Genomic DNA, 72,089 nt, shown 5'->3' on the forward strand with positions numbered 1-72,089 from the left:
GTTTTTTTTTTTATAAGTATAGAGCAATTATTTTATTACCATGAAATATATCATCTGTTGTCACTTGATCAGCAAGGAATAAACTTGTTCAACTGGAACAAAGTGCAGTTGAACCCTAAAAGGTAGTGGTTGAAATGAAATCACATAATTCTGAATTGTAATAATAATGAGTGCTCCTTGATTGAACCTGAAGCTACAGATAATACAAAAAAAAAAAAAAGAAGGCGTTAACATCAAGTCCAAAAATGAAGATAAAATAAGCCCATGGAATTGGCTATAAAGATGGAGTGAAATGATTACAAACCTGAAGAAATGGGTTGGCGTCAAGCTCAAGGACGTTGTGGATGGAACAGTGGTAAGGGATGATGACAGAATATGATGTTGAAAGTATGGGAATGTGAAAGTTGAGACTGTGTTTCCTTAATTAATTCTCTGTAGATCAGTAACACAACCATATATGAATATCTGGGACATGAGATATCTTAGCCCAATCTTCACCTGTATTGATTGAGCATCTTTCCTCTAATTGAGGACATTGCATAATTTGTAGATTTTGTAGTTCTGTTAGGTGCTGCATACCATCAGGTAAAGATGACACATTAGGACACCACCAAATAAGAAGCTGCCTAAGGGATTTGAGGCATCCCAGCTCCTCTGGCAGCCCAACCAACATCGGAACATGGTTAACCTCCAAATTTTCAAGGGATATAAGACCTCCAATGCCCTCCAATGAATGTAACCCTGTACAATATTCAATACATAGCGTAGACAGTTTTGTTAGACGATTCATCCCTTCAGGTAGAGATGACAGATTGGGACATGTAGATATACGAAGCTTTTCAAGGGATATGAGGTCTCCCAACTCCTCTGGCAGTCCAACTAATTTTGGCATATCATCAATCTCCAAAACTTTTAGAGCGATAAGACCTCCAATGCCCTCCAACGAATGTAACTCTGGACAATTTACAAGTTATAGTATTTGTAGTCCTGTTAGATTCCACATACCTTTAGGTAGAGATGACAGATTGGGACACTGCCGAATTTGAAAATCGCGAAGGGAATTGAGGTCTCCTAGCTCCTCTGGCAGCCCAACCAATTTCGGCATATCGTCAATCTTTAAAATGTTTAGGGCTATAAAACCTCTGATCCCCTCCAATGAATGTAATTCTGGACAATCTGCAATCTGAAGTGTCTGTAGTTCTGTTAGACACTGCATACCTTCAGGTAGAGATGACAGATTGGGACATTGCTGAATTTGAAGTTCTTGAAGGGAATTGAGGTCTGCCAACTCCTCTGGCAGCCCAACCAATTTTGGCATATATCTAATCTTCAAAATTTTTAGTGCCATAAGGCTTCCAATTCCCTTCAATGAATGCAACTCTAGACAATCTGCAATCTGTAGTTCTGTTAGACACTGCACACCTTTAAGTAGAGATGACAGATTGGAACACTGACTAAGACAAAGCTTCTGAAGTGATTTGAGCTCTCCCAGCTCCTCTAGTAGCTCAACTAACTTTGGCATACCTTCAATCTTCAAAACTTTTAGCATTACAAGGCCTCCAATGCCCTCCAATGAATGAAACTCTGGACAGTCCTTGATTTTTAGTTTCTCAAGATCAGTAAGGCACTGCATCACTGCTTGAGGACACAATGATGTCAAACTTACACTTTGAAATTTCTAAAATCCGGATACAACTCAAGCCATTCATCGCCTCCTCTGGAAAAGACTTTAGGTCTTCGCAGTGGGTAATTTGCAAAAGTGATCTCCTTACTTCAGGGCAAAAAGAAGTAGAAGAGGAATTTGTAATTGTTGCCATTGGGATTTGATCTACTGTCCTATTCTTCAGTATTAACTCTAATAGTTTGGCACTATAACCATCTAGTTTCACTTGTTCACCAGCTGGCATACCCCAAGGCTCTGCTGCATCATCATCATCATCTATTAATATTGATCAATTCTCCAAATTAGGCATGTCCATGAGTTGGAGATGCTTCAGGGATGGGAGGAATCCTTCTCCTTTTCTCAATTTACTGATAATATTCTTGAGGTTTTCCAATTTATCTAGCAATAGAACCTGGAGAAATGGGAATGGACCTAATAATTCAAGACATTCACACCTCAAACAGTCCTTTAACTCAACTTTCACTAAATTTGGGAGCAACGAGGATTTAATCATCCAAGAAGCATCTGGTTTCAGTTCTTGAACATTTGGGAGCGACAAAGATTTGATCATCCAAAAAGCATTCAGCTTCAGTTCTTCAACAGCAGGCATACCCCATGGAATACTTTCCAATTTAGGACAGTTTATTATGCTCCATTGCTTGGGAAGTAGAGGGAACAATGATAATGATTCTTGTGGCTCTGCTACACCATCATTAACATCATCTATTACTAATGACCAGTTCTCCAAATTAGGCATATGCATGAGTTCAAGATGCTGTAATGATGGGAAGAATGGTTCTCCTTTTCTCAATCTACTGATAATGTTCTTTAAGGATTCCAATCTAAATAGTCTTAGGACCTGGAGAAAAGGGAGTGGACCTGAGAAATCTAGAGATTTGCAGCTAGCACAATTCACTAAATCAACTTTCACTAGATTTGGGAGCAATGACGAATTAATCATCCAAGAAGCAAATTTCATCCCCCTATATCCCTCTATGATCAACTTCTTTATATTTTGATGTGGCTGCAATTGTTCCAATACATTTTCCTCCTCTATTGGTGCTACCTCATTATTCCCATACAAAACCCACAATGCTACCTCATCTGGAGCCACCGACGGTGTTATTACCCCATTATTCCAATCCGAGGGCCACCATGTTAATTTCAAGGATCGAAGATGTGGCTTATCCTTCAAGTTTGCTTCCTTGGAACCCATTCTATCTCTTACACGTCTAAGTCCCCAAATAGTAAACCCACCGATGAGTTGGTTCAGACCATGCAACTCCTTGATATGTTCCCCATGTAGCTCAAACCCACTGTCTGCTATCATCCTGATCATTGCAGTTACATTCACTTGGGAAGGATGGATCCTGAACAAAGAAATGGAAAAGAAAGCCACCCAAAAGCCCTGATCCGAATGTGCATATGTACCCTATTACTGCAACATGAACATGTCAATTCATATGAGATAGTAGGCTTTAAGTACTCTTTACCATAAGATAAAATGGGTCAAGCGTAGTCAGACCTGCAGCAGTCTTAACTTTTGAAAAAGCCGTTGACACTAGAAAAGCCAAGGATATTTGCAAATTTACGAAGATGAAGAAGAAGGCAAACTGTATGCTGTAGTCATTGAGCATGAAGAACTTTAACCCTGCGAGTTAAAGAAATCAGTAGAACCTGAAAAGAAACCCAAGCAACAAATTAAAAATGAAAAAGGAAAATCCCCATCTGATTGCACTTTACCTATCAATGAACCAAAGATCACCAAACATAACATGTAAGCTGATGATATGAAAAGAAAATATGCATAAGAAATCATCCAATAGGGACCATCCCCAAGTCCATGCATTTTCATCATGATTCTTAGATTCAGTTCCTTCTTGTGAACAAGAGATGTCAATATTACCTACACCAAAAGGAATTCTTGAGAAGAAAATAACTTTTAAAAAACTTAAAAGGTTAAAAATAAACTGAAATGATGACAACTAATTTAGAATGAAAATACACCATAGAGTTTTAAAGTGTTGGAATTCACATATGGGTGGTGTATACTGATTGAAAGGGACTTGTATGCTGATTGGAATTCACATATTTGTAATCAGAAGATCAGCATTTTAATGTGTAACCCTACCTAGATTCAAATAGCAATCTAGACTAGATATGGAAAGTCAATCCATAATCCAACATGAATGGGAAATGATTGGATATCGATACACCCCCTGATCTGGATAGGATCTCAACCTGGATTCAACTAGTTTTTTTATATTTGGATTTGGATACAGTTGCATCTGCTCAAGATCTAATCCATTTCATGTACTAGCAGCAATGCATATTTCTCAACCAAATTCAACAATTGTGATTATTTTTTGTACTGCAAATATGTACTGACCTCTCATAAATATATGTACTGACCACATATATTTAACATAAACATTTAATTCCTCACAGATCAGGACAGTTAAATAACCAATCAAGACAACAGTTGTACTAGGGGTGAAGTAAGATGTTTTAGACTTATCGATCAAAAATGGGAAAAAAAAGGCATACTTGAATATGGCAGGGGCTTCTCTATGTTTTCCCACCAGAATCCTGCTCATTATATGGGTGACATCAAGATAATCATCAGTGAGGGGCCCAATGTGAAGTTCACTGTTATCCTCTGAGGAGAAGACAAGGTAAGCCACACCGTCATCATCTTTGAAAATCGTCCTGTCCCTTCTGTCAAAACCATGGGGCTGCATGCTGTAAAGGTACTCAAAAGGGCCTATTGGAGAATTGCTAACAGCTACACCCGCGGATGCTTTGGTGTAGTTGAGTGACTAAGTAATCATGCCCATATAAATCTCCACTCAAACCTTTCCCCAGATATCAGGCCACCGAGGCAAAATGAGGAACAGATTTCTCAGTTCAGCCCTCTGTGGCTTCTTATCTGTCCTTGTATTCTTCTCTGAACCCTCTCATCATCAACCACTTCCACCTCTCCCAAACCCAAGACTCCTGACTACCTACGCAGCTCTCCAGGCATGGAAACATGCAATTCTGTCCGACCCAAAGAACTTCACTGCAAACTGGTGTGGTCCCCATGTCTACACCTACACCAGAGTGTACTGTGCACGGGCCCCAGATGACCCTCATCTATTCCTGCACTGGACTCATTTCAGACAATTATCCAACATTCCTTGCACTAAGAATGCACCCAGAGATCCAAACCTTCTTCTAATAACTAGCATTATATATGGTATTCAAAGGAAATAAACACTTTACAAATCAAAATATAAGATAGAAGCATGAACAAAATCCCACAACATTTCTGCAAAAAGAAGCATGCTCTTCAGCTTCCTTAGTATTGGTCTTATGAGGGTCTGTAGATAAAATGTTCCAGAGATTTCAGTTTCGGGCATTCTGATATTCTTGTTTACTGCCTTTCTCTTTGACTGAGTCCATAGCCAAATTGGACATCCATGCTGTCATAAGAGAATATAAAGGAAAGTGTTCCAGTTGAAGGATGAGAGTTGGACATGAATGGTGTTTTTTATTACTCTTGATTTGATTAATTGTTTTAATCTTCTTTCTTTTCTATTTATTCATTAGCAAGTACTGACAGTGGATGTGTAAAACAATTAGGAAAGTTGGTGGATGGTTGAGATGCTAGTGAGTAGCGACTGGCTTGAATTGCTGGCCTGCTTAGCAGGACTTGGTGGATGGGTTAACTTATCATGGCACAGGGATAAGGCCTCAACAAGTGTCTATAAACTGGTGATAAGGCTATTCCGTTCTAGGGTAGTAGACCAGACTCACCACCTATAGAAATTAGAACAAAATTTGTCAGTCTATAGTCAAACTATCAGCCTACAGAAATTGGTTCCTGTGTTCACTAGGGTCAGCAATGCTTAGTATATTTTCTATCTATGTTTAGCTGATATTAGCTATAATAAAAGTACTGATTTTTTAGATTGGTTAATATAAGTATATATTTGACTTGTGATTTTTTTCCTTTTAGCTAAAGGTGTACAATCCACTCAGAATTTAATCAATTATAATTATCCTTGAACACTAGAAATTTGTATTTGTGATAAAAGCTGGATTCTTGTTTTGATCAGCCACAATTAATTTTTTATATAATTATATATTGTAAAAATGAGGTATAACTATCATGTTCCAAGCACCCCTTGAGGGCAGATAGCCTTTTCTAGCCAAGCCACCACTAAAAATTTACAAACTCCACCATTGGAGAATTAATCCTCAATACTTCTAAATTCTATTCACCCCTGCCTCAGTGAGGCTACTGGCATAACATGGTGTTCACTTGAACCAAGGGGACCAATTGGGAAAAAGGATCCATGTGGAAGAATGACAAAACTTCAGAAAGGGTACTGAGCTGACCTTGATGAGGACCATCATTTGGGGCTAGAACTAGCACCAATCCCATAGGGTGTATGCTTCACTAGTTCACTTCAGGTTTGAATTTCTGACACACCAACACTAATTCACGTTTGACTGGTTAGATATGCCTGACCACTGAGGCCTTTCTAGCCCTGCAGAGCTCAACTAGATTGGGGCCTCCTTGCCTCTATGTCCAGAGGCAAACAGGTGGAGTCTTTGCTATGTAACCTACTCCAGCCAATTTCCCAGTCAACTGACAACGACGACATTAGGCAAATATAACTTGTGATTCACAAATATTTACATAAAAGTACTGTTGTGATCAGGACTCAAGGGTCTTGATTCCAAATATAAACAAGGTGCCAAAAATGCTCAGACGGGCTATCCCATCAGTTGTCAGCAGTTGAGACTAATAGCTCTATACTTATTACACATAAAAATTTAGATGCAATTGTACGTTTTCAAATATTATTTCATGTCAATACTTCAAGTTGAAACTTGAAAGCTAAAACTCATTGCTTGTGTCGTGCCATGTGTGCTGCTATAATCGGCATACAAGTCAACTCAAATAATTGGCCTACTGTTGCATGAAAAGAAAAAAGCCATCGATGCAGAAGACTACTGAACCAGAAAATTGCTCAAACGCTTGCTTAGAAAACTATTCTCCATTTCTTTTTTCCTTAATGGATAAAAGAACAAAGTGATATTAGTTGTCCTTATTTGATGGAGAGAGAGAGAGAGAGAGAGAAATCATACTTCAAATGGGGAAGTAATTTAATACCTAAATGTATTCTCTTCATCTTACCTTATCAATATAACAAAATAAACAAAACTGGATGAAATACATACAAGTGAAATTTACAGAACCATTGGAAGACATAAAAATCAAAACTCCCCAAAGAAAAAGGTGATACAATATCATCCAGAAACCCTGTGAAGGCACACTTGAAGGTGTGGAATATAAGGTAAAAAACAGGCACACTTCCTCCAGAAACCCTGTGAAGGCTATGATGTCTCAGTTGAACTTGGTCCAAGAGAACTACAAGCACATTTTGAAGGGTGCAACAGGAAGCATAGGCCCTGGAGAAATCCTTGCTTTGATGTGACCTTCAGGTAGCGGAAAGACAACCTTCCATATAATCCGGCTCTTAAGAGGAGGTTAGCCAAATTAGAAATCTTGTCGCAGCTCAGGTCAATGATTTAATCTATTTTTCATGTGTATTAGTTTAATTCCAACCTTTGGGGTCTGTCCCAGATGAACTGATCCAGCTCAGCTATCAGCTTAGCTATATAATCACCATAATCTTTTATATGAAGACTGTATTTTATATAATACTGGAGAACACTTGAAATTTGTAACCCAAGATGATGTTGTCTTCCCTCAATTAAAAGTGGAAAAAACCTTGGTTTTTGCTGCATTTCTCAGACTTCCTAGCAACATGAGCCAACAACAGAAGTTTGCAAGAGTAGATATGATTGTGAAGGAACTAGGCCTTGAGAGGTTTGTATGAGGTTTCTAATGCAATTAGATCTAAATTTCTCCATTGAAAATTTGTGATGAACACTCATGTTATAAGGTCTAAGATTAATTAGATGAAAATGAGGCTTGAATGTGTATGAAGTGATTTACATGATTACAAGTTATAATGAGTAACTGTGATTGCCCTCTCTTTTTCATCATATATGTCGCCATACAAGAATAGGAGGAGCATTTGTGAAAGGAATATCTGGAGGCGAAAGGAAAAGGACTAGTGTTGTTTATGAAATTCTTATGGATCCCTCATTGTTGTTGCTTGATGAACCCACTTCAGGCCTTGATTCCACCTCTGCAAATAAGCTTCTTCATATTCTTCAAGGAATTGCTAAGGTAACGTTTTCTCTTTTATACTTCCTAGAACTGAAGCTTGCTAGAGATTTTGCTCATATGTTCATCAACCTTCAAGTAGAATGTTCCACATGTTCAACAAGATTTTGCTCATATCAGAGGGATGTCCTTTGTATTTTGGGGAGGCTAGAGAATCCATGGAGTACTTCTCATCATTGAGGTTTGCACCTCAGATAGCCATGAACCCTGCAGAGTTCTTGCTAGACTTGGCAACTGGGTAAGTTAACGACATAAGTGTCCCAAAAGACTTGGTGACAATTTCTATAATATTTGGTTTTTCATTTCCATTTTATGAGTTACAACAGCAGTGACTAAAGGACATTAATGTTGCTTATCTTGTGATGAAATATCAATCTATCAGTATGTACAATTGAAGTACAAAGTCTGGGTGGAACCTAAAGAAAAAGCAGAGAACCAATGGCACGGAAAAGATACCACAGCACCTTCAGTTAGCTATTCAAGTTAAGGAGTGGACCATGAGTTGGTGGGAGCAGTTTATAATATTATCAAGGAGAACATTTAGAGAGAGATACAGAGGTTACTTTGACAAGCTAAGGTTTGTGCAGTCCCTTGCTTCTTCATGACAATATTCTCTCAGTACTATTGATTGTAGTATAACAAGCCAAGTAAGTAGAGAACCTACAAATAATTTAACTGGGTCATCATCTGTCAAGTCAACAACTAATCTGATCTAATTCTGTACTTAGGGAGCAGGGGAACTCGTTGCTGATGCTGTTTTAAGCATCAAAAGAGCTCGGATGATTGCCTCTTTGGTCCTAATGTTGTTTCTCCTCACTGGAGGTTACTATGTCCAGGTACTCAATCATACTTGTATCAGCAACAGTAAATGAAAATTTCCTTAACAAAGAAATATAGAAAAACAGTGTTCCAGATAAGGAAATAAATACCTGGAGTTGACATTTTAGATTTTCACCAGCATTTCATTCAGACATTTTTTTTCTTTCTATTATTTATTTCATTTCTTTCTTCTGTGTTTTTTGATGCTTTTTATTTTGGTGAACAGTCACTCAAACCTATCATGTTTTTGGAAATATATGGACTAGGGAGAGGCTAGATAAATAATTTAAACCTGAATGAACTATATTCAATTACAACCCTGAATAAGAAGGAAATTAGAAAGGAAATAAATCTCTATAAAAGGTAAAGCTCTACCTCAGAAAGGCAAAATTTAGGTACAGCAGAATGGAAGAATAAAATTCAGGCTGCTGAACCCCGCTGATATAGGAACCCAGACAACAATTACATTATGCCTTATAAGAGCTATAAATCTAGATCAAGTGCTTATTGAGAGGGTGTTCAACATCTAGGTCAGCTTTCAGTATTTTACTTCTAATAAAACAGGCCCACACATTCTTCAAAAACAGTGTTTTTTAAGGAAAGAGACATTTGGGAGAAACTAAGGCCATTTGGTAACTTTTATACTTTGCATTATACCAGCTTTTTTGTGAGGGAAAACTCTTTTCAATTTTTGAAAGATATCTTTATCATCTATGAGAAACTTCTCCAATGTGATCTTGTTTAACACTGCTTGTTCCAAGCCTCAAAGGAGGTGGGTTGTGTCAGCCTGTCGGGTTGAGGCTCATTCCAAAAGGTATATAATACGTCTTGCCTTGAGTCTCAACTTTGAGGCTCATTCCGAAAAGTATAAATAACACACTTGCATCACTCTTTGGGGAACTGTTGAGAATGGCTAGACAGGGGTGTTTTGGTTTTGGGGGGTAAACAAGCCTTATACTGACAAGTAGTGATTTTCTTTTTCATGGAGTTACAAAATTCTCAATTCAATTTGGAATAAAAACTTCAACTCATATAAGAAGAATTGCTTATGCAATTTGCATCATCATCTAGTGAAGTTTTTACTCCTGGTCCAAGGGTATTGCGACACTTGTCCTAGTGAAATCTCAATCATTCTAACCTTTATCAATGACATACTAAAAATGATTGGTTAAGCACCAACTTTTACTTTTGTCACAAAAAACATGTTTGCTCTTCTACTCCAGGAATTAGACTCTTTAGGATGTTGTGGTTCTCAACATGGGATCCTAGTTAATGTAGCTCTATTGATGCCACAAGAAGTTGAATGAAAGCGGAAACCCCACACTTCAGCCCAAGTTCACAATTTGTTGATATTTCAAAGGATCTTTAAAGATATGAGACAATGAAAGATACTCATAGTTATAATTATTTATATGGAAGAAATAGAGTTAAAATATTAATTATTAGTATAGATAAACAATGCATTGGTTCAGCGGAGTGCAAAAACTCTCACAGGATTTTGGCAAAGGCTAAAATTAGATATCTAATTCAGGACTTCATATTCAAAGTTTAATCAAGATCAGGATTCTGCATTCGCGAAATTTACCTCGGGCCTGGTGGTGCTGACACCTCCAATTGCAAAGCTGGAGCTTGGATTCAGAGGTGACAAGCATCTTTGGCCGTGAGATGCATTATGTTACTTTGCAAATGCATCATACAAGAAATAAGGCTATAAAACACATCCACTCCAATTGTTTGTAGTAAAATCAAACTAAAACAATCAGCATTTAAGGTAAAGAGTTAGAAAATTATTGAGTGGAGTAAAGTTCTCCACTCACTAAAACATTTTCTTATATAAAACTGCAATTCCAAATACAACCACACATGAAACAGTGATTACAGTTTTCACCATCGTCTTCCTCATCTCTTTTATCTCTTCGAGTATTTCTCTCATCAAATCCTTCAGTTCCCTAATTTCTCTCTTCACTTCCCCAATTTCTTCCCCAATTTCTCTCTTCAGTTCTCCAATTTCAGTTCTCCAATTTCTTCACCAATTTCTCTCTTCAGTTCTCCAATTTCTTCACCAATTTCTCTCTTCACTTCCCTGAGCAAATCCTCGTTTCCCACCTTTATTTTGTTTTCAATGTACTCCATTTCTTTCATCGATGTTTTCCATGCAGCATATTGTCTCTTCTCAGCTTCTTCAACTGATTCTTTGACTTCCTCTGTTTTGTCATCGATTTTCCTCCCCAAATCTGCAACTCCAGATAAACAATAAAATAAGAGAAAGAAACCTAAGTCAAATGAAAGAAATAGAATATATTAGTATTACCTCCCTTTGCTCCAGTGGCTCCCTCTCCTGCTTCTATTGCCATGAAAAAAAAAATGTAAGAGAAAAAAAAAAAAGCTTGAAAAGAAAGAAACGTAGAGAGAAATAGAGCTTAATGAAACGAGAGAATGGTAAGGTAGACATAATAGAGGGACTCATTTTATAAGTAGTTGTGGGCTCTTGTTTGAAAACAGATCGGTTCGTTACGTTTAATTTAGTTTTGCCAACCGAACTGGTACTACCAATTTGTCTATTTTATTAACTAAATATGATTGAGATGCATATAAAACTAATGTTTTAATAAATGATTCGGAACCAGAGTCGTTCTAGCCACCATTTTCTAGGTCGACGGCTGTGAATAGAGGTGTAAAGTGGTCCACAATTTGTGCAGGTCGTGCCGTGCTGGCCCGCAGGTCGTCACGGGTCGTGCTGCCCTCCCCGATGAAAATTTTGGGGGTTGGCCCGACACGGCCCGTGGGTCGTGCCAGGCCGTGCATCGGGCCAAAGCTATTTATTTAAAACAAATTGACAAAAAAACTTAAAATTTTAATTTTATATGAATTTTGTGTATAAAATTGCTTATATATGTAATAATTAAATAAATTAGTATAATAAAATTAAAAAAATATTTATTTTATTAATATACTATGTACTATATATTATTATATAATTATAATTTATATAATATTATATAACTATATATAGAATATATAAAATACATACATATATATATATATATGGGTGATGCTGGGTTGGGATATGAGTTAGGTTGTGTCGGCCCGCAGGCAACACGGCCGGCTCAGTCGTGTTGTGCCGTGCCGTGCATGGCCGAGCCGCGGGCGACATGGCCCGATTTACACCTCTAGCTGTGAGCATTAGGAAAACGGCTCACCTAGGTTGGAAATAGAGTTACCATCCATTAGATATGAAAATGGAGGTGATGGGACCTCCAAGAATGATTTTCAAAACCGTTTGGTTCTAACAGTGACTCCAAAACCAGTTCGAGTAAGACTCGGATGGGAGAGGAAAGAAGTTAGGCACCCCTCTCCCGAGTCCAATTGGTGGGGCCCACATGGGATTTCGCAATAAGCACAAATTAGAGCAAACAAACCATTGACCAAGAACAATTAATAGACAATGAAGCTAAACAAACTCATGAACAAACTATCACAAAAAAAAAAAATCCTCTACTTAAATATGTCTTTATTTAATTTCCTTTTTCTTTTTAATTGAATTTTTATCATTTGCTTATGTTGTTTTCTTATAGAAACCTATTTTTATTTTTATTCATTTTTTATTTTCTATATATATATAGAATCTTTTAATTTTTTTATTTTTATTTTTATTGATTTATTTATATATTTATTTTATTATCTTTTTTAATTATATTTAAATTTTTACTTTATTTTTTATTCTTTTATTTTTATATCATTTTTTCTTCATTTCTTTTATCCTTCCCCTTTCGGTGACTTGTCCCCTCCTACCACCTAAACATGTCTAAATCTATACTAACCTCACCTTTCAACTTTGATCTAATTTAATTAATATTTTTTTTTCCTTTTTTTCTTACCTTGTCATTTGTTCCCTCTTGTCATCTTTGCTCTCACCTTCCCCTTATTCATTGAATTAATTTTATTTACAAATATTTCATCTGAGATGAATGACCCTCCGGTGACTGAACGTGATAGCCACCTCCGACCATATCTCCCTATTACCCAATAACTCAGTGAATTCGACATCTCTTACTTTAATTTGAAACTCCCTATTACCCAATAACTCAGTGAATTCGACATAGTTAGATATTAAATCAATATAATATCAACAGGGATTTGTAATCAATATAATTTTAGTTTCAAGAGGTAGAATAGTTAGATATTAAATCAAATCTTGGCAATATAGTAAGAGGAAAAACAGTTTGTGAAGAGAACCTTGGGAGTAAGTTACCTGACAGCATTTTGGCCCGAGATGATCGTGTAGTTCCTAAACTCTGGTGCTAATCTGATTTAAAATGGGGAGAGGAATGACTCTAGCTGCCGCTTCTAATGATCTTGGTTGATCGATGACAATGGAGAACAGAGGACCTTTGACTAATTTTGGGAACCGAAAGGATGAAGGGAACTGATGTTGTTGTTGGGGAATAGGAATGATCTGATAAAAACGGTGAGAAATCACCGAAATTTTGATGAAAACAAAATAAATTTCACAGTTAAGAGGTTTTCCCCGTGATTGGTTCTACTTCAGAGAGAGATTGAAGACGACCTGAAAGTGATGCCGGTCAGGGAAAAGGAAGAAAGCAAGTGAAGGGAGAAGAAAAGGGAAGAAAGAAGAAGAAGATAGAGAGAGGGAGAAAAGAAGAGAAAGAGAGGAAAGAGGGGCCCAAAAAAGATTGAAACGATTTTCGCCGCTGGTTCAGCATCCAGAGGTAGAAGAAGGTGAACAGTGCCTCTCTTCGAATTGGAAAAAAATGGAAGAAGAAGAAGAAAAAGGAGAAGGAGAGAGCGAGAGAGAGGGAGAGAGAGAGAGAAGAGATCGATGGCCGGTGATAATGCAGCCGCCGCTCAGGTACTGTTTGAACAAGAGTGACGATGAACAGTGTATCCCTCGATTAGGGCGAGCGTTGGATTTTTAGAGGGGGCGATGCAGCTTAGTAATTTTTAGGGGATCCAGGGGTATTTTTTGATAATTTCGCAGTATCGGATTCTCGGGTAAAAGTCGGTTCAGGGGGTTCAAACCAGGTCCAATAATGAGGGGTTTGGGTTAAGAGTTAAAATGTAGAGGTTCGAGGTGCGTCCGACCGCATTGAGGGTTTTGTGTGTACGAGCTGGTGTTATTGGCTGAAACGGAATATTTTGAGTGAATGGGTAAATTGAGGAACTTTTGACTAAAAATAGGAAAGATGAGGTTTTGGACATTTTGAGTTAATTGAAAATATCGGATTGGTCCAACTCAAACCAACTCGACCCAGATTTGGCAGATTTGGAAGAGTAGTGGTTCATTCAATCTAGAGCCTTAAAATGGAGCCTAGGTGTGATAAATGGACGAAAAAAGGTATTTTGGGCTGAAATTTTATAGGTCGGTATTTTAGAGTATCTAAGATTTGGTGGTAATGTCTGATCAATTTAGGAGTGTCGAAATGGTAGGAATTTAAGTCATTTATAAGATCCAAAATAGAATCTTGGTTTGATGAAAGAGTAAACGAGGGAATTTTCAATTAAAGCTTTGTGGGCAGGTGTTTTTGTGCATCTACATTTTAATGATATGGTCTGATTAGTTTGTATGTGTTAAGATTGAGGGGATTTGGGTTATGAGGGTATAGGCTGATAAGAGGGCTTGGAATAGAATCTTTGTTTGATGAAAGGGTAAATGAAGGAATCTTGATATGAAATTTGTGGGTAGGTACTTTAGGTTTTCTAGGATTTAATGGTGGCGTCTAATCTGAGAATTGAGGTGCAAATGGGTGTTGATTGGGGTCATCAGATTGGTTTCAAAAAGATTTAATGGTGGATCTAAGGGTTTTTGAGTTGAAACTCGGGTTCTTTGGATTTCTCGATGAGTGATCGGAAGGGTTTGATCGGGTGTTCAGCGTGAATCAGAGGGTTCAGGGGGTGGGCCGCATTGGTTCAAAAACCTTGTATAACGTCGGTTCAAAAATCAGGTGTTAATAACGGCAGTTCAAAAACCTTGTATAAAACCATTAAACTAATTTTAAATGCATTTCAGTCGATTTAATCGTTTAACCAAACTAAAATCATTATTTCTTGAGGGAACTCCTTCATGTCTCCTGCGTGCTCACTAATATTCCACCATGGCCTACTGTATTCTTTAGATCAGTGAAGGAGAAGGGGAAAAAAGTAAATGAAGAAGAGAAATGGAGTGGATTATGGCAATTAGACTTGTTCATTGGCCGCGTCGGACCGGGTTCGGGCCAGGCTTTGCGTTTATATTAGAAGAATATACTCAGGCCTGAACCCAAGCCCGGCTCAACCATCAGGCCTAGGTCTTGAGCCTGAGCTCGGACAAAAAATTAGAAAAATATTTTTTCTTTTTTATTCAATTAAAAACTATTTTATTTATATAAAAAGATCTCAAAACCTAAAAAACAATGAAAGATTTTACTATTACTTGAAAAAATAAAGAAAAAATATGTTATATATATTTGTTTATTATATAAAATATATTCTTATTATATAATATATTATCAAGTCGGGCTTGGGCTCGGGCTAGGCTTTTTTGAGAAATCCCGAACCTAGCCCAAAGAAAGGTCAGACCCAATGTTTTAGACTCGAGCCTGTAGGCCTGAAATCTTGTCCAAGGTTAACTTAAATCGAGCTGGGCCAAGCCGGTCCATTAATAGGTCTAATGGCAATAGCAAAAGGAGAGGATGATAATGAACAAAATAAGAAAGGAGAAAAAGGGAAAGAAATGACATGAAAAGATAGAAAACTATTATGTAGAAATAGAAAAAGAAAAGAACGAAACAGAGAGACCGGTTGCAACTATCTAACTAACCTAAGGTGGAGATAAGAAGAAGATGATGAAAGGGGTGGGAAAGAGGAGAAGATGAAATGAAATGAAATAAAATAACAATGGAGAGAGGAAAGAAGAAAAAATAATAGAAAATGTTGTTACTTGAGAGTGTCAATCTAATTGTTGCTCCTTAGCCGTTTTATGTTATTTTAAATGATTTTCTATAATTATTAATTGATACAAGTAAAATAATATTTTTAATAGTTAATAAACTATATATATATATATATATTTTTTAATTATTACATATTTTTGTTATTTGGAAGCTTTAATACCTCCACATTATTTAATTTAACCTATTTTTCATTATTTCAGTAATGTTTAAAAATTTTAAATTATTTATATTTTATATTCTTATCATCAAGGATTATTAAGCCTATTATAATTATTTTTGTGATTTTGATAAAGTTTTTTAAAGCTATTACATAATTTCGTTATTCAATTTACTTTTTATATTTTTTAATAATATTTAAACCATGATTTCGTTATTGAAGTTTTTTGTTTAAGAATTTTTTTAAATTTAATACATAACTTTGTTATTTTAGATATTGAAAATTTAGTTATGTAAAATATTTTGTTATTTAAAATTTAAATAATATTTTATTGAAATTTGTAAAAGAATATTTAGTTATGAAATTGAATAATCTGTAAATTATAATTTATATTGTAATTATGCAATTTCGTTATGAATTTTATAAAAATATCAAATTATTAATAATCTGAACATTATTAAATATATTATAATTATTTTTGTGTCTTTAATAAATATTTTAAAGTTATTACATAACTTCATTATAGTATTTAAGTATTTATTAAAATTTTTCACTTCAAACTTTGTTAAGTGAAAGGTAAATAATAGAAACACTAGACAATTGTTTTATATATTAACTTTTTAAATAATTAATAATTCTTTAGACTTTATATATTATTTTTCACATTTTTTGTAATAAAAATAACAATAATTAATTTCAACTAAGGTCACTCATCAAATCGATGAAACCAACCAACCTGAAAAGGGATAGGTAAGCTAAGCCAAACGAACTCTAAGAATTAAATGGACCCCATGTCTTTGTTTGTGTGCAAGCCCAAAGCTTATCCAAGCCCATTTTAACCTCGACTTGTGCCATATTTTTTTTGCATGTATTACATTTTATTTTATTTATAAATGAAATAATTAGATTTTTATTATTGATGTCATAGGCCAGACTCATTACTCATTAGGCCTAAAAAAACCATAAGCCTAGCCTGGGCATGTGTAGGTCTAAGATTGGGTTTGCAATCTAGGCCCGAGGTGTGGGTTCGGTTGGGTTGGGCTTAGGTTAATGCACTTACCATTAGTACTAAAATCAGCCCAGCCTAGCCCGACCCATTATCACCCCTAATGACTTAGAATGGTTTGAACCATTTGACTTGAATGGTTGAACCGGTGACATGCAACCCAGTGGCAAAAGTGGGTTAGTCTCTGAATCAGTTTTTAAAACATTGATCGATATAACTCAAGTTGTCCAGTTTCACTAATGGTCGGTTAGTTTCAAGTGACCAACTCCCCAGCTCAACCAAGTCAGTTTGGTTGGCCAAATAATTATAACCAAATCGAACTAACAAGTGAACTCTTTTAATTTCAAATAAATTAGTAGTATAATCAATAATTATTGAAAATTTGTAGATAAAATACATAGTTAGTAAAAATAAATTTATAATGAAAATACAATAAATAAATAATAAAAATATATTAAATACAATAATTACAAGAATACAATAAATACTAAAAATGTATTAGATTAGATAATAAATAGTCTAATATTCAATAATAGTTTAGTCTCTATTAAATATTAATTAATTATAAAGAAAATACATAATTACTAAAAATAAATTTCTAATAATGATACAGTAAATCTAATAAGTACAACAAGTTAAAGTTAAAAAAAAATAAATAACAACAATTTAGTATTCAATAATTATTGAGAACTTTCTATTAAATAAGAAAACAAAAATAGATTTATACATAATTATTGAAAATACAATAAATAATATTTTTAGTACATATGAATATATAATAAATATTGCTAAAGATTTTACAATTATTATTCATAAAAGTTATTTTATAGAATTATTAATTGATATGAGTGAAATAACATTACTATTATTAGTTCATTATTAATTGTAATTAATATTCTATTTTTAATATCTATTAAAATTATTTTTTTTGAAATTTATTACATAAATTTGTTATTTGGAAGATTCAATACCTCTAAGTTATTCAATCTACTTTCATTATTTCAATAATATTTAAAATTTTAATTTACTTATATTTTATATTCTCATTGTTGAATATTATTAAATCTATTATAATTAATGTTGTGTTCAAGGTTCAAAGTATCTGAAAGGCTATGCATATTGGAAAGGCAAATTTAAGAGACATCAGGATACACCTTGGATACGCATGGATATGGACGAAAAATTAAGATACACATGAAAACACATGGAAATGCTATAAATACTCTAATAAATCATAAATAAACATTAATGTAACTAAATATAAGACATAAATGAACTATTTATGCATAAAAATAACATGTTTTAGTGGGTTTTTTTGAAAAAAAAAACATATTATAATCAATAAACGGGAAGTCGGGAACGAAAACATACTATCTAATTGTGGACATTATAGATCAAGTAATTTTTTTCATGTTTTATTCTATTTTTTTAAAAACTAAATTATTTATTTTTATTCAAATAATTATTTTGTATGTTTTATTATAAAAATTAAATTAAAATTAAGAAAAGTAAAGATGTAACAAAAAAATGAATGGATTTATGGACATAATAGGTGAAATAATTATTTTGCATATTTTATTCTAAAAATTAAAAAAAAAATAAATATCAATGTTTTAAAACATGGGGGCATTCCACTACCTAGAGACATGAAGCATAGTTCAAAATGCAAGAGGCGTAAGCCTCTTCGAACACAAAGAGGTCTTTAATAAAAATCTTTTATAATAAGAAAAATAAAAATGCATAACAGTTGTAAAAACGGGGGGTCTTGTCGAAGCGGAGGCGAGTGAGCGAAGTGGAGCGGGACCCCCTTAACTCAAAAAAATAAATTGGGCTACATCGAAAAGGGGGATTGGGGGCTGGAGGGCGAAGCCCCCCAACCGAAGGGACAGGGGCAAAACACTTTCTTTCTCCTTATCTTTTCTAACATTGGCTTAAAATGTAAAAGAAATTTGAAAAAATATATTTATTTTCACTCCTTTTTTCACAACCTTGAAAAACTTATTAAATCTTACAAATTTATAGATCCTTTGACAAATTTTTACAAGATTTGAGTATTTAGAAAGGCTAAAAACCTTTTTGAAGGGTATGGGAAAGAAAGAGGGCTTCTGAAATGGGTTTAAAAGCCCTCTTTCGAAGGGAGTTTTATTTGCGATTCCGCCATAGTAAAATTGTACTATATCGGTCGATCGGTAGCGTATCGACCGATACGGTGCCGAAACACACCGATACTCAACGATGTGGGCATGATACAGCACGTGGCAGTATCTCTAAGACAAAACTATTTATAATTTATGGCCACTTTTTGTAATTCATTTATCCAAAAATTAATTAAGGTATTAAGTGGGTAGTTTCTGAACAGTTATAATTCATGGTTTCAACACGGTATTAATTTTTTAATAGTTATAAGTGGGGCAATGTCTGAAGTGAGAGTAAAGGACATATATGCCCCTTTTATACCCATTGTTTGCTTAGCTAAAAGGGTAAAAATGTCTAATGAAAAATCTATAAAGAAGGGTGGGGGAGAGGATAAATAGGGAATAGAGATAATTTCGTAGATAAACTAGAATAAGAGATAATTTAAGAGAAAATAGGGATAGTGGTGTTGTATGGTTAGAGATCAGAAAAACAAATCTCCCTTTCTTTATCCATTAGTTGTTTGGGAAAATGGCATGGAATAAAATAAAATAAAAAATTTTAAAAATGAGAAAAAAAGATATACTTCCTTAGTGTGTGTGTGTGTGTGTGTAATGAGACGATAAGCGGGGATGGGGAATTTTCATATAATGAGATGATAATTTTTATATTAGGTCCTTCTAAGTAGGAATGGAGAATTTTCATGATGTTTTTATGAGGTATTAAATGACCTACACCATTTGATATGAATAGGACGTACAGTAGTTACACTAGTGGCAATAAAAATGGAGTGATATATAAAGTTCTAGCTTTCTTCTCAAAGAGTTTGGGACTAAAAAGTATGAAATCTCACAATTCTTATCTTATTGCCAATGGAGTTGGCCAAAATGCAAAGAACATTTGTGCCTAGTGGACTATTTTGTTAAGAAATTTAACTACTTTACCACTACATTAGTTGTGGGCTAAAACATTGAATCACAACCCTCAATGTATTAATTTTTATTACTTTACTTTTATGATTTATCTTATTTAAATTTTTAAAGTTTAATTTATACAATGTATTCAGAAGGTGGAGAGAGAGAGAAAGGGTTAGATAGTCCATTGGGGATGTAAGATAGTATTTAAGAGATGCTTTAGGAAAAATTACATGGAGGAGATAGTTTAAGATGAATTTTAGGAAAGGGTAGGTTTTAGGAGTGATTCAATGAGATAACATAATTAATTAGGGAATTAAAAATATTAAAATGAAAAAATGAAAAAAAAATACAATGAGGATTTGGAGTCTAATGTGGATTAAAGTTAAAGGGGATAACTTGATTGGTCGAAGCCTGTCCAATACAATGTCTTTTAGGTATCATAACTTTTGGATAAATAGATATATAGATAAATTTATTTGTGTGGTACCATGATGATTATGTGTGTTTGGGGATGGGGAACAAAGATCTATATTGAGAATGACACACTTATTATTAAAAATCCATACATCGGCTTTGGTTTTTCTTTACTTCTCTCTAATGACTCTCAGCTTTCTGTTTCCTTCTTATTTCCTATCAAACCAAATATATCTTAAATTGCATTAAGAAGATTAATTGCTTCATATTCATGACATGAATAATGAATTATCTAAATTTATAACAAAAAAGTCTAGATGTAGAGTTGCAAATGATATATTAGTTTAGAATAATAACAAAAGCACATTAAAATATTCATTATAAAATTTGCAATTCATACATATAAATGAATCTTAAAAAGGAAAAATAGTAACAATAGAACAATGAAATGTAGTTGGAAAAGAAAAATGGGATGGGTCCAAAGTCTTTGGCCTTACCTACAATGAACGAACATGAGAGGAGAGTTCAGTTGTGGTGAAAAATTTCAATGATTCCTCTACCTTTGGTGTTTAGGCTTGACGCATGCTTCAATTCAGTCTTGAGAGAGAGAGAGAGAGAGAGAGAGATCCAAACAGTGAGGTCTGTCTATTTACTTCATATATAATATTTGTTGACTGTTTACAATGAATAGGTGCTAAGAAAATGGAACTAAATAACAAACTAAATACACTTGAAATGAGAGATTCAAAATTTTGGTCCTTAATGGTCGGTGTTTTTGAACGGGTTAGAAGTAACGGAAGGGGAATGAGTTCAAGATCTTATTACCAATAAATTTGATAATTTTGTAAAATTATTATTTTATCAATTATGGTAATTTTAGAGAAATTTAGTATAGCACAATTTTATTAGCTTACAAAATTAATATTGGTGAATTTGGACAAATTAGTTTTGATAATTTTGGTAAACTATTTCTGTTCAATTTCGTAATTAATTTAGATATACTATTTTTGGTAAATTTGGTAACTAATGTTTGTAGATTGGTTTTGGTAATTTTGTAAAATTCATTTGCCAAAAATATTAATTAATAAAAATTTTGTAATTTACCAAAATGATTAATTTTCAGTAAATTAATATTGGTTAACTATGAAAAGTTAATAATTTATCGAAAGTTATTAATTTTTGAAAATAAAATATAACTAATTTGTGAACAAATTTATTGAATAATTTATATTGAAAAATAAAATATCAATAATTGAATTGACAAAAAATATTTAAAATTATTGCAATAATTGTTGAAAAAAAAATTATTTCATTTTCAGAAAATTCTTGATAAAGTATTACATTTTTCGGAAATCATTGATTAATTTATATTAGAAATATTAAAAGCTAAAGAATTTTGATCAATTTTTATTGTAAAATAAAGGATAAGTTATTATTAGTTCAGAAAATTTTTGAAAACAAAATATTGATAAATTATTACATGTTCAGAAAAATTATTAATTAATTTATATTGGAAAATAAAAGATAAATTATTATAATATGAAAAATAATTATAGAGTGATCGCAAAGCTTACTGGTTGTGACTACAATAACTGAACAGTGCTTATAATTCTCGTGGCTACCCCTAATTGGACTAGACTCGGACCTTAATTTTTGTTGGACTAGACCCAGAGCTTAGATGCCAATCCCATGTCACAGATGGACCCCTTTTGTGATAAGAAACATAATTTTATAAAACAAATTTGCATATAAAAATTATATTTTTATAAAAACATAATTTTATTGATTTAAACATTATCATAATTAAGAAGATGTAAATAGGGATAGTTTTTGAAGCCCACATACGATTTTAAGATCCAAAGGTAGACCTATAGCCATGATCGATTCCTGGGTCAAACGGTCCAACCATCTAGTTTAAAGCCTATAAATGGTTTTAAGGTCCAAAACCAGACCCAGAGCCATGATCGAATCCTGGGTCAAACGATCTAATCATCCAATCCAAAGCCTACTTATGGTTTTAAGGATCAAAACCAAACCCAGAGCCATGAGCATTCGTGGGTCAAATGGTCTAACTGTCTAGTCTAAAACCCACATACGATTTTATGGTCCAAAACCAAACCCAAGCATAACAAATTCCTAGATCAAATGGACCGACCATGCAATCTAAAGCCAATATACAATTTTAACGTCCAAATAGAAGTAACTTCAAATAGTTGGGCAAGCAATGGATATAACACAAAAAGATTGGGTAAAATTTGTAGATGGACCCTTTTACTTGGAACGTTGTATTTTGATTTATCTATAGTACAACTAGGAATGGCAATGGGTGAGGCAGGTTCGTGTTTTGATTGCCCCAAACCCAATCCTAAATTCAAATTCACTGCTCCATCCTCGCCCTGATGGCTAAAAATCCTAATCTCGATGAGAGAGTATGGAGGATCTCGTAAAATCATAACGCTTTATTTTATTATTATTATTATTATTTTAATTTTGATAAATATAGCATTTTATTTCTAACTTTTTGCACATCCCCGATTTGTTCATGGCAACATGCCAATACCCCAATCCAACGTCTTCTCTGAGGTTTTTATGTCTGTCCCACTCCTACGTCCTTCCACTATCACTCTACCAGCCCATGTCATTGTCACATGCCCTTCCTTTTATTTCTCAGGAAACGAAACTGGAAACTGGAAACCAGTCAACCGGTTAACCGACTAACTTCAATTCAATTCCAATTACCGGTTTTCCAAAAACCAATATTACCGGTTTGATTCCCAAAAAAGGCCCACGGTTCGGTTGAACACCCTAGAGGCCTAGACAATGCCACTGCGAAACTGCCAATACGACCACCTATTAACTGACAGTGTCACGCAGCTGACCCTTTCTACTACCGCATCAAAAATCACTACTGACGACGCTATTACCATTCACGCCTTTATGCCAGTACTATTGGAATTGGGGGGAGTTCGGATCTTCTACCCAATCTAGGGGGGTTAGTGTGTTGTGGGTAGAGTTTGTGTGGGTAGGAGAATGGGTCTCAGGCTTCCCACTTTTGCCTTAATATCGGTGTTATTTGCATGTTTCAATAATTTAATAATTTATCTTATTATTTTAGTTAATTAATTTTCTACATATGTAATCGTTTTCAAATTTTTTGAAAGTTTGATAATTTATCTTTTATTTATCAATAAAAATTAATCAACAAATTAATTATCTTTTATTTTCCAATTTAACTAATTCAATAATGTTCTGAATATGTAATAATTAATTTTTTGAAAGTATAATAACTTTCAACAATTTAATGAAAATTTAATAAATTACTTTTATTTCCTTAAAAATGAATCATAAATTAATCGAAATTAATTACCTTCTTTCTTATAATATAAATTAATCAATAATTTTTTAAAAAATTCCACAATTTTATATAATTGTTTTTTTAAAATACAATAATTTATCTTCTTTTTTTCCAATATAAATTCATTAATACTTTTTCTGAAGATGTATTAATTTATCAATATTTTTTTTGTCAATGAAATAATCTATCTTTTGTTTTAGTAGGAATCTGTGGAATTAAAAAAAAATATATGAAAGAAAGTAGTTTCTCGAAGAGAGAAGGAAGAGTGAAGGAAGAGTTGAAGAAGAGAAGTTGAAAAGAAAAGATAATTAGTCAAAAAACTAATTATCTTTTAATTTTTGATAAATTATTAATTTGTCATAATTAATCAATATTAATTTACAGAAAATAATTTTTATTAAATTGATAAACTTAATAATTTTCAATAAATTGTTATAATTTACCAAAATTAATCTTTTTGGTAAATTACAATATTTTATTAATTAAATTTTCGATAAATTAATTTTGCAGAATTACTAGAACTAATCTACAAACTTTAGTTACCAAATTTACCTAGAATAATATTTCTAAGTTAGTTACGAAATTGAAAAAAAAATAGCTTATAGCTCCCATATATATATATATATATATAATGACTAAAAGTGCATTGTGAGTCGAATTACCATATTAATTAATAAAAGAAGTTTTGCCAGCGCCATTAGGACCGAGCATACCAAAACATTCCCCTCGAGGCAAAGAAAGTGACAAATCTCTGACTGCAACCTTCTCCGGGTTCCCATCCTTCCCTGGATAAACCTTTTTGATGTTATAGATGATAGCATGACTTGTATGTGGCTCACGTAGTAACTGTTCAACTTTCTCCCTCTGAAACAAAGGCAAGTAAGAATATTAATGATGGAATTAACATCCAAATAGAGAATGCACGAAATAGCTTTATAACAGCTGCATTGCAAAGGGAACTCAATGCTCTGATTCAAAATGAGCATATATGAAGCTCTTATAAAGAGAACTACAAGGGTCCTTTTGGTTTGCAGTCAGAATTAATATTCTTCGGAATTGGAATCAGAGTGGCCTATTCTTATAGTTTGTTTGGTTCAGACAAGAATTAGAATCAAGTGGAATGTGATTTTATAGATAAGGGAAGGGGAAGGAATGGCCATTCCCTCAAATGGGGGAATACCATTCCACCAGAAATAGATATGAAACTCCGATTATACCCAATCAAATAGTTGGAATTGAAATGATCCATTCTGATTCTGATTCTGATTCCAGACCCTTATTCCCGCAAACCAAATAGGCTCTAAATTTTCAAACAACAACAGAACCAGTTAAGCAGATTATTGCAGTTACATTCACTTGGGAAGGATGGATCCTGAACAAAGAAATGGAAAAGAAAGCCACGGTAGGCTTTAAGTACTCTTTACCATAAGATAAAATGGGTCAAGCGTAGTTAGACCTGCAGCAGTCTTAACTTTTGAAAAAGCCGTTGACACTAGAAAAGCCAAGGATATTTGCAAATTTACGAAGATGAAGAAGAAGGCAAACTGTATGCTGTAGTCATTGAGAGTGAAGAACTTTAACCCTGCGAGTTAAAGAAATCAGTAGAACCTGAAAAGAAACCCAAGCAACAATTTAAAAATGAAAAAGGAAAATCCCCTTCTGATTGCACTTTACCTATCAATGAACCAAAGATCACCAAACATAACATGTAAGCTGATGATATGAAAAGAAAATATGCATAAGAAATCATCCAATAGGGACCATCCCCAAGTCCATGCATTTTCATCATGATTCTTAGATTCAGTTCCTTCTTGTGAACAAGAGATGTCAATATTACCTACACCAAAAGGAATTCTTGAGAAGAAAATAACTTTTAAATAACTTAAAAGGTTAAAAATAAACTGAAATTATGACATTTCATGTACTAGCAGCAATGCATATTTCTCAACCAAATTCAACAATTGTGATTTTTTTTTGTACTGCAAATATGTACTGACCTCTCATAAATATATGTACTGACCACATATATTTAACATAAACATTTAATTCCTCACAGATCAGGACAGTTAAATAACCAATCAAGACAACAGTTGTACTAGGGGTGAAGTAAGATGTTTTAGACTTATTGATCAAAAATGGGAAAAAAAAGGCATACTTGAATATGGCAGGGGCTTCTCTATGTTTCTTTTATATTTTTCAATTCAGCAGACTTCTACTACAACCATACAGAAGTTCCAGTAACCATATCATAGATTTCCTGGAATATTCTTTCTTGAGGAACAGAATCACAGATTAATCTTGGTGGAAAATAATTATGAATACCACACTAGATAAATGCATTCTATGGGTTAGCCTGTATTGTCATTTTTGGATGGAAGTCTAAAACACAGGATAGAGGGCAGAAGACTGCTTAAAGTCTTGAATTTTTTTGTCAATGCTATTCCAAGGAGCTCATTTGGCTAAAATTATGGGCAGCATCACTATATTTTTTCCTTACACTAGGAAACATCCAAGGTTAAAAGTATTTGTATAAATTCTACTAATGCATCAATGCACTAAATCCGATGCAAAGTGACTATAAAATAGGATATACTGGATTGATCACCACTCGGATTTATCATGGCAAAAAATGAAAAGAGGATTTTTCCAGAAGAACTTATATCACATTTTTTGTCTAGGATCAAATATCACAAACACTTCACAGCCAAAAGAACTCGTACACAAGGCCAAGGCAAGCAATAGAAATTACATAGAAAAGATAAGTGTTGTTAAAACTAGTCAGCAATAAAGGAAAGGATTACAACACACATTTGATATAAGAGTAGGAGAAGTATATTAACTCAAGGATGAATATGAGGTTCAATGTCAAAAACAGAGGAAAATATGGAAAAGCCACAACAAATCTATGCAATATTAATGAAATACCAGAACATGTATCGGCATCTACAAATTACAAATAAAATAGACAAATACTGGTATCATGAGCAAGAACATGGAACTTTAAATCAAAGCAAGACAAAATAAAACATGGGATTTGGTGCAAAGAGGCAAGAGTACAGGTGCGGCTCTAGCTTAATTTTCTGTCTTGTGATTTAAGAGCTCCACTATGAACTCAGCCTGCCATGTGTATATGTATTATTTGTGCTTAACATATGTGTGACAGTTGACCTTTATGGCAAAACCTGATATCTTACCCCAGATGTGTATTTTATAAGAACATTCCCTCAAGTTTTACTTAGGAAACATTGGAATTGAACTTATTCAAACAAGTTTTACTTAGGAAACATTTTCCTAGATAAACTCATTTACCTAAGTAAGTGAAAACGAACGGAGACAACTTAAGGTAATCCCTTGGCTTTTTCTCCAATATTGTGCCTCTTTTCACACAATTATATGAAAGAATCCTTGAACTGTGATTTCTCCCAATCTGAAGGTTGAAAAAATGAGTAGGATGTAATCTCATGAACTAGAAGAGGACACAACACTATTCATCTTGTTACATGTGACCCTCTTCTTCCCAACTGCATGACATAATCCAGTAGCCGTCATTCTTGGAATTGAGATGTGGAAGCATGGCCTTAGATTTATTAAACGTTGTTTTATGATTATTGGATGTGGTTGTGGGCACTTGCACACATCCTTTGAAAAGTCACAATTGAAGCAAAAGTAAATGCGACTTCAGTTCTAAATTTCTAATTATGGGGTCTACATATAGCTCTTTTTCCTTGAAATTATCTACATGCTTCTCGTCTTTGTCGGGACGGGACCTATGCTGGGGCCGCCCTAAGGTAGTCTTTGTCACCATTGACCAGGTCAACGTATTTATTATTCACATTTTTTTAGAGAATTTAATATAATCATGAAATAATTATTTTAGAAATTAAAAATTACTAATGTACATGTGATATGTATCTTAGATGTTTTAATAGATTTGAAATATTCTAAAATTATATATTTTTATAAATTATTAATTGATATTTTAATTTGTATTTTATACTAACATATTTATTATTTATAAAAATAAAAATATTATTTACTAAACATTTAAGAATTAAAAAAAAACAATTTACAAGCAAAAAACAAAAGACTCAGTTGTGGGCATCTGAATCATGTATCATGTATCGAGAGTTTTGCATAAAGGGTGTTTAGATCACTGAGTTTCATATGGGAATTATGGTCAAAGAATTGAGAGATGGGTGGTGTATATCACGTCTGCGATTAGAGGGGCTTGCAGTGGTATTTTGGTTTTATTATCAGTTTTCAGCGGTTGGATTTTCAACATTAAGGAGTTAATTAAGGTGTTAGGAGGTTTTCCTTTTATAAGGGGGGGTTTAAAGTAATTTTCCCTTTAAAATATTTATATTAATTAATAAATATCTAAATAAAATTAAAATTAAATCCATATTCAATGAATATTAAATAATGTTATTATCAAAAGTTAATAAATATAGTTAGTAAATTACCAAAAATTAATAAATACTATCATTAATTAACTCATCATAACTTTTTAAAGTATTTTGGGTAAATGTTGTTATACTTATGTTAATTAACAATATTTTATAAAAATTGGAAACCCATTAATTAATTTCTATAAAAGTGATAATTATATTTAGTAACTATCAAAAAAATTAAAATTTGAGTTATTATCGTTATTATAGTTAATAATCGAATGTAGGGAATAAAATATTATAATGTTGGAAAACCCTTGAAGGACTCCAAGGCACCACCATCTACGACTTTTCATTTTGCAACCATGTCCATATATTGCTAAAGCGTGGGACTTACGTCTATCCATCACTTTAATTTCAGGAACAAAAGAGACTCCAGTTTTACTTCAAGTCTATAAGATGTAGAACTTGTGGGTATGTTGTGGTAATATGTAGACCACAACGATTATTATTCATTTTGCTCTAATTACAGCTAGCTATATATAGAGGAGAGGGGAGTTAGAAAGCTGAAACAGGGGAAATCCATCCATTTCTCAAAATCATGGGTGGGCTTTGAGGATGAGAACATTATGGGCATGGCTTATGGTTATGCTGCTGCTACATCAGTTTCATCATCATCATCATCATGAATCAATGGCATGTTTGGAGCAGGAGAAGATGGCTCTTTTAGCTTTCAAGGCTTCTGTTCCATGGACTGATTATGATGATACTTCTTCCGGCCGTCTCCCATCTTGGGTTGAGGACGATGATAATGATGATTGTTGTTCCTGGGAGAGAGTTCAATGTAATCTCACCACTGGCTGGATCATCCAACTCTATCTCTGTTATATCAGAAGTCGGGCATATGATGATGATGTTCATCTTCCAATTTGGCTTTTAAATGCCAGCTTGTTTCTTCCCTTTCAAGAGCTTCAACATCTTGACTTATCTGAGAACGGGTTTCGAGATTTGGCAGACAATGAAGGTATTGCTAATTAATTAAGAAAACTGCAATTTTTTTTATAATCGTCTTTCAATTAAACCATGACTGTCAACACAAGCCCATAAGTAATATCCAGCCGTTGAGAGCGAGATGGATGGATGTATTTATTCTTATTGCAGGGCTGGAACCGTTGGGTAGATTAAAGAGGCTGGAGGTTCTCGACTTGAGTCTTAACCATTTCAACAACAGCATCCTGCCGTCTTTGGGTTCCCTCAAATCCCTAAAGAATCTGTCTCTCAGTCAGAACTATTTGGAAGGGAACTTTCGTGCTGAAGGTATATTCAAATGTTGGATGTATTTATTCTGGAGAACTTGCAAATGTTGGATTTGAGTGAGAATAGATTCATTAATATATAATTGCTTGGAGATAATACAGTCTTATGCAATTTGGATTTACATTAATATTTTTCATTTTTTTGCTTTATAGAGTTGAATACTTTGAGAAATTTGGAGCTATTAGATTTATCTTATTCTACGCTCAAGAACAAATTTCTCGAGAACATGGGGGGAATGATTTCTCTCAAGTTCTTATCAATTGCTTCAGCTATTGGACTCAATGGCACTCAACTACCACATAAGGGTAACTTAATTATTGGCAAACCAAAAATCTTTTGATCTATTTTTAATTGATTCGATCAAATCCCACAATTGCATTATGCATCATTAATTAATTTCATGTTCAGACAATCTGTTCCAACCGTTTTATTATTCTTATTACTTGTGGATTGTAACTGTATTTCTTTGGGTAGGTGGACCGTATCAAGGAAGCAGATACGGTATATTAATTATGATTTACAATAGAAATTTAGGTCTTTATTGCGAAAGTTAATATTGTATTGTATAGTCTTTTAGTTTTATACTTATAGAAGTTAGAATTTTGGTGGTAGAGCCTTACAAATTATAATGCTGCATGTGCAATTTTAGTAATTAAGGAAATACCAATCAAATAACTTAAGGATTATATTTTAGCACTGTTCTTTACCTAAAGAGGATGCACCCAAGGCCAATTTCTTCTTACATATATATGCTTTGAATTACCATGCAGGGTTGTGCAAACTTAGGAACCTCTAGGAGTTGGATCTTCGACGCAACGATTTCGTTGGTAGTCTCAACCATTGTTTAGGAAACCTCACATCCCTTCGTGCATTGAATCTTTCTTATAATCAGTTTGAAGGAAGCTTTGACACATCATTCATTGCTGGACTCACTTCTCTTGAATACCTTTCTCTTTCACATAATCGCTTCCAAGGTTCATTTTCATTTCATTCCTTCGCTAACCTTTCCAAACTTGACTCATTTGAATGCGAAGATAACAGGATAATAGTTGAGGCCGACGACTATCCAACCAATTGAAGTCTCTTGTCTTATTAGGCTTCACATTCAAAAATTGTGCATTTCTGAGTTTCCTCTACTGCCAGCATGAGTTGAGAGTAGTTCAACTCTCTAGAAACAATTTAAGGGGGGAATTTCCCATTTGGTTGCTAGAAAACAATACCAAACTAGGCGGCTTAAATCTAATGAATAACTCCTTTATAGGCCCTCTTGTTCTTCCTCCTCATCCTTGTGTAAATTTGTCTATTTTGATCCTTTCTAACAATAACTTCTCTGGTTCAATCCCAACAAATATTGGTGTCATCTTTCCAAATTTGGGAATCTTAAAGCTATCACAAAATTGTTTTGAAGGAAAAATTCCTCCCCAATCGGTAAAATGAAATCGTTATGGATCCTAGATCTTTCCAATAATAATTTATCAGGTCAAATTCCAGAGCACTTGATCATGGGATCCTCCAACTTAGCGTTTCTTAAGTTATCGTACAATAGTTTGTATGGAAAAATACTTCATACAATTACAAACCTAACTAGATTGAAGTTGTTATACCTGGATCACATTCTCTTTAGCGGAAATCTCCAAATAGTTTGTTGCATGGTTCCCAACATTTGTTTGAATTAGATATCAGTCATAACAACATATCCGGTCCACTACCTAGATGGTTGGGAAATTTATCAAGTCTTGAGTCTCTTGTTATGCGTAATAATCATCTTGAAGGATCAATTCCAAGTGAGTTTTGTCAACTACATCGTCTCAGATATTTGGATATCTCTGAAAACAATATCCAGGGCTCGATTCCTTCTTACTTTAGCTCACAATATTTGGAACATGTGCATCTTCAGAAAAATATGTTGGAAGGACCAATGACAAATGCATTCTCAAATAACACTTCCTTGGTGACATTGGGCATTAGGGATAACCACTTAAATGGTGGAAGACGTCACGGTGGAAGTAGAAGTGGAGTTCACCACAAAATTCCGGTACGAAACTTACAAGGGTGTTGATCTTGAGCTCATGTCTGGAATTGATCTCTCTTGCAACAAATTAGTAGGCAATATCCCACCTGAAATTGGAGATTTAAGTGATATTCGTGCATTGAACCTGTCGCACAACTATTTAAATGGGCAAATCCCACCAAGCTTTTCAAATCTGAGAAAAATAGAGAGTTTGGACCTTTCCTACAACAATTTGACGGGAATGATCCCTCCTCAGATGATTGAGCTAAGCTCTTTGTCAAATTTCAATGTGGCTCATAACAACCTATCCGGAAGGACTCCAGAGAGAAAAGGAGAATTTGCAACATTCGAGGAATCTAGCTATGAGGGCAACCCTCTTCTTTGTGGAGAACCCTTAAAGAAGAATAATTGCACAAACAGTTCCAAGGCATCACCAACTATGCAAACATCTCCTGATGGCATGGACATGGACATGGACACCTTTGTTGTAAGCTTTATAGCTTCTTATATAACAGTGTTGTTGGGTTTGGTGGTAGTCTTCTACATAAACCCCTATTGGCGACGAGTTTGGTTTTATCTAATTGATGTTTGTATTACCTCTACTTACTCCTTTGTTACGGACAATATCCACAAAATGTTATCTTTTTCTTATTAGTTAACAATTATATATGATGATGTGGTACCAAAATACACTTGAGAAATACATTTCTCCTACTTCATCCTTGTAGATTAAGTTTTTTTCTTTTCTTTTTTTTTTTGAGAAAGTATTATTTCGTTGCTCCAAATAAGAATTCAGTTTGGTGAAATGGAATTAACCAGAGGTCAGGATTTCTCAGAAGAAAAGAAAATTCAGAATTCGTCAGTACATCTCGGATTGTATTCTCTTTGAATGTGATTTGCTGGGTACGTACCCTCAAATTCCTTAAGTGTCTATCGCTTATAATTACCAATTAAGAAAGAATTGGTTAAGTCTACTCCCTAGAATTCCCCTCCAACCCTAAGATTTATTGATTTTCTTCTATTGTTTCACATTCTTTTTTATTATTCTGTTTTATGTGTTTTCTGAAAAACCAAGGTAATTTCAATCACTTGTGAGCACTTAATGTTGGGCATCTCTGTGCATCAGTATCCTGTAGGGTTCTTGTAGTGACATAAAAACTCTTTATCAACCCCGACCTTGCTGCAGCATCGGCTACCAAATTAATTAACCTTCATGGAGCACTACCCAAAGGAGGCGGCCAAACCAGAGCATAGCAACTTTAATATCCCTTACACACAAAAAGAACTTCCTACCGAAAGCTATCAATGTGATGTCGTGCTATGTCATGTAGGCCCATGGGTTTCGAACCTCCGGCGCAGCACGGTACAAACCTCTGTGTCGAATCTGACACGACACATTACTCATTGTGCTGTATCAAGCTGTACCGGGCCATGCCGGGCCATGGGCAGCCAGACCCAATTTACACCTCTAACTATCATACAATTATAATCCCGTTTTAGTAGTTTGGGCTTCCAATTTAATAACAAGAGTATGTAAATGGGCCCGTTGAAACCATGCAATAAGTCAAAGTGTGAAATACACAGAAATAATTACACCACAAACTTTCAAGGCTTTTGGAAGTCTATTGACCCGTCAACAAAACTTCGATTCAATAAATAAGAAAGAAGACCACTGTAACATACATGACCCCAAGTGTTATTTCGTTGCTCCAAATAATAATTCAGTTCGGTGAAATGGATTTAACCAATTAAGAATTCAGAATACTCCCATCCGTATTTATCTTCCAATAGCCAAAATTCGGAAGTGGCTACACAAAGGGGGCATCGGCATTAACATCAGTCTTAATGTGAACAATCTGTTGACCAATTAAAAGCTTTCCCTTATGTAAGACTCTATTTTTTTTTACAGATAATATTTTAATAAATGAAAGAATAATAAAAGTAAGTTTTAACCAATTAAAAGAAAATGAAATCATGTCATTTAGTCTAATATATGAAATGATTGTTGAAATAGATGCCTCTATATTTCTTGAATTCCATAACCAGATGAAAGTATTTCTTCATCAATCCCATCTGCAATTACACGCCTCAGGGATCAATATTTAGGAGGTTAAATCCATTTACAACATTTATATTTAGTGGAGAAGATGCATAAAAGAAAGCACTTTTCCAATTATTATTTTTGCACTTATATTTACATGAACATCACTAGAGAGATGCATGCTCAGCAATAGCCCTCTGAAATCTCATTAACTATAAACGCAAAAATACTTTGAAAAAAGAAAAATTACTTAAAAAATCAAACTCGAATAATCTATAATCTAAATAAACTTAAAAGTAGTACAATTTAAAAAAAAATTCTGAATACAGTAGACTTAACCAAAAGACAAAAGATAGCAAAACAGAAGAATTTATGAATGAAACCACTTGGCATTGCCATGTGACTGATTACTTTGTCATCGTAAGAAGTGCAAATACAAATATGCATGGTACATGAAAATATAAAGTTGGTTTAATTTTGTATTAATAGATTTTGCATTCTTAGAAAATGGTTTTGATTGTGATTAGTGCACAAACACGGATCACTTTTGTTTTACATTGATCAATTTTGAGTGCAATGTTTGCATCTAATTTAGATTGCAAACGTTCCCCCGTTTTGAATGCAAAAATGTCTTAGAATTCATAATTATTATCATTTTCAATGTACAAATGTATTCTTACCAAATGCCTTCAAAAATTGAACTAGATCACAATCTTGCTTTGATTCAGGTTGGGCCACAGATAACATACCTATGGGTGACCTTGCCTGCTAGTTAAAAGGCTTTGAGTGTGGAATCAATAAGATTTAGGATCAAGAAATATGGAGATTTCACCACCAATTAATACAAGGGTCCATAAATTATAATTATGTGTAATACATATTTGAAAGATTACCTAGTAGCAAATATTAAAATATCAATACGGTACGCCAATACAGGGCATATTGTATCAGTATCATATTATACCGGCACAGAATACGCTACGACTGTAAAGATACACTGTCATATCAGTGTGTATTGTGCAGCATGATATAGTCTGATATGGAAGCGAATCGACCCTCAGTTTGACAACAAGCCAAATTCAATATAAAAAAGTGCTACTAGCGTAATTCAAACCTAAGACCCCAACTCGCCTAATGCCTAAAAACGATGCATCTTTAACCACTTAGCCAACTTTCATTCCATGCCATTAAATAGAATACATTATCTTTTATTACATAATATCTACATAAAATCCCAACAACCATCATACACTTATCTTCAACAACTCCAATTACAAATTAAAAAGAATAAACCAATGGAATAAATAATCTATAAAATCCACATTTATATCAAAAATTTGATTTTTAATTTAAAAAAATTTTAAAAATATTAATAATAGAATAATTATTTTAAGGACTTTTTGCAAAAAAAAATTGACCAAGTTTGGTCAATTGACAATTTCAGTTACGTTTAGAAATAATAGCAAATTGAGTGAGCGGGAGAAAACATGAAGTTTTTAGGACAAAATTACCGTTTTGTTAAAAACAGAATCACCAAATCCAAAAAGCATTCATGTTCCATTCGTCTTCTCCAAGTTCGAATTTGACTCCATCCATTTAGTTGGAAGCATCTCCAAGTTCAAATTCGACTCCATCCATTCAAATGACAACTAACTAGAGGCATTGACTCTAGCCATTCAAACAATTTCAGATTGGGAAGCATCAACTCGATTGATTCAAATTACGGTTGGATGGAAAGCATCGACTCCATCCATTCAAACGACTTCAGATTGGGAAGCATCAACTCCATCTGGCTGGGAAGCATCAATTCTATTGATTCAAACTATGGATTGCTTGGAAGCATCGACTCCATCTTCAAAGCAAGTGTACTAGAGGAAGGTGCTGAATGGTAATGCTAGATTGACTAAAATAGCAAGCAGTTTAGTAAAGCTCATAATGCTTATCTATGTGATTAATACCCAAACTACATATATATCTACTTATATGATCAACAACAAGTACAGATATTGTGCCTAGACTATCTTCTATGGAGAAACTAAGGTGGTGTTTAACAGATTTCGACACCATCCAGCATGGGGAGGACCAGATGGTTTATTACAGAGTTGGAAATCATTTGGCATTACATAGAATGGATGGTTTATTATAGAGTTGGAAACCATCTTGCATCACATAGACCAGATAGTGTTTTACAGAGTTGGAAACCATCCGGCATTACACAAACCAGATAGTGTTTTACAAAATCGGAAACCATCTGACATTACAAAAACCAAATAGTGTTTTATAGAGTTGGAAACCATCCAGCATTACACAGACTGGATGGTTTTTTGTAGTGTAAATTTCAACCCCTCGGGTGATAAAATAGTATTTACACCTTCACAATCATCTAAACCCCAACATTTCATAAGGTAGTATATGATTTTCACAAGTGTATAAACCATCCGGCATGGAGAAGACCGGATGCTTTATTACAGATTTGGAAACCATCCAGCATTACACAAACTGGATAGTTTTTTGCAAAGTTGAATACCATCTAGCATTACACAGACAAGATTATTGTTTGCAATATTGAAACATAATTTTTTTGAATGAGTTTTGAAACATAAATTATAGTTGCAAATATCTATCCCTTCGTGTAATAGTTACACCATCAAAATCATTTAGAACCCACTAAACCTCTTTGTTCTGTATGATTCTCATATGTTTACGGACTTAGGAATTATCTAGCACAAAACAGACCGAATAATTGTTTGCAATTTTGATACATAAATTACATATTTGAACATCTATCCCCCTAGAGGTAGTTACACCATCAAAACCATTTACAACTCAATGAACCTCTTGGTTCTGTATGATTCTCATATTTTTTAGACTTAGAAACCAATTAATCACATCAATTACTTAAACAATGAAATACAAATACAAAGAAACAACAAACAAAAAATAAAATGCGTAAAATCTCCCTAGGCCTGTCAAAAAGAATTGGAGAAACAAGAAACAAGAAAAAAATAAAGGGAATGGGACACCCAAATCGAGGCTAGAAGAAGAAACCACTTCCTACTAACTCTGAAGTTTGTGAGAAGACAAACAATCAAATAGTAATTTCAAACTCGAACTTGGACAATGGGACCCCAAATCACTCAAACTTGAACATGGACGAAGAATGGAATCCTAAATCGCTTGAACTCGAACTTGGAAGAAGACTGGGACCCCAAACCACTCGAACTTGAAGTAGGAGAAATATTGCTTTGAAGATGGAGTCTTCCCATCTAGACGTAGTTTAAATCGGTCGAGTTGATGCTTTCCAGCCAGATGGAATCAATGCTTCCCAATATGAAGTCGTTTGGATGGAGTCGATGCTTCTAGCCATCCGTAATTTAAATGGATAGAGTCAAACTGAACTTGGAGATGCTTCCAAACAACCACAATTTGAATGGATGGTGATGGAGGGTGGTTTGGCCCGACCTCATAGCACGGGTACACGTGGGTGTGACCTTGCTCAAATAGTGACTCAGCGTGACAGTGCAACAGACGCAGCCGCAACTCGGAGGGAAGGTCCCACCGAGTTCAGCCCGGCAACTCGGCGAGACAGACTACTCGCCAGGAGCCGCTTGGCCTATACCTCCTCCCTAGGGCTAGGGCACCTCGGGCTGCCTCCGAGCTCGGGGTCCCCTGACCTTCACTAGTACCCGAGCTCCTCCCAACGGATCTCGGGCCACTCCCAGACAAGAACACACCGATCCATCTCTAAATACCCCGAGGTGAAAACACTTCGGGCCAGATAGCTCGGCATAGCTTGCCACAGGCAGCTCGCCACTTACAGGATAGCCCGGCGCAAGGTAACTCGCGAAGGGGTAGTTCGGCATATCGCAAGAAGATCTCCTGCCCGACCACCGTACCCGACAAACCTGGGACAGCCACCATGTCCCTTGTCAGAGAGCGTCGTGCCTGCCACCTTTAGAGGGAGTCTTACACTTGATAGGCGCAAACCCTGCAATGACGACCCTGCGCGTGCCACCTCAGCCCTGCCTGTAACGGCTGTGGCAGGCTGATAGTGGCGGTTGTACCTGCCCTGTCAAAGGCCAGTGGGCCTGATGCAACGGAATTGGCTACGGACTCTAAGCAGAACCCCTCTGTCCGCATCCGTGACCAGCAACCCGAGCCGCTTCCTGCACAAATGATCCCTGACAGTACGGAGGTGAGCAGCACCAACGCGGAACCGGCCAAGAGACAAAGACGCCATCGCCGAGCTTGCCGAACTACCACCTATAGCTTGCCCGAGCTCAAAGGCAGGGAAGAGGTAAACTCGATTGAAGTTAAAGTTCCCCTCCTTTTTGTTCGCTCCCCCCTATCTCCCGAGCTCCTGGTTGTTCCAATGCCTAAAGACTTCAAACTCCCCCCTCTCGACAAATATGACGGGTCGTTCGACCCAAATGATCACGTGGATGCCTTCCAATCCCAGATGCACCTAGCAGGGGCCAGTGAGTCCTGCATGTGCGTGGCCTTCTCCACCACCTTCAGAGGAGTTGCCCGCACGTGGTACCAGAACCTTGCACCCGGCTCGATAAGAAGCTGGGCGCAGTTCGCAAAAGCCTTCACATCCCATTTCATCACGAGCAAGCGGTGCCCGCGAACTGAGGAAAGCCTCCTTGGGATAGTTCAGAGAGAGGAAGGATCCATCCGAAGCTACATCAAGTGATTCAATGACGCGTGCATGCAGATACCGCACCTAGACCCCGCGGTACGGCTCGCCGCGGCCAAGAAGGGTGAGACCCATAAGGAGTTCAAGTGGCATATGGGTTTTGACCAGCCGGAGACCATTACAGCCTTCCTCAAACTCGCGGAAAAGTTCATAGCCATAGAGGAGGAAGTCAACCAGAAGGGCGAGGGCGTGCCCGAAAAAAGAAAGAGAGAAGGGGAACCCCCCAACCAAGGGGACAGTCGAAACAAGAAGAACTTAGCTCGGGGGGCAAAGCCAACCCAGATGATCCGAGCTCCTATGGCAGACCAAACTGATTACACACTGCTGAATACAAAGCGGGCCGAGAACCTAATGGCGATCAAGGACACCCCGTACGTGAAGTGGCCACCTCGGCTGAGAGGGAATCCCAATGAGAGAAACATGAATTTTTATTGTAGTTTTCACAGAGATCACGATCATAGTACCGAGAATTGTAAAAACCTCCGCGATGAGATAGAGGAGCTCATCCATTGCGGATATTTAAAGAACTTTGTACAAAATAAGAATAATAATAATAGTAAGGCAAGTCGAAAAGGGGAGCACGATAAGGATGCTCTCGAGTCTAGCAGGAGGCCGGCCGAACAGTCACAGAGGTAGCCTCCGGAAGAGAGGCCAGTTCGGGGCACCATCCACGTGATAGTGGGAGGTTCGGTCGTTGTAGGTTGTACTTCAGCAGCAGCCCGAGCATCAGTTTGCGAAGCTACTCAAGAAGAACAGAATCCTCCGAAGAGGCCAAAGACGGAAGAACCAATTTTCTTCACGAAGGACAATGCGCGAGGGGTCCATTACCCCCACGATGACGCGCTTGTGATTAAGCTGAGGATCAACGACTTCGAGGTCAGGTGGGCTTCAGCGGATATTCTCTTCAAATATCCGCGGATATTTGTTGACTCAGGCAGCTCGGCGGATATTCTCTTCAAATCCGCGTTCGACCAGCTTCAGTTGCGGGGAAGTGACTTGAAGCCCGCGAACACTCCTCTGGTGGGCTTCAGCGGAGAAGAAGTCAGGCCCCTTGGGAAAGTGACAGTACCTGTGGAAGTCGGCACATGGCCCTGCGCAGTTAGACTCAACCTCGACTTTCTGGTGGTCGTGACCCCCTCCCCATACAATGCCATAATAGGACGCCAATCACCCATGTTCTACAGGTGGTGGTCTCCACTTATTATTTGGCAATGAAGTTCCCTACAGACTTCGGTGTGGGGGTAGCGCGGGGCAACCAGCTCAAGTCCCGCAAGTGCTATGTCGCCGCCCTGAAGGGAAAGACCAAGGTGGCCGACGACCTCGAACTGGAGTGGCCTACAAAGCTAGGAGAAGAACAAGCTACTCCCTCAGAAGAAACAGTCGCTGTCCCGAGTTCAGCAGCAAGCCCAGCTCGGACGCTACAGATCGGTGCTTCCATCCAGGAACCTCTACGATCCGAACTAGTAAGTTTCTTACTTCAAAATTTAGATGTTTTCGCATGGTCCGTGGCCGAGATGCCCGATATATGAATGAATGGTAGGATCCATCCAATGGACGCCATAAAGGTTGCGGAATGGGTGGGCAAATTTCAAAAATTTCCTACCTTCTCCCAACTGGGAATCATATTCCCTAAATTTAGAATACAATATTCAAGGATCCTACTTGAACCATAATCAATCCAGATCTGTACCAAAAGGTAAATGGGAGGAATATACCTGATCCGGAGAAGCAGTATCTCCCAAAGTTGGTGTTCACGCCCAAAGAATGCTCCAAGATCTGTTCCTGCTGAAGATGACACAGCTGTGGATGGAACAGAACCAGCAGGGTGCGTCCTACACACTGGATCCTTCACAAGAATCCTCTGGAAGAACTAAACACTGTAACCTTTTCAGTCTTTCTTGCAAGACTGATGTCAAGAACAGATTTCTTGACTTTCTTTTCTGCAAAGATCCAATCTTGCAATGACAGATGGCGGCAGGAGGAGAGAACCAAAACTGAAAAAGTTGAACTGCTTTTTCTCCTTTTCTGGAGAGTATGAGATCTGATCTCAAAATTCGCAGAAGGTATCCCTTGTGTATCCAAAAAAGGTGGTTCAAAATCTGATGTATTTCCCTTAGGGTTTCTCCTCCTTTCTTCTTGATTAAGAAACCTCCTAATCAGGAGTTATCCCAATCCAAATCAGTATCTAGATAGAGGATCATCTTAATCCTATCTGCAGATAAAGTTAGTTTACTCCTGATCTTATCAAGAGGTTACCAGATTCAAATCTGATTTGAATTTGGTCTCCCAGAGTGGATAAGGTTAAAAGCCCCATCCTTTTCACTAACATTAATCTCAAATTCGCCCCATCTTTTGGGTGATCATATCAGCCCAGTTCGAAATGGGCTTTTGGCCCATTAAGTATTCAGTGTTTAATTAGTTTCCAATCTGCTGCCCAGTTGGGCTTCTTTGTATGGCGTGGGACCCAAGCACTGATCTACACACCAGCCACATGGGTTCGGCCCAGCCTTTAAAACAAGGCCCAGCCGAATTCACTGAAAAGCTCAATGAACCCCTTGAGTCCATCGTATGGACCCTATGGGCCCAACACTTACATTAAGTGGTCCCTGGGCCAAGCCATCTTATAAAAACCCAGGGACTGTGGGCAGGTGCAAGATTAGCCCATCAGGTATTATCCTAAATGGTCTTACACTTAAACTCTCAGCCCTTAATGATCAAGCACTGCCCGACAAGAGAGGACCTCTCCCTCGGCTGCAAGGAACAGCGCCGCACCTCCCTCTCATATGGATCCCGGGAATTAAAACCATTTGCAAACATTTTGAAACCGTACATATAATATAAGTATATTAATTTTGCAAAACAAAATTCCAACGATTGAAATCAACTGCCGGCAGTTTGGTTTCCATCAGAGAGAGTGCATTCCCGATCATTACCCTTTGTCCGACAAAGTAGCTGATTCTGTCACTATGACCACCCACTCAGATGAATTCTCAAACTGCCCCAACATACCCAGGTTTTGATCCCCGCTAAGGATCTCACTGATTGGCATATCAAAGGCGGCCTGATCCAGCACCTAGTGTAGTGTCATAATCGAGTCTAGGGGTCAGGTGTAACTTTCCAGTTTTGCCCATCTATCTCCAAGGTCCAGGGCAAGACTGGAAATCTGGTCCGGTTCAAGGATTCAAGTAATCCCATACTGCATGTGCCTCGGGTCTTACCCTGATGGCTGAGACAGGCCATCCCAACACTTGGTGGCACACCAGCATCAGCCTTGGCAGGATAAATCTCCCCAGACTTATCCAACGGCTGTGAACATTTAAAACTAACATGAATCTCTATAAATGTCCAGTTTTAGGGTTTTACACAGAATTAAACCAAACAACATGAATCAAAACATGCACTTTATTTATTTCCACTAAATAACAAGTACATCAAATCAGATTGAAGCTAAGGGCATACATAAACTGTCTAACAATATAGACCCTAACCTTATGACTCACAAACTCAATACTGATCCTGTAGTTAGGCCCGTTAGACAGAAGAAACGCAACCTAGCCCCAGAGCAATGGAAAGCAGTCGACGAGGAGCTGACTTCATAAGAGAAGTCCATTACCCGAGCTGGGTAGCCAACCCCGTTTTGGTAAAGAAGGCTAACGGCAAGTGGCGCATGTGCGTCGACTACACCGACCTAAACCGAGACTGCCCAAAAGACTGCTTCCCACTGCCCAGAATCGACCGCTTGGTGGATGCAACCTCGGGGCACGAGTTGTTGAGCTTCTTAGACACCTATTTGGGCTACAACCAAATCATGATGGACCTAGCCGATGAGGAAAAGATTGCCTTCATCACAGAATTTGGTCTATACTGCTAAAAGGTTATGCCCTTCGAATTGAAAAATGCTGGGGCAACCTTTCAAAGGCTTGTAAATAAATTGTTTGAGCCGTTAATTGGCAGAAAAGTAGAGTGTTATGTAGACGACATGGTTGTCAAAACTCAATTCTCACACGAATTAATACAAGACTTGCATTCTGTATTTCAAATTCGGAGACAATTTAACATGAAACTGAATCGAAACAAGTGTGTTTTCGGTGTCACCTCGGGCAAATTCCTAGGATACATCATTAACCGGCATGACATTGAGGCCAACCCGGATAAGATTAAGGCCATCTTAGACATAAGACCACCCCGGAAGATGAAAGAGGCCCAAAGGCTAAATGGCCGCATAGTCGCCCTGAGCCACTATATGTCCAAGTCGGCGGACCGCTACCTGCCTTTCTTTAAGGCAATTAAAAGCAAAGGGTTCAAATGGACCCAAGACTGCTAGCTCACGTTTGAGGAGCTCAAGAAATACCTCGCTAGTGTGCTGATCTTAACCCGGCCCGAGGAGGGCGATGTTTTAGAACTGTACCTCTCGGCAAGCGATGAAGTGGTCAGTTCGGTACTAATAAAGGAAGTAGATCGGGTCCAACGACCCATCTATTATGTTAGTAAAATATTGCAGGGAGCAGAGACGAGATACCCACAGATAGAAAAGCTAGCATACACACTGGTAATTGCAGCTCGGAAGCTCCGCCCATACTTCCAGGCACATATTGTCATCATCCTCACTAACAAACATCTGAGGCAAGTCTTACTTAAGCCCGAGGTCTCTAGTCGGTTGAAAAAGTGGGCCATTGAGTTCAGCGAGTACGACCTCTAGTACAAGCCGCGAACTGCTATTAAGGCCCAAGCCTTAGCAGATTTCATCGCCGAGTGCACGTTCAGCTCCGAAGTTCCCAGGCCAGTTGAGCACGAGATCCCCAGTTCGGGTGAGCCCGAAGTTCTCAGGCCGGTGGAGTCCGAGCCCCGTGAGGTAGCAGCTAGTGTGGCATCTCTCTTAGTTAGGCGAAGCGCGAACTGGGATGAGGAGCCCTGGATCCTTCACGTAGATGGCTCCTCGAACCAACAGGGCAGCGGAGCTAGAATAGTTCCGCACGGACCAAGTGGCACGAAATTGGAGTACGCGCTACGCTTTGAGTTTGTGGCATCTAACAATGAAGCAGAATACGAGGCATTGATAGCCAAATTAGCTCTAGCCAGAGAGGTAAAAGCCAAGCACATCGTTATCTGCAGCGATTCCCAACTCATGATCAACCAAGTCACTGGCGAGTACGAAGCACGCGAGCCAACCATGGTTGCCTACATAGCCAAGCTTAGAGAGGCCCTGCTCAACTTCTAGTCACACTTCATCAGGCAAATCCCTAGGTCGAAGAACGCTGAGGCCGATGCCCTATCTAGATTAGCCAGCACCAGCGACATCACCATGAGAACCGTGTACATAGAGGACCTGCCTCGGCCTATCATTCTCGGGGGGGCAGAGGAGGTCGCTCCCATCGTTCAAGCAGAGCCGAGCTGGATTGGCCCGCTCGCGAGCTTCTTGCTACACGGGACCCTCCTTGCAGATCGCAATGCAGCCAGAAGGGTGCAGCGCCAGGCAGCCAAATACGTCGTGATAGACGAATGGCTATACCGGAGATCCTACATGCTCCCCTACCTGCGTTGCTTGCAACCTACCGAAGCTGAGCTTGTACTCCGCGACACTCATGAGGGTCTGTGCGGCGGACACTTGGGGGGCAGGGCCTTCGCCCAAAAGGCACTTCGATAGGGGTATTATTGCCCAACAATGAAGACAGATGCCATTGAGCTCGTCAGGAAATGTGACAAATGGCAGAAGCATGCCAACATTTACCATCAGCCTGCTGCCGACCTCAAGTATCTCACCAGCCCGTCGCCCTTCGCACAATGGGGCATCGACATACTTGGACCGTTTCCACCAGCGACAGGCCAGAGGAAGTTCCTAGTGGTAGCAGTGGATTACTTCACCAAGTGGGTGGAAGTCAAACCCCTTATAATGATCACAGCCAGGAATGTCCAAAACTTCTTTTGGAAGAACATTGTGTGCCGCTTCGGGTTACCCCGGGTACTAATTTCTAACAACGGCAAGCAGTTCGAGGACATCAAATTCCAGAACTGGTGCCAAGACATAGGGATCCGACAGAATTTCACTTCAGTTGCACACCCTCAAGAAAACGGTCAAGCAGAAGTCACAAATAGAGCCATCCTCCGTGGACTGAAGGCACGATTGGACCGAGCTAAAGGATTGTGGGCAGACGAGCTACCCAGTATTCTATGGGCTTACCGAACTACGGAAAAGACCGCCACAGGAGAAACCCCCTTCAACCTCACCTATGACACCGAGGCAGTTATCCCCGCAGAGATTGAAGTGCCTACGCTGCGACTGGAAGCATACAGTGACCAGACGAACGAAGACGAGCTGCGTACCAACCTCGACCTACTCGGTGAAATAAGGGACCTCGCGTACATCAGGACCGCAGCATACCAGCAGAGAGTAGCTCGGTACTATAACGCCAGGGTCAAGAAGCGGAACCTCCGCGTCGGCGACCTGGTCCTTCGTAAAGTTATGGTACCTGAGCCCGGCGCTGGCAAGCTTGGGTCTAACTGGGAAGGACCTTACCGAGTGAAGTGAGTGCTCGGAGAAGGAACGTACGAGCTCGAGACCCTCGAAGGCAAACAAGTACCTCAGGCATGGAAATTTGTCAACCTAAGACAATACTATCTGTAACAATCGAGTAGGCCACGAGCCACTACTCGAGCCTAAGGGTCAAAATGCCGACCTGACATGGTCTCGGTGCTATAAAACCCTGTCGCCTCTTCGGCATAGAAGAACTATAAGAGAACGGATTATAAGTCGCTCCTCCAGCCTAAGGGCTAAAACGCCGAGCTAATGAAAGACCTCGGCACCACATAAGACTTAGCCGCCCCATCGGCATAGGCTAAGTACTTGCAATGCCTAAGGCGTAGGCAGTTCATCCACGAACCTTGTGACGTGTGGCCCACCCCGGCATGCAACTAATTGAACCCACTCAGGACAACTGATGTCAACTTAACCCAGGTAAAGACAGGTCGGGCATGTACCCTACTATGTCACTCACCTCGGTGTACATAAGGCTACCCCTACTAAGTATTGGAGTACAGTTCGGGATCACGGCAGTTGAGGAACCCTCACTTCGGGTAATTAGCCTGATAGCCTAACAGTTCAGAACAAAGCAACCACTTTGGCAAGTAATAGAAAAAATTTGCACAAGTGTTTAGCAAAGTAAATTTTTTTTTTTATTATGAAAATTTCATTACAAAAGTTTTGTTACAAGAAAGAGAAAGAGAGAAGACTAAGCTTGTAAATACAGGGACCGAGCTATTTTGGAAGCTTGTTGTCTTTGCCAGATACCTCCTCGGGGGTAGTAACCGGGCCAACATCCTCTACTTCATCGTGTTAGACAGTTTTGTATGCCCTTAGCTTCAATCAGAATGATGTACTTTATGAGTTTATTGTAAATGAATAAAGATGCATATTTTATTCATGTTCCCTTGGTATGTTTCTATGTAATACCCTTAAACTGGACACTTAATGAGACTCGTGTTAGTTTAGAATGTTCACAGCCAGTGGGTCGGTCTGGGGAGACCTATCCTGACAAGGCTGACACTGTGGTGCCACCAAGTCGGTTGGGGTGGCCTGTCTCAGCTGCCAGGGTGAGACCCTAGGCACATACAATGTAGGATTAATTGAATCTATGAACTGGACCAGATTTCCAGTATTGCCCTGGACCTTGGAGATTGATGGGCAAAACTGGAAAGTTACACCCGACCCCTAGACTCGATTATGATACTGCACTAGGTGTCGGATTGGGCTGTCTTTGATATACCAATCAGTGAGATCCTTAGCAAGGGTCAAAACCTGGGTATGTTGGGACAATCCAAGAATTCATCTGAGTGGGTGATCATAGTGAAAGGATCAGCCCCTTTGTCGGACAAAGGTAATGATCGGGGATGCACTCTCACTGATGGAAACCAAGACTGCCGGCAGCCGATTTCAACCGTTGAGATTTGTTTTGCAAAGTATATTTTATATGAGATACAAAAGTATATATATTATGGTTTCTAAAATGTTTGCAAGAAGGTTTTAATTCCCGGGATCCATATAAGTGGAGAGTGCAACACTGTTCCTTGCAGCAGAGGGAGAGGTCCTCTCTTGTCGGGCAGTGTATGATTATTAGGGGCTGAGAGGTTGAGTGTAAGACCATTGAGGATAATACCTGATGGGCTAATCTTGCATCTGCCCACAGTCCCTGGGTGTTACAAGGTGGTTTGGCCCAGGGACCACTTAGGGTAAGTGTTGGGCCCATAGAGCCCATTTGATGGGTTTCAGGGGGTGCACTGTCTTTAACAGTGTATTCAGCCAGGCCTTGTAACTAAGGCTGGGCTGAACCCATGTGGCTGATGTGTAGATCAATGCTTGGGTCCCACGCCATACAAGGAAGCCCAATTGGGTAGCAGTTTGGAAGGCTTTTTGAGTACATAACCTTAAATGGGCCTTAAGCCCATTTCGAACTAGGCTGATTTATTCAGTCAATTAAAGGGGGCGAATTCTGGAGTGGATCAGCTAATAGGATTGGGCTTAGACCCTATCCACTTAGAGAGTCCAAGATCTAAATGAGATTTAGATCTGGAAACTTCCTAATTAGATTAGGAGATGGCTGATCTGATCTGCAGATAAGATAAGGATTATCCCTTATCACTTAAAGGGACTTCTAACCCAAATATGATTTGGATTAGCAACTCCTAATCTGATTAGGAGCTGATCCCTTTAAGATTATAAAAGAAGAAGGGGGTGGCAGCCTTTTAATATATGATTCACAACATATTTTCTCTTTAGAGCAAAGAAAGAGAGAAAGAGAGATTTCCTGCATACTGCAAATTTTCTCCTGCCGCCTCCTTCCTGTCATTGCCATTCCCTTCAGTTCAATCTCCAGTTCTAGGGAGAAATCAAGATTTGATCTTGATCTCAATTTTTTGGGAAAAGATTGCTTGGAGCTGTACCCACAAGCCATCCAGTTGATTCTTGTGATGGGTCGAGTTCTTTTGAAGAACGTTGCTGATTCTGCTCCATCCTTCACTACGCCATCTTCAGTGGGAGTAGATTTTGGATCATTCCTTGGGCGTGAACACCTCCATTGGGAGATATTGATTCTCTGTATCAGGTATATCCTCCCTCCTACTTCTTTTGGTTCAGATCTGATTCAGTTTAAGGTTCAGTAATGATCCTTGAAAATATGATTTTCTAAATAGGGAATGTGATTCCCAGTTGAAGGGAGAGAAATTTTTGAAATTCGCCCCTTATTCCGCAATCTTTGGGCGTCCATGGGATGGATCTCTCATCCCTTCACATCATCAGTGCCTTCATCCTCGGAGTCCGGGTCATCCTTCGACTGACGCACGATGTCATCGGTGATCCGAGAAGTAGTGATGGAACTCGTATTGAGCTCGGGGTAGAGGTGCCTCATTAACCACCAGCTGAGCTTGAAGCCCCTGTGGTAGGCCTCGGTCATCACGTCATCAAACCTCGAAGATTTGGCATAGTCGATGACGGCTTGAACTTTGGTCTCCTTGAGGGCATCCTCGAAGATCGTCGTCTTCTCCTTAATGTCTTCCTGGAGGTCCTCCACCTCGTGCTCCAGCTTCCCTTTGGCTTCTTTAAGGCCCTGCACCTTGAGCTTCAGAGCATCCTATTCTACCTTAAGGGTGTCCACCTCGAGCCTCAAGACCTCTTGGCCGACCTTGTACCCGTTCACTTCGGCCCTCAATCTATCCTTATCTTGGGCCAGCTCGCTCTTCTCCGCCAGAAGCACCTCGATGAAGTTCTTCTGAGCCGAGGCATCACTTTCCAAGCGGTGGACTTGTCCGCGAACCGCCCTTAGTTCTGTATGGGCTGCACGGGATGACTTCTCAGCCTTTAGAGCCCACCTCAGGTGCCGATCTAATTGAAGGGTCAAGGCACGTACGGAAAAGTTCACCTGCAAAAGGGAAACCAGTCAAAAGGGAAACCAAAAAAAAAAAAACTCACCACCATAGTATGAGTGGCAGCTCGGGCACCGAGCTGACCAGGAGTAAGGTCAGCCCAGTCAGTGACCTCCTCCGGGTATGCAGTCAGTTTGCTCTTCTCCAGGCTGCACTGGGGGTTCAGGACGGTTCGGCTCCCCTAACCCTCCGAGCTGGACGCTGTCATCTCCACGTCATGGGTAGACTCCTCGGAAGCATCGACGGCAGCATTAGCAGGACGGGCCCCAGCGGCAGTCTCTACAGAGTGAGCATCAGCAACAGCCTCCGTGGCACTCCCGGCGACAGGCTCGATGGACTTAGCAGAGGGCTCTGCCACCATTTCGGGCCTCTGAGGCACCACATCTCCCTCCAGGTCGATGACAGGTGGAGTACCTCGGAGCTCGGGCTCCGGAGCTGGGGCCTGTGGAGGTTGAGTCTCGGCAGAGGCTTGAGGAGACTCGACGCGCACCTTCTTGGCTATGCGCTTCTTTCTCTTCATCTGGCGGAAGAGCCTCTGGTTGTCTATCTTCTCCGCCTCCATAGGACCTGCAGTGAAGCTCGGCGTTAGCAATCCCGAAGTAAACATGCAGACAAAAAACCGAAGTGAAGCAAAACCTACCCGAGCTCAAGCCGGCCTGGATGAGCTTCTCCTCGGATGTGAACTCTTTATAATTTAAACCGAGCAGAGCCAGCGACTGGAGTGCCTTCTTGGTCTTCCCATCTAGGATGACACCGGGTCTTGAACGACCACCCTCCAATCAGTAGGGAAGGGCCACCCCATGCTGCTCCGAACTACGAAGTAGTCCCACTTCCAGGTCGGGACTTTACTCGGAAGCTTGTGCATGAGCTTGAAACCCGGGCGGGGAGACAGGTAATAAGACCGTCTGTGCCCGGGGAGAGTGCCCGAAGCACTCTTCTTTATGGCCAAAATGGTGCTAAGAACGTCCAGGTCGATGGGAAGAGATCGGTCAAAGCAAAGAGAAATGGTCCCAACCACATTCCGTATGGAATTTGCGTGAAGTTGGTCCAAAGTGATGTTGAAGTGCACCAGCACCTCAGCAATCAAGCGGTGAAGAGGAAGTCAGAGTCCGGCTACTAACTGCTCCCTAAAGACCATGATCTCATCAGGACCGTGCTCCCATGGGAAGTTGCTGGAAGGGAGACTGTATGAATACTCCCCGGGAAGATGGAACCTCTGTATGAGGTCCTGGAGCCTCTCCGGGGTCATGATGGAAGGGCCGAACTGGTCTGGCACCCGACCTCGGTTGGAGGTGGATGCCAGATAACCCGAAGCCACCCGTACATCAGGCGGCTGGGTAGCCGAAGAGCCACCCTGAGCCGAGGTACCCACCTCGGGTTCATCGGCTAGGCTACCTACGCTAGATGACATAACAGGCAGAAAGGAAGGAAACAAACTGGAAGGAAAAAAGAAGCTCAGGAGACTCACCAAAGGAACGCGACCGGACTGGGAAAACGGGACGAACAGGAAGACTCGAGCTAAGACGCCTCTGGCGCGAGCTCAAACATTGACGCTGAAGACTTTGTGGCGAAGAAATGGCCAAGGGTCCCCCTCTATTTATAGCCACGGCTACGGGTTCCTCAAGGCGAAAACGGTTTAGCGCGTTTTTGATGTCCGCGAAGTCCAAATCATGTGAGGTCCGCGCGTAAACCGAACGTGACCCGGGTCTCTCTTGATCAAACAGAGCACTGGATCGGTCCAGCTGGACGAAGCGCACAACGGAGTGGCATGAGTACCGAAGCCAAATCCACCCAGCACGTCATGACCTCCCTGCACTGGGTCAATGCCGCCAGCACAGGGAGTGGGGGGCAATTGATGGAGGGTGATTTGACCCGACCTCATAGCACGGGTACACGTGGGCGTGATCTTGCTCAAACAGTGACTCAGCGTGACAGCGCAACACACACAGTCACAACTCGGAGGGAAGGTCCCACCGAGTTCAGCCCGGCAACTCGGCGGGATAGACTACTCGTCGGGAGCCGCCTGGTCTATACCTCCTCCCCGGGGCTAGGGCACCTCGGGCTGCCTCCGAGCTGAAGGAATGGTAGGATCCATCTAATGGACGCCATAAAGGTTGCGGAATGGGTGGGCGAATTTCAAAAATTTTCCTACCTTCTCTCAACTGGGAATCATATTCCCTAAATTTAGAATACAATATTCAAGGATCCTACTTGAACCATAATCAAACCAGATCTGTACCAAAAGATAAAAGGGAGGAATATACCTGATCCGGAGAAGCAGTATCTCCCAAAGTTGGTGTTCACGCCCAAAGAATGCACCAAGATCCGTTCCTGCTGAAGATGACACAGCTGTGGATGGAACAGAACCAGCAGGGTGCATCCTACACACTGGATTCTTCACAAGAACCCTCTGGAGTACTAAACACTGAATCTTTTTCAGTCTTTCTTGCAAGACTGATATCAAAACAGGTTTCTTGACTTTCTATTTCTGCAAAGATCGAATCGTGCAAAGGCAGATGGCAGCGGCAGGAGGAGAACTCCAAAGGCGAAAAAGGCTGAACTGCTTTTCTCTTTCTCTGGAGTATGAATGAGATCTAATCTCACTTCGCAGGAGGTATCCCTTTTTTCATCAAAGGTGGTTCGAAATCTGATATTTCTCTCTTAGGGTTTCTCCTCCTTTCTTCTTTATAAAGAAACCTCCTAATTAGGAGTTATCCCAATCCAAAATAGTATTTGGATAGAGGATTATCTTAATCCTATCTACAGATAAAGTTAGCTTACTCCTGATCTTATCAGGAGGTTACCAGATTCAAATCTAATTTGAATTTGGTCTCCCAGAGTGGATAAGGTTAAAGAACCCAATCCTTTTCACTAACATTAATCTCAGATTCGCCCCATATTTGGGTGATCATATCAGCCCAGTTCGAAATGGGCTTCTGCCCCATTAAGTGTTCAGTGTTTAACTAGTTTCCAATCTACTGCCCAGTTGGGCTTCTTTGTATGGCGTGGGACCCAAGAATTGATCTACACACCAGCCACATGGGTTCGGCCCAACCTTTATTACAAGGCCCAGCCGAATTCACTAAAAAATTCAGTGAACCCCTTGATCCCATTACATGGACCCTATGGGCCCAACACTTACATTAAGTGGTCCCTGGGCCAAGCCATCATATAAAAACCCAGGGACTATGGGCAGGTGCAAGATTTGCCCATCAGGTATTATCCTAAATGGTCTTACACTTAACCTCTCAGCCCTTAATGATCAAGCACTGCCCGACAAGAGAGGACCTCTCCCTCGGCTGCAAGGTACAGCGCCGCACTCTCTACTCACATGGATCCCGGGAATTAAAACGATTTGCAAACATTTTGAAACCGTATATATATATATATATATATATATATATATATATATATATATATATATATATATATATATAAATATATCTTAATTTTGCAAAACAAAATTCCAACGATTGAAATCAACTGCCGGCAGTTTGGTTTCCATCAGAGAGAGTGCATTCCCGATCATTACCCTTTGTCCGACAAAGTGGCTGATTCTGTCACTATGATCACCCACTCAGATGAATCCTCAAACTGCTCCAACATACCCAGGTTTTGATCCCTGCTAAGGATCTCACTGATTGGCATATCAAAGACAGTCTGATCCGACACCTAGTGAAGTGTCATAATCGAGTCTAGGGGTCAGGTGTAACTTTCCAGTTTTGCCCATCTGTCTCCAAGGTCCAGGGCAATACTGGAAATCTGGTCTGGTTCAAGGATTCAAATAATCCCATACTGCATGTGCCTCGGGTCTTACCCTGGTGGCCGAGACAGGCCATCCCAACACTTGGTGGCACACCAGTATCAGCCTTGGCAGGATAAATCTCCCCAGACTTATCCAATGGCTGTGAACATTTAAAACTAACACGAGTCTCTATAAGTGTCCAGTTTTGGGGTCTTACACAGAATTATACCAAACAACATGAATCAAACATGCACTTTATTTATTTCCACTAAATAACAAAAGTACATCAAAACGGATTGAAGCTAAGGGCATAAAAACTGTCTAACAGGTCCCACTTGCACTTAGGTCCAATCTGGTACAAGCCGGAGTCCCATACTTTCCACGTGTTTCTCAAACACCTTCTGTGTCAGTGGCTTAGTCAATGGGTCTGCCACATTATCCGTTGATGCTACCTTCTGAATTAGGACGTCCCCTCTACCAACGATCTCCCGCAGTACATGGTACTTCCTCTCGATGTGCTTTGACTTTGAGTGGGCCCGAGGCTCTTTAGCTTGGGCGATCGCTCCATTGTCGTCACACAACAACGGGATGGGTGATGTGCTGGTCGGAATCACTCCCAATTCGTGTATGCATTTCTTCATCCACACGGCTTCCTTGGCAGCTTCACTTGCGGCAATGTACTCGGCCTCGGTTGTGGAATCTGCAGTGGTTTGCTGCTTTTCCAGCAAACAGCACACGATCCTATCGTGAAAACATACCCAGATGTAGATTTTCTATCATCTGGATCTTACTGGAAATCGGCATCGGTATACCCTAGAACTTGTAGTGAACTACCATCGAATACCAGACAAAACTCTTTTGTCCTTCGAAAGTATTTGAGTATGTTCTTCACAGCAGTCCAATGCTCTTGCCCTCGGTTGGCCTGGAATCTGCTTACCACACTCACCGCCTGAGCAATGTCCGGGCGAGTGCACAGCATGGCATACATGATGCTCCCTACGGCTGAGGCATAGGGAACGTCTCTCATGCCGTCAATCTCCTCATACGTCTTTGGAGACATCTTCTTGGAGAGAGTGACTCCATGCCTGAAAGGAACGTTTCCTTTCTTGGATTTCTCCATGTTGTATCTTTTGACAATTTTGTCAATGTAAGCAGCCTGGGATAATCCAATTATCCGCTTCGATCTATCTCTATAGAGTCGAAGACCCAGTATTTATGAAGCTTCTCCAAGATCTTTCATGGAGAACTGCTGTGATAGCCATACCTTGACCGAAGTCAACATTCCTACATCATTCCCAATGAGTAGGATATCGTCCACGTACAATACCAAAAAGGTGATCTTATCCCCACTGGACGTCCGGTAAACACAGGGTTCATCCGGATTCTGCTCAAAGTCAAACCTTTGGCCTCTGTCAGACAAGGTTCAGAGCCGTTTTCAGGTAAACCTTTCTGTCCAGTGAATGCTCACCCATCATATTCAGGTTACGCCAAGGTACCGTGAGAGAGTTCCCATTTTCTGGTGAAGCCCCTCCCACATCGGTCTATGACGCCCCTATCATCTTATGAAACACTCTAACAGATCCAACAGCAAATGGATAGCCCAATTTTATGGTGCGTTTCCTCATTACTGAAGGACCCATCATTGTGCTAATGACGGAAGGCCTTTAGAGAGTCCATCACATGGATCTCCCTATCACATGCATTCATATTTGCTGGAGGGAACAAAATTATGCCCTAGTTCTAATTTTAGGTCAAACCAAAGTGGCTTCCACTAACTTTCATAAAGTCAGATTTTTGGTGGGCCTTAATCGGCTAGGGTTCCGTACGCATCCCTTTTCAGGGTTGTGGGGCCCACCAAGCAAAGAGGGGCCATCCAATGACCTCAAGGGACACCATGGCAATGATGTGCATTCAGCCATGGTGTGCGCAAGAGCCACTAACGAGTCATCATGGGCCAAGTACTTATGGCCCATGGTCGTAGCACATCAAACATCCAAACATCACATGTAAAGGAGGAATTGATCCAATCAATTAACTGCTGTAAAGCCCATCGAATAGCCCATTTAAAATCTAAGTCATTAACAATTAATGTCTGCTAGGTGTATGGGCTGAATCGCAACTAGCAGTTCGGCCCATACGGCTTTTCTCACAAGAGTGGGCTTTTGCAGTTTTAACCATTTAAAACTGGGCTTTACAGGTGGGCCGAATTAATCCCTGTAATTGAACATCAGATTTGGAACAGCAAGTGTGAGAAATATGGACTGAAAAACAGTCCCTTTCGAACCCCAGATTCGGTCCAAACAGTTTTGGTCCAATCTAGTCCGAAAAGGTCCAAAACTGATTTTCATTTCAAGAATTAATTCATGAAAGATCTGAAATTAATAATTTTGATTTCAAACAATCACAAATCAATCTATGGATTGTTCGCACCACCTGCAAAACAGAGGTTAATTACTAGGGTTGCAGTTTCACAAACTGCAAATCGCAGAAAGCGATTTCTCCATCTGCAAATCTCCAGCGCCGCCTTCTTCTTCCTTCTTCTTTAATCAAGAAAGTAAATAATAAAAAAAACAGAAATCCTATTTCTATTAATTTATTACATTCTTGATCATATCCTATACATTCAGTCTAGAAAAATAAAAAAAAAATTATTTACAGACCGAATTGTATAAATAAAAGAAAAAAGGGTGCGCAGACCATCTGCGCTAAAACTGCACTGCGATCTCCAGGTTCGAACAGTCCATTAAATCAAAATAAATAAAAAACAGTTCTAAATAAATTTTGGATTTAACAAAATTAATTTCAGATCAATCGCCCTTAACAAGAAACAATTTCTTGAAATAAAGAAAACAATCTGCGCAAATCTTGGAAGAACACCTTCTATCCATCTGTGCAAGGTCAGATCTGATTTTCTTTTGGTTCAAGATTCGAACCTGGCTCTGATACCACTGAAGGAATGGTAGGATCCATCTAATGGATGCCATAAAGGTTGCGGAATGGGTGGGCAAATTTCAAAAATTTTCCTACCTTCTCTCAACTGGGAATCATATTCCCTAAATTTAGAATACAATATTCAAAGATCCTACTTGAACTATAATCAAACCAGATCTGTACCAAAAGATAAAAGGGAGGAATATACCTGATCCGGAGAAGCAGTATCTCCCAAAGTTGGTGTTCACGCCCAAAGAATGCACCAAGATCCGTTCCTACTGAAGATGACACAACTGTGGATGGAACAGAACCAGCAGGGTGCGTCCTACACACTCGATTCTTCACAAGAACCCTCTGGAAGTACTAAACACTGAATCTTTTTCAGTCTTTCTTGCAAGACTGATATCAAGAACAGGTTTCTTGACTTTCTATTTCTGCAAAGATCGAATCTTGCAAAGGCAGATGGCGGCGGCAGGAGGAGAACTCCAAAGGCGAAAAAGGCTGAACTGCTTTTCTCTTTCTCTGGAGTATGAATGAGATCTAATCTCAATTCGCAGGAGGTATCCCTTTTTTCATCAAAGGTGGTTCGAAATCTGATATTTCTCTCTTAGAGTTTCTCCTCCTTTCTTCTTTATTAAGAAACCTCCTAATTAGGAGTTATCCCAATCCAAAACAGTATTTGGATGGAGGATTATCTTAATCCTATCTGTAGATAAAGTTAGCTTACTCCTGATCTTATCAGGAGGTTACCAGATTCAAATCTAATTTGAATTTGGTCTCCCAGAGTGGATAAGGTTAAAAAACCCAATCATTTTCACTAGCATTAATCTCAGATTCACCCCATATTTGGGTGATCATATCAGCCCAGTTCGAAATGGGCTTCTGGCCCATTAAGTGTTCAGTGTTTAACTAGTTTCCAATCTGCTGCCCAGTTGGGCTTCTTTGTATGGCGTGGGACCCAAGCATTGATCTACACACCAGCCACATGGGTTCGGCCTAGCCTTTATTACAAGGCCCAGCCGAATTCACTAAAAAATTCAGTGAACCCCTTGAGCCCATCACATGGACCCTATGGACCCAACACTTACATTAAGTGGTCCCTGGGCCAAGCCATCTTATAAAAACCCAGGGACTGTGGGCAGGTGCAAGATTAGCCCATCAGGTATTATCCTAAATGGTCTTACACTTAACCTCTCAGCCCTTAATGATCAAGCACTGCCCGACAAGAGAGGACCTCTCCCTCGGCTGCAAGGTATAGCGGCGCACTCTCTACTCACATGGATCCCGAGAATTAAAACCATTTGCAAACATTTTGAAACCGTATATATATATAAATATATCTTAATTTTGCAAAACAAAATTCCAACGATTGAAATCAATTGCCGGTAGTTTGGCTTCCATCAGAGAGAGTGCATTCCCGATCATTACCCTTTGTCCGACAAAGTGGCTGATCCTGTCACTATGATCACCCACTCAGATGAATTCTCAAACTGCCCCAACATACCCAGGTTTTGATCCCCGCTAAGGATCTCACTGATTGGCATATCAAAGATAGTCTGATCCGGCACCTAGTGAAGTGTCATAATCGAGTCTAGGGGTCAGGTGTAACTTTCCAGTTTTGCCCATCTATCTCCAAGGTCCAGGGCAATACTGGAAATCTGGTCCGGTTCAAGGATTCAAGTAATCCCATACTGCATGTGCCTCGGGTCTTACCCTGGTGGCCGAGACAGGCCATCCCAACACTTGGTGGCACACCAGTATCAGCCTTGGCAGGATAAATCTCCCCAGACTTATCCAATGGCTGTGAACATTTAAAACTAACACGAGTCTCTATAAGTGTCCAGTTTTAGGGTCTTACACAGAATTATACCAAACAACATGAATCAAACATGCACTTTATTTATTTCCACTAAACAACAAAAGTACATCAAAATGGATTGAAGCTAAGGGCATAAAAACTGTCTAACACGAGCTCGGGGTCCCCTGACCTTCCCTAGAATCCGAGCTCCTCCCAAGGGATCTCGGGCCACTCCCAGACAGGAACACACCGATCCATCTCTAAATACCCTGAGGTAAAAGCACTTTGGGCCAGACAGCTCGGCATAGCTTGCCATAGGCAGCTCGTCGCTTACGGGATAGCCCAGCACAAGGTAACTCGCGAAGGGGTAGTTCGGCATATCGCAAGAAGATCTCCTACCCGACCACCGTACCTGACAAATCTGGGACAGCCGCCATGTCCCTTGTCAGAGAGCGTTGTGCCTGCCACCTTTAGAGGGAGTCTTACACTTGACAGGCGTGAACCCTGCAATGACGACCCTGTGCGTGCCACCTCAGCCCTACCTATAATGGCTGTGGCAGGCTGACAGTGGCGGTTGTACCTGCCCTGTCAGAGGCCAGTGGGCCTGATACAACGGAATTCTGTTATAAGGAGCCTATTCTCAGAGAACAGGGGTATCTTCTTGATCACTTGCGCTATCTCACTCTTAGCCTTTATCATCTCCTTGCTTCTTACACAGAATACTAACTTAATCGTCGGAGTGTTCCCGTCGGGCAAACCCCCCGGGGATTCTTCTTCTTCCTCATCTCAGGTACCTTTCGGGAGCCACGCGAGTGCCAGGTAGGAGTGACCGGATTGCACACCATCAGATGGAGTCAAACAAACGACTCCTTAACTAGCTTATCCATTCAGGGACAAAGCAACAAGCTAGTAAGTTCACCCACTTCAGCCATTACGAACTGACCCTCAAGTCTGTTTCTTGTCTCTTCATGTCTTTTCTATACTTGAATTATTAACAATTACACAAACATCTACATTTTATTGAGGAATGAAAAATCATAAAATCTCTCTTGATCCCAAACTTATCGAATATTTTTCCGGTTATCTACTATGTGTGACAACATTTTCTGAGCCATCAGAATACCAACAACTAATTTCGAATCCAACTAGACTTTAATCAATGCCAGTCCATGATAAGAGTTGGGTTGGTTGTCCTCAAGTTGAGGATATAATAAATTCTAAAGGGAAAGAGTTGGTTGTCCTCAGTATTTCAGTTTTAGAATTGATCATGGGCATCCAAATAATCATCTAGTTACCCACCATCTATTTCAGATTTTTGCCACATGCTTGCACATGGAAAATATTGGATACCCTCTTAAACATAGGTCTCATCTAGAACCTTGATAATGCCATGAAATAGATGAAAATCACAGGTGATGCATTGATGCTACTACAATTAACTCATTTCTTTTCAGTTGCCTTTTCAGAGTATGTTGTAGGATTTGGTGAACTAATTGTAATATTTGAAAACTGATGCTTCCTAATCACTGCTTCTAGACCAACTACCCAAACTACCCCCTTTAAAAATAGTATACAGTATGCCTTTTAAGAGTATGTAGTAGGATTCGGCTTTGACAGAGGACTGTCCAAGCACCATATATCACTCCTCTTAAAGCATTAGAAACCACAATTTTAATCTTCCAAACCAAATATCTTTCTAGACCTTTAACCAGTCCTTTGTTTCCCTCAAAAGAGCTTATACAAAAGCATGATATAAAGGAACAAATACAATTACATTAGAAACTACCCTTAATCCTCAAATTGAGACCAAGAAGGATTTGATCCCACATATAGATTGAGAGATCTCACCCACCAAATCAGGGTGTTTTCAATTCTTTCAAAGCATTTCTTCTTCATGCACTTTTCTTCAAAAATTTTCCTCTTAATTCTTTCTTTGCAACCAACATAACACAAGAGAGGTCAGATTCCACAAAATCCTACCTCTTCTACTGAAATTACCCTTTCTGAACATTACTTCACCTTTATATTAATCAATTATATCCATTGCTCATTTCCATTCCATCTTTAATTTGCATACCTAATAATCCAAAAAAGTCTTGCCAGCTATGAAGTGTTGGGGAATTGAAGCTGGTTTATTTGGTAGGTGTTTGGCATCGATGCCGTTTCTTCAGAGATGTTTTCTGATAAAATGGTGTTGTATGCATGAGCATCTGTAGCACCATTTTCTTAGAAAACAGCTCATTTTTTTTTTGTTTGGCATTGATGTTGCCACATAGGCTGTTTTCTGGGAAAATAGCATCGGTTTTGTTTGGTCGTGTGATTAGTTATGATTAGATTTTCTTTGTGTGAAAGCTTTGCTTGAGCATTTAAAGAATGAATACAAAACATGGATTTCATGGGGCCTTATGCACGGATTTTAAATTCCTTGTATTTTTTTATATGTCAATTGGATATTGTATTTAAGTAATTTTTTTGGATATTATAATAATTAATAATTTAAATATTTTTTTTATTTGCATTTTTTTGTTTAAATTGATTTTTATGTATTATCTGCCATGAGATTTATATTAAATAGGTACCAAAAAAATGTTGAAATCAAATTGATATAAAGAATAAAAAATAAAAAAACAAAGGCAGCTGTCATACAACTGCTACCTTAGATATAAAAAGACCTAAGGCGGCAGCATAAGGGGAGCTAAGCCAGCAGTCCAGAATGCCACCTAAACATGGAAGAAACATTTTAACTAACCTAAGGCGGTGGTCTAAGGGGATCTAAGCCAGCGGTCCAGACTGCCACCTAAACATGGAAGAAACATTTTAACCGACCTAAGGCGGCAGTCTAAGGGGATCTAAGCCAGTGGTCTAGACCACCACTTAAAAATGGAAGAAACATTTTAATTGGCCTAATGTCACGGGGTTAACTGTTGAGGCCTCGCGTGGCACTCGAATGGGGCGAGTAAGCCTAAGCAACAAAGCAAACACACACAAAAAGGCAACAAGATGGCACACGAATTAGCAAAAGGCTATTTGTATTGCATTAGTAGATGGCATTCACAAGAACACAATTTAGTGTCGAGGGGATCTCGTGCTTAACATTTACATGCTACAGGTTCACTCGACTACCTATCTCCCCTCAAAGAGTATGTTAAGCTTTTGGGGGAGTGACAAAAGAAAACATCAAAAGAGTGGAAAATCATACTATGGTAAGGATCAAAATGTTAGTGGCTGATTCAGCTTGGTTATAGGGAAGGTTTGGGCCAGGTAAGGGTCAAAATGATATTTTGGATTGTTGGGGTGTTACTTCCCATGATATTTTCCCCAAGGGTGACTCATAGATCTACTATGGGATTTAGCCTGAGGGATGGTGCTCTAGTGGTCCCTAAATGGCTTGGGTGACACTAGCTCTCCCTAGTGGTTGTAGTAGTAGATGTGGGAAAAATTGGACACGGCCTTGGGTCTTCTGTTGGGCCAATCAATTAAGGGCATATGAGGCTTCTAGTGCGGATGTGGCTTCTGCTGATGCCATTGCTGCTGTGGCGTTGTCTTCTTGGAGTTGGCACGACCGCATCTGGTGGTAGTGTCCTTGGTTGCTGCTGTCGAGTCCTTTGACATCTCTTGATGTGGGGTTGGATGTTGGAGCTGAAGGGCTCAGACTTATTTCTTCTTGGTGTCAGCTGAAACAATCATTTCAATCATATAGGGTGACGGCTCGTCAATGATCAGCAAGGCGTTTAGATGAGGTGCTGGTGCAGCTCTTGCCTATGTAAAAAATTCTATGCCTAGGACAACATTAAAGTCATCCATGGGTACGACGGAGAGATCAATCTCGTTGTCCCAGGTGCCAACTCGAAGTTTTACTCGACGAGCCATGCCTTCAATGGGTTTTGCACCTGTGTTAACAGCTTTGTGCCAGCCAGGCTCTTTTGAAATGGCCAAGTTAAGTCTCTTGGCCTCTAAAGTAGAGATAAAATTGTGAGTGGCCCCTGTGTCAACCAGGGCCCTAGTTGGCCTCCCGCCAAGGCATATGTCAACATACCTCAGTCCTCTCTTGACTAAGGCAGGCTGCTTCAAAGTAGCCCCCTTCTTCATCATAACATTGAAAAGTTGGAGGGCGCCCACTCTTGACGCTTGGGCACTCCGTTCCCCATCACTGTGCTCATCATCACTTAGTTTGGCAATGAGGGCATTCAACTTCACTCGCTTTGGGAAATTCCTGGTCAAGTGCTCCTCCCCACAAATGTAGCAAGTGGGAGGACAGCTGGGTCTCCCTTGATATCTATTGTTGTAGTAGCTTTGACTTCCTTGTGGTTGCTTCCCTTTGTGGTGCTCGACTGGTTTGTGGTTGAAGGGCTGCTTCTCCTATGGGGGACTTGGTTTTCTATCTCCCCCACTCGAATGTGTGGTATGTGGGCTGGCTGGTCTGCTTCCTTCATCATCTGACAGTCTCCGTTCACTAAGTTGTTCAGCCACGGCCATGGTGGAGGCAAGGTCCTAAACATTACGTCGTTGGAGCTCGAGCTTGGCCCAAGGATTTAGGCCATCCATGAATTTGAACAATAAGTCCTTGTCTGACATATCGGTGACTTCTAATGTGATGGCTAAAAATTCTTTGGCATATTCATGGAGTGAGTCGCCATGCTTGAGAGTCTTCATCTTGCGATGAGCAAAGTACTCCACATTCTCTGGGTAGAACTATCTCTTCAGCTCTCATTTTTATGTCAACCTAGGTACGAATAACACACGTACCACGTTCTATGTCAACACACCTTCTGCGCCACCACAACATAGCAACATCAGTCAAATACATAGTAGTAGTACGCACCTGAGTCGTTTCATCAGTCACATTGGCGGTAGCAAGGTACTGTTCCATTTTCCACAAGAAGTTGTCAAGCTCCCGTGCGTTGTGGGTACCTGAATAGGATGTTGGCTCCTTAATCTTGATGTGGGAGGGAGTATGTGCAAATGAGGTGCTGGCTGGATTGGCGATGGCCCTCTTTAGGATTGCACATTCAGCTTTGAGTTCCTCTAGTTGAGCTTGGATGTCAGAAGAGGCACATAAGTCTGACTTCATTGAGGCCCACTCTGCTTTCATTTCATCTAATTGGGCCTGGACGGCCATTGATGTGGAGATGGTTCTTCTCCACATTGCCCATTCTTTCTTCATCTCATCGAGCTAGGCTTGAAAATTGTCAAGCTTGTCTTGAACTTGCAAGTTGGATAAGCTTACTTCTTGTTGGCGCGTAGTGCTACAAATTTCCTTGAGTGTGCCATTGATTATGTCACGGACCTCGTCCATGACTCTACTCAAGCGACCTTCCATCTCGACTAGTGTGGTGTCCATGGCTTCCATGTTTTGATGTAGCTCATCAATCGAGTCTTACATCTCACCTACGGTGGCTTCACAATGTAGCATGTGCAAGTCAATGGCTGCATGCTTGTTGAAAGATTTCTCATGTTTGTTGGGCTTCGATGCCTTGTCCTTGTCGATGACATCGGCGGGTGCACCGTCGGGCTCATGGGATGTGGAGAGTTCATGCTCAATCTCCTCCATGATGTCCCTCTTGTGCTTCATGCTGTCACTCGTGTCACAGGTCGAATAGCAAGGAAGGAACTCCTGTTCTGATACCAACTGTCACAGGTTGATCGTTGAGGCCCCGTGCGACACTCGAATGGGGCGAAGCAAACACACACGAAAAGGCAACAAGATGACACACGAATTAGCAAAAGGTTATTTGTATTGCATTAATAGATGGCAAGCACAAGCACACAGTTCAGTGTCGAGGGGATCTCGTGCTTAACCTTTACACACTACTGATTCACTCAACTACCTACCTCCCCTCAAAGAGTACATTAAGCTTTTGGGGGAGTGACAAAAGAAAACATCAAAAGAGTGGAAAATCATACTAAATAATTACAATAACGCCATTGGTGGTCCCCCCTTACAAGATACATACATAGCCCACCCATGACACACATGGTGACACCATGAAGGCACGCTGTAGGCACTCTGATGGCACGATGCTAGGTGCTTGATGGCACGGTGAAGGATTCACTTGTAACACTAAGGCGGTGGCCTAAGGGGATCTAAGCTGGTGGTCCAGACCACCAGCTTTATTAACTCAAAGCCAGTGGTTCTGATATACCACCGCTTTAGAAATGATTGAATCATGTCGGACTAGGCTTTAAAGGCGGTGGTCTTTTTTGACATCCCTTCGACTGTTGGATCTTTAGTGGTAATGATTTTGTGGGTAATCTCCCATATTCATGTTTGCGAAATTTGACATCCCTTCGACTATTGGATTTTCCTTCTAATCAATACCAAGGAAGCATTGATACATCGTTCATTACTAGTCTCACCTAAGGGTGTCAATGGACTTGTTTTGGATTTGATCCCATCCAGTCCAAAATCAATTTGGATAGATTGGACTAACCAATAAGACATATTGGATTGTACCAATCTGGTCCAAAATATTTATTAGATTGGATTGGACATAGTCCGTCCGTAACAAATTTATTTTGGATTGAGTTGGATTAATCCAATATTTTGTCCACTGATATAAGATAAGAATATATATGTCAATGGACTGGGTTTGAGTTCAACCCAATCTAAATCAAAATGAATTTGAACAGATTGGACGGTCCAAACATTGAATTGGGCTGGTCCAAATTGGTCCAAAACATTCATCGAATTGGATTGGACCTGGTCCATTTATAATAGACTCACATTGGATTGGATTGGACTGGTCAGTCCACTTGACACCCCTAATCTCACCTCACTTGAGTACTTCTCTTTCCTATAATCGTTTCCAAGGTTCATTTTCATTTAAGCTAACATTTCCAAAGGTGTTTCATTCTATAGACAACAACCTAGTTGTAGAAACCAACTCTACAACTTAGGTTTCAAAATAATGGGCTCAAAGGACCAATGTCAAAGGCGTTCTCTAATTGCTCCTCCTTGGTGACTCTGGATGTTAGTTATAACCACTTAACTGGTGCCATTCCAGAGTGGATTGGTGGACTTTCAAATTTAGGTGCCCTTCTCTTAGAAGGAAATCAATTTGAAGGTAGAATTCCTAAGTTGCAGAGGCTTAGCATAATGGGCTTCTCCCACAACATTCTTTCTGGTCAGATACGTTCATGCTTCGACAACATAACATTTGCAAGGGAAAACGAACCATATGAAAGAAATTGGGAAGTTTTCTTGTCTGGAATTGATCTTTCATGCAACTAATTAATAGGTCACTTCCCGTATGAAATTGGAGACATAAAGGGAATCCGTGCATTGAACCTATCCCACAAGTATTTAAGTGGACATATCCCACTATATATGAACCACAATCAAACTGAGTTTTTTTTTTTTCATTTTGTGAAGAAAATTCTTTGTTCATTTCTACTGAGAAAATCTTTATTTTTTTCAAAATAATCTAGATGAAGTCCTTATTATGCTCAATTTTGGAACCCCTACATAAACATGGTTCAACGTGAACACAGATTTTACATCAAACAATCATATTGTTAAACAAAATGTAATAAATGAGAAAATAATAACTAAGAAGTTGAGTGCAACCTGATTGTGCTCTTCCAACTCCTTCATTGTTTTTCTTACTCTTCTAGACGATTAAACACTAAAGTGGAAAGGGAAAACAAGAAGTGGAAAGCAATAAAATATAGCAGGAGAAGGAAAGGAGATCTAGTGAAAATGGATTAAAAAGGAAAAGTTTGTAAATGTAAGAATAATTACTTAAATTAAGAAACAAAGGAAGAAAATAATTAATGGGAATTAATAAAAGGGAATATCTACAAAAACATTTAACTTCACCATGTTGCTTAGATGGCAATCATGTGTGGAGTCCAAGTAGGTATTCACTACACCATGTTCCCTCAAAGGCAACCATGTATGTAAATTGCTATGACTTGTATTAAATTACTCAAATCTAGTTGAATCACCGCTGGATCAAATTCATGCTTGTAGCTTTTGCTGCATCAACTCTATGTGTATACCTCGACAATAACTGACTCAATCACTCACTAACTCTATGGGTACAGCTCGACAACTCTATGTGGACAGCTTTGTTGTAAGCTTTATAGCTTCTTATATAACAGTGTGGTTGGATTTAGTGGCAGTCTTCTACATAAACCCCTATTGGCGACGAGTTTGATTTTATCTAATTCAATCAGCAACAAGCTATTACCTAATGTTGATCCAACAAAACATGGACACAGAAAATTGAAATAAAAATATAGATAATGTGGTCCGAAATCACTATTTCAACCCTGCTTTCAAAACTTTCGTCCCCATCAAATGCCTGGCTATTTTGCAGCTTTTGCTTAAATTGAGGGTCCAGGTAATATTATCACCAGTTAAAAAATGTCGTTACATATTGGTTTATGATACATTATAATCCAACAGCACAACTACTGGTGTCACGTTGAGCAATTTGAACTTATATAGAGCTTTGAATTGGTTCATGCAACCCAAAATTTGGGGAAACCACGCAGTCGGTCCTGGCCCAATCTGAGCTTTATCCAACATAACTTGTGCTGGGCTCGGTCTTGGGTTGGGCCGGGCTGGGTTTAGGTAGATTGATCGGGTTTAAAAGAATTTATATATCTATTTGAATATTATGTTATAATTATTTCGTGTTGCTATGTGTTGCTATGTTTTGACTTTGTCGGAGGCTAGTTGGAATAAATTCAATGACACTCCTCCAATTCAAGGTATGTCAGCTTCTTTGACATAAATTTGCATCCGGCCATGCATCCATTTATCGACATTACAGCACAGCGCTGAATCTCATAGTCGAAATTGTAATCTGGCCCATGCATCCATCATTTGGTTGTAGACAAGAATCTCATAGGGATGTGGGTAGAATATCCCCTTCCAAATGACATATAACAGTAAGAGGGAGAGTGCATGATTAAATCATTTTAATCACATTCGAAACACTGGAGTGTTCACTCGTGATAGATAGTTTAGCCGGGTGTGTATGATTTTGTTTCCTGTTCATCCATTTATGATCTTTTAGCAATAAGCTTGCATTTATGATCTCACTACACATCCATCTATATAATAATGTTGCATCACATAGACCCAATGTTCATGCTTACATGGCCTTTAAATTAAAAGAGGACTATCATGGTCTTAGGTTTTAAGGCTAGGCGGTGGTTTTTAAAAACAAACCGGTCAAGGGTCCAGTTACCGGTTCGTTCGAACAGTTCAAATGATTAACCGACCTTTTTCCACTCATCTATGGGATACACTAAGGCTATGTTTGGTTTGAAGGAAAAAGTAGGGAAAGGAAAGGAAAGGAAGGAAAACCTTTACAAATCTTGTATAGGTTTCCTTGCATTTCCCTTCCTTTCCCTACTCTTTCCTTCAAACCAAACATAGTCTACGGGTGATCTTTTTTTGGATTTGGAGAGGGGGAGAAGTTGGTCAATGGGATTTTGATTCTCATTGACCAAGAAACCCATGTTCATTTTTCAAATTTATGTGGTGACTAGGGAAATTTTATTTTCATAGGTATCATTTACCTGGGTTAGTGATACCCATCTCATAGGTGGGTAACTAACTTTCCCGCCTGGAGTAAAAGTTGTCAACACTTGAATGGGACAAAAATGCCCCTTTTAATAATGGATTTTTATGGCTAAAATGGTCATTGTCTTATTTATATGGAAAATAAAAGAACATGGGTAAATGCACTTACCTAGGTAAGTCTTTCCTGGAAAACACATATCCGAGTAAGTGCATTTACTTGGGTAAATAACTTACCAAAAAGCAAATGGGGCCTAAGGAAAATCTAGCTTACACCCTTGAACATCTAGCAACTAGAGAATACTTTGAGCTATAATTTCATACTTTGTTCTCTCTCTCTCTTTATTTAATAAGAAAAATAATTTTATAAAAAAGAAGAAGAAGAAGAAGAAGAAGAAGAAGAAAACGAAGAGGAAGAAAAAAGAAGATATGATATGGTCCAAACCAAAATCCAAAGACTAGATAAGGTCCACTATGAAATTATAAATCCAAACCAGCATCAACAAAAACGCCTGGCCTCACTAGGTATGGTCCTATAGAAAACTCATAGCACAACCCAACCATTGGACCCACTTGGCACACAAACTACCTGGATTAAGTCCTTTGGCCGAACAAAAATCCTCAAACTTTCGTAAGTTCCCACTCTTGGGCAGTCCCCCCAATCTTGTAGCACTCCAACAAATCTTCATCATCTTTCAAAATAGGTTCATCATCACCAAAGCGATGGTTTGTTCTTCCTACAAGCGGTATCAATCCTCATGCATCAGGTCCTTTCTAGACTTGTTTTCTCTTAAATTGATCAAACACCTTCCTAATAAACTCTTCCCCTATCACGAAATAATAGTCGGTGCTGACTTCTCATTTCTCCCCTTCAGCAACAATTTGTCTTTAGCTAATCATCCAAAGTCTTCATTTTGCTTTAAGCCTTGAATCTCTTTTCTTGCCTTTTGCCACCTTTCACTTTTACAAGCATCTTCATGAGCGATTGGTTTTAAGTTGTTGACTTCTTCAGCGAGTGCGGCATCTATATACTTAGGGTTAGGGCGTCTAACCTTAGTTGACCTTCGTAATTCTTGTCTTGGTTGTTCCTCTAGCTCCTCCATCTGACTTGGTCTAATATCTTCAGCTGTCTTTTGCTCATGAACACTAGTGCTCCATGGTCCTAGAGATTTTTGAGTATCAGATGAACTAAGTTGGGGCTCTAAATCTTCTTTTTCATTTATCTTCTCTTGTAAATTCTCTTCCATAATTTCAGAATTAGGTAGTATAATTCTCTCAGATGACCACCAAGACGTAACTTCATTGAATTCCACATTTCAAGATGTATAGCAACGATTGGTATTCGGATCAGAACACCTCCATCCCTTTCTTTCGTTATCATTGCCTCCTTATCGAATTTGCTGCGTAGATGGTTTGGCACAAATATATAACATACGCAACCAAATACGAGAAAGTAACTTACTATGGGTCAACAATTCCATAACTTCTCATATGGTGAGAGAAAGCCAAGTGATACTTACAGTAGTCGATTGATAACATGTGTTGCAGTTTTCATGCCTTCTGGCCAAAATTGTCCTGGCACATTTTTACTATGCAACATGCTTCTGCATATTTCAGCTAAAAGCCAGTTCTTTCTCTCAACTACTCCATTTTGTTGTGGAGTATTTGGACGTATCAACTGTCGTCGTATCCCATGTTTTCTGAGATAATCTGAGAATTCTCTTGATGTGTATTCTCCTCCATTATCAGTGCAGAGGCATTTATTTTATGCCCAACTTCTTTTTCGACCTTTTCTTTAAATTCTATAAACTTTGAAAATCCTTCAGATTTTTCTTTTAAGAAGTACACCCATACGTACTTTGAAAAATCATCAATAAATGTTATCATATATTGCGTCCCGGTGTTTGATTCTTGCTTCACTCATCTAAACACATCAGAGTGAATTAGCTCCAAAGGTTGTTTAGCTCGAAACTTTGATTCAATATATGATAATTGGTGTGCCTTACCATATTGACATCCAACACATACTACGTCGGTCCGTACTTCCAATTGAGGGAGGCCTTTCAACATTGACTTTGCCATCATTACTTCGAGCCTGTTATATCCAACATGGCCAAGTCTTGCGTGCCAAAGATCAGTGGTTTCATTACGTTGACTTTGCCTTCTTTGTTTGATCCAAAATCCACAATTCGACATGGGCTGGAGAAGATAAGGAGCAAGCAACTGAAGCTGTTCATCCTTCTCTAGTCATCTTTACTTTTTACAAGTTAAAGAAATAGAAAAACCACCTTTTTACAAATTAAAGAAATAAAACAGAAAATAGAAAAATCAAATAAATGGAAAATGGTTCAATGGAATTAATGAACCATTCGAACCTTGTGTATTTATAGATGAAGAAGTACAGTTTGGGTACAACAATAGTTGGAGAGAGTCAGATAACATTGAACTTTATTAGATAGAGTTTAAATCTATGATAAACTCTATCTGATAGGGTCTACCTAGTTAGTTGAGTTCTATCTCAATCTAGATAGAGTTACAACGGTAGAAGGAGATCTATCTAATGACATGGCAGCTCTTGAGGATGTGAAAGTCGACTCCGATATGACGAGTCCGAGCATGGAAGACCAGATGAGCTGCAAGGTAACAAACTCCAACATTATCACAATAAAGTGATGGAGCAAATGGAAGTCAAACTCCAAGATCCTATAAGAGAGATTGCAACCAAATTAATTTGGTGGCAGTATTGGCAAGGGACTGAAACTCTGCTTTTGTACTGGATCTAGTAGAAATCTGCTGCTTCTTAGCACTCCAACTCACTAGATGAGAACCAAGATAAACACAATACCTGCTAGTAGACCGACAGTCATCAGGGTATCCTGCCCAATCAGCATCAGAAAAAGTCAAGAATCTAGTAGAGGACTGAGAAGAGAAGAACAAAGCGTGATCTAGGGTATATTTGAGGTACTAAAGAATATGCTTTACTGCTATCCAATGTTCATCAGTGGGATTATGTAAAAACTAATAGGCCTTGTTGACTACAAAACTAATGTCAGTCCGCCCACAATACTCCTGTATTGAGATGGGTTAGAGAGAGGAGACCCATGAAGTCTAGAGAGGTTAGCACTTGTTTCCATAAGAGTAGAGAGAGGTTTAGCACCAGCCAGCCCAGCACGATGAAGAAGATCAGTAGTGTACTGGCATTAGCAGAGATAAAGTTCGATGTGATCCCTGTGAGCTTCAATACCCAAAAAATATTGGAGATCACCAAGATCCTTGAGCTGAAACATACGGCTCAGTTTGGCAATAACAGAATTGATAATAGCTAAGGAAGTGCTAGTAAGTATAACATCATCCACATATAACAACAAATAGATACAATGAACACCATGAGGGTAAATAAAAGGAGAGGGATCAAAGCTAGAAGTACGAAATCCCATTTCAACAAGCTTAGAACTAAGGTGTGAGAACCAAGCTCTAGGAGCCTGTTGAAGCCCATAGAGGGCTTTAGATAACTTACACGCATGATTGGGCCGATCTGCATCCTCAAAACCCTTAGGCTACCGCATGTAAATATTTTCAGTTACCAGACCATTGAGAAAAGCATTATCAAAGTACTGTTTCCATATAACCCATTGATGAGAAATGGCAAGAGAGAGGATAGTACAAATGGTAGTGGGTTTAACAACAGGACTAAAAGTTTTAGAAAAATCCACACATGATATTTCCGTAAAACCTTGCACAACAATATGGGCTTTATAGCAACCCAAAGATCCATTGGGTTTCCATTTGACCTTGTAAACCCATTTAGAACGTACCACATTTATCGAGGAATGATACGGAGGAAGATCCTAAGTCTTGTTCTAAACAAGAGCCTGAAACTCCTTAGACATTGCCTCACACCAATGACGATGTTTAGAGGCTTGGGAATAAGTGCTAGGTTCAGATTCAATAGTAGCAACAGAAGCAGTATAACAGAGGGGCAGAGGGTACCGAGTAGCCAGAGGCTTGAGCGCGCATGGACCTGGTGACCATAGAATGAGTGCGCTGAACAGGAGCAAGGACAGGTTATGTAGTGTTCATTAAATCCTACACCAGCCGAGTCCGAGGTCGTGTGCGTGGAAGTTCATCTGAAGCAGAAGGAAGACCAGCGCTTGCAACATCATTATCACTAGAATCGGAACTGGGTACATCTGTCCCGGAAGATGTCTGGGGTGATGACGAAGCTGCAAGAGCATGTGCTGATAGTCGAGACATACATACTGGCAGTAAGTGAACACCCTTGGATCTGGGTGCTGGAGCTGAAGATGGTGGTGGCAAGCCAGGGAAGAATGAAAATCCATTTTATGTATGTTGTACGGATGAAGAAACAGATAACATGCACAGCCAAAGGTGCGAAGCAGAAAATAATCTCGTGAGCACTGAAATAAAAGTTCATATGGTGACTTGCCTTGAAGAGTCTGTGAAGGGATGTGGTTGATTGGGAAAACCATAGTTTCAGTTGCATCAAACCAAAAATTCTAGGGGAGAGGCGACGGCCAGTAAGGTGAGAGTGGACTTTATCACATGGCGATGCTTCCTTTCAACCATGCTCCCCTCTCAAGACGGTGTCGGATGCCTTGAGAGTCAAGGTACTGTGAAAGTCTCCGATGTTCCCCTCCCCAATCAGATTGAATACATTTAATTTTTCTATCAAATAATAGCTCAACATGCCGTTTAAATTTGAAAAAAACTTAAAACACATCAAATTTACGACACATAGGAAAAATCCAAGATAATTTACAAAAAACATCAACAAATAACACATAATATTTATAACCATTATTTGACTCAATTGGGGCTAGTCCCCATACATCTGAATAAATAAGTTCTAAAGGATTACTGTAAGACGACGACGAACTAGGGAGGGGAAGACGATGACTTTTTCCTAACTAACAAGCATGACAAATTGAAATATTAAACGAACCATGATAAGGAAGACCGAACTGAGACAACACTTGTTGAACTGCTTTAACTGAAGCATGCCCAAATCGATGATGCCAAACTGATGCTTTCTCGCCAATAAATGCAGTACTGCTGGAAGATGAAGGAATGGATGCGGAAATGGAAAATTGATAGAGTCCACCTTTACTGGGCCCTTGGAGAAGAACTCTCCCCATATGATCCTTCAAGAGAAAATACGAAGGATGAAATTCAAAGACAACATTGTTAACTTTGGTAAATTTGATGACAGAAATTTGGTTCTTTGAAATAGAGGGAACATGACAAATATCCTTAAGATAAAATTTGTTTTTATCATGAGAAATAACAGAACCAATATTTTTAATTCCCAAACCTGCGCCATTACCAACTTTCACCTGATCAGACCCGCCATAGTCTGATCGAATCTGCAGATTGTCCAGATCGGATGTGATGTGGGGTATGGCTCCAAAGTCTGGATACTTGGCCGGATCAAACTGTGATGAAGAACCAGTGTGAAAAGTAGCAGTTGGATCTGGTGTGGGATTCTGAGTAGGTTGTCAATTTGAACCAAGATAGCAGATTTCAAACCTACATCTACACTTCCAAACACCATGGCTAGAGATGTTGCATAATCGAGAGATAATATTGCTACATCCACGACCTCTTCTAGAACCATCATTTTGGTTCCCATGGTCACCTCTACCTCTGCCGTGATGTGAACTATTGCACGACTGCTGGGAGTGTTGTGAGTTACTTTTATTGTTTGAAGCAAAATTGGCAGAAGCTCCACCATCAGACTTAGTAAAATGATTTTCTTTGAGCCAAGACTCATGATTGAGTAATTTTTCAACAACATCAGCAACTCTTAGTCTATCAAAATTAGGTTTATTAGTAATAGCAGTAATAATGGACTCATATTCAGATCCAAGTCCACTCAAAATACACATAACAAGATCTTGTCGAAAGAGATGTTCAGAAACAACAGAAAGGTTGTTAACAATACCTTTGGCCTTCTGTGTGAATTCAGAAATAGAAAGGGTTACCTTTCTTGATGCTTTGGAGTTGTCTCTTTAATTGCAAGACTTTGGAACG

The 72,089-nt window shown here is 39.1% G+C and overlaps 2 protein-coding genes and 1 pseudogene across 10 annotated transcripts; 2 read left to right on the forward strand and 1 right to left on the reverse strand.

The window, feature by feature from the left end:
- Window positions 1–1,914: 1,914 nt before the first annotated feature.
- LOC148802799 (putative disease resistance RPP13-like protein 1) lies at window positions 1,915–20,926 on the reverse strand. Of its 4 annotated transcripts, none has more exons than XM_088899239.1 (6): window positions 20,804–20,926; window positions 11,041–11,073; window positions 10,315–10,963; window positions 3,407–3,569; window positions 3,189–3,314; window positions 1,915–3,101 (listed from the first exon to the last, which is right to left on the reverse strand). In XM_088899239.1, exon 6 carries the CDS (start codon window positions 3,000–3,002, stop codon window positions 1,953–1,955), a length of 1,050 nt encoding a protein of 349 aa, XP_088755365.1. In that variant the 5' UTR covers window positions 3,003–3,101; window positions 3,189–3,314; window positions 3,407–3,569; window positions 10,315–10,963; window positions 11,041–11,073; window positions 20,804–20,926; the 3' UTR covers window positions 1,915–1,952. The 4 variants fall into 4 exon arrangements, with proteins under 4 accessions (XP_088755365.1, XP_088755363.1, XP_088755364.1 ...); XM_088899237.1 differs by lacking the exon at window positions 20,804–20,926 and adding an exon at window positions 12,982–13,711; XM_088899238.1 differs by lacking the exons at window positions 3,407–3,569; window positions 20,804–20,926 and adding an exon at window positions 12,982–13,704 and having other exon boundaries at window positions 3,189–3,340.
- LOC148802800 (ABC transporter G family member 26 pseudogene) lies at window positions 7,486–10,321 on the forward strand (annotated as a pseudogene).
- A 7,471-nt stretch (window positions 20,927–28,397) lies between the features above and the next one.
- On the forward strand, window positions 28,398–32,089 carry LOC148802801 (receptor-like protein 9b). Of its 6 annotated transcripts, XR_016081943.1 has the most exons (5): window positions 28,459–29,073; window positions 29,211–29,366; window positions 29,519–29,671; window positions 30,137–31,150; window positions 31,264–32,089. XR_016081943.1 is itself a non-coding variant. In XM_088896988.1 (4 exons), the coding sequence occupies exons 1-4, from the start codon at window positions 28,668–28,670 to the stop codon at window positions 30,160–30,162; spliced, it is 741 nt and encodes a 246-aa protein (XP_088753114.1). In that variant the 5' UTR covers window positions 28,459–28,667; the 3' UTR covers window positions 30,163–32,089. The 6 variants fall into 6 exon arrangements, 4 of the variants coding, with proteins under 4 accessions (XP_088753114.1, XP_088753115.1, XP_088753113.1 ...); XM_088896988.1 differs by having other exon boundaries at window positions 30,137–32,089; XM_088896989.1 differs by lacking the exon at window positions 30,137–31,150 and having other exon boundaries at window positions 31,335–32,089.
- The last annotated feature ends 40,000 nt before the right edge of the window (window positions 32,090–72,089 follow it).

This window comes from Nelumbo nucifera, chromosome 2 (genome assembly GCF_055504915.1).
Source record: "Nelumbo nucifera cultivar China Antique chromosome 2, China Antique-T2T, whole genome shotgun sequence".
Classification (NCBI taxonomy): Eukaryota; Viridiplantae; Streptophyta; class Magnoliopsida; order Proteales; family Nelumbonaceae; genus Nelumbo; species Nelumbo nucifera.

Excerpts from the sequence above, each read along its gene's own strand:
- LOC148802799 (XM_088899239.1), bottom strand. The coding sequence starts at position 3,002 with ATGATCAGGATGATAGCAGACAGTGGGTTTGAGCTACATGGGGAACAT.
- LOC148802801 (XM_088896987.1), top strand. The coding sequence starts at position 28,668 with ATGAGAACATTATGGGCATGGCTTATGGTTATGCTGCTGCTACATCAG. Across the intron at positions 29,074-29,210 it reads AGATTTGGCAGACAATGAAG|GGCTGGAACCGTTGGGTAGA; the intron begins GTATTGCTAATT and ends TTCTTATTGCAG. Across the intron at positions 29,367-29,518 it reads AGGGAACTTTCGTGCTGAAG|AGTTGAATACTTTGAGAAAT; the intron begins GTATATTCAAAT and ends TTTGCTTTATAG.